Source organism: Cibotium barometz, chromosome 12 (assembly GCF_041138505.1).
Source record: "Cibotium barometz isolate CiBa-2024 chromosome 12, ASM4113850v1, whole genome shotgun sequence".
NCBI classification, from domain to species: Eukaryota; Viridiplantae; Streptophyta; class Polypodiopsida; order Cyatheales; family Cibotiaceae; genus Cibotium; species Cibotium barometz.
In genome coordinates this window covers 44,179,251-44,251,339 of record NC_141057.1, presented here as the reverse complement: position 1 = coordinate 44,251,339, position 72,089 = coordinate 44,179,251, and the positions used below count along the sequence as shown (strand labels likewise).

Genomic DNA, 72,089 nt, shown 5'->3' with positions numbered 1-72,089 from the left:
TCCCATCCAAATGATGGAATTCCAAATGTAATAGGAATTCCTCTTTTAACATTTAATTATTTCTCATAGATAAATAAAACTATCTAAAAATTTATCTTTAAATTTAAATAAATTATCCAATAATTCCAATGTGATAGGAATTTCTCTTTTTCCATCCAATTGATGGAATTCCAAATGTAGTGGGAATTCCTCTTTTATCATTTAAACTTATCTATGCAAAAAGATAAATTTAACTAAATTTTCTCTTAAAAATTAAATAAAAATCTTCATTAATTCCTTTACACTAGGAATTACACTTTCCTTATTTAATTATTTGAATTCCAATATGGTGGGAATTTCTCTTTCATCATGTAAATTTATCTATGCAAAAAGATAAATTTAACTAAAATCTTTCTTTAATTTTTACATAAAATATACATTATATTAGTATTCCAATTTTTTCTCTTAATTCTTTGGAATACATGGATTTCCATTATCATGGGGGTTACTCTTTTAACATAAAAATAAATTACTAGAATTTCTCTTTTTTCTAATTTATTAATTAAGCATAAACATAAAAATTAATTTCTCCATGATTTCAATGAGAATCATTCAATTAATCTAGGATGATAATTCCTAGAATATGGTAGGAAGTCCTCTTTTCATATTATGAATGAAAATGTTTTATGTGTTTATTTTACAAAAATTTTGCCATAGCTCCGCTCGGCTATTACTGATAATTCTCAATTTAATTGAAAGAATGAAGTTTAATATTATTGATATGATTAGAATGACCACTAATTAGATCATTATCCAATTATGGATTGATTCATAATTTCTCTATGAAATAAATATCATAAAAGCATTAAAAAGCCATTACTTTGGCCTCAAATTAGACAAGCATAGAAATTACTTTTGGATTAGAGAAATGCTTCATGAGAAGCTTCATTTGGATTGAGAATAGGTCATAGGAATGACCTTTCTTTGGGGGGAGAGAGAGAAATGCTTGAAAACCATTAAAATTAAGCATAAATGGAAATTTATGTGTTTCTTTATTACAATTCATAAAAGAACTTCAATAGTAATCAAAAGCCATTCAAATTAAAGCTTCTCAAGCTTGAGAGGGGTTGAGAAGAGAAGCATTTGGAGTTTTAATAGGAAAAAGACAATAATCCACACTTTACCTTCTAATTTACTTGATTCTTTGATCACAGTAGAGGCCCCCAACCAATCAATTGGTTTGGTATGTTGTAGGAGTCACCAAGAAAGATTGGAGAGAGAGAGAGAGAAGCTCCAATCTTCTCAAATTTGTAGAGGTTTTTAGAGGATAATAGAAAATATCATTATTTCAGCATAATATTGGCATAGTATAGTTCTCATATTTTTTTACAAAGGGCTAAGGATCTATTTATAGGTGAGGGAGGCCTCTAACCAAGTCCAACTAGTTTCTAGAATTTTCCAGGTTCAGTTTGGTTAAATTTGGACAAGATTTGGACCTAGTTTGGTTCCCTTTTGATTTGGTTTAATCCAAGAGAGAGGAGAGATAAAAATATCACAATATTTTTGAGTTTAAAACTCCACCACACATGTGAAATAGGCACCTCCTTAAAGGGCCCCCTTTTCCTTACATGTGTCAAAAATGAATCATTATACTCAAAATATCTCATTTTTTTAGTAATACTCATAGTTTTTTTACTAATAAACCTTGTACTCAATCAACTCTTCATCTTATGTGGGCATTTACTCATTTTTGGGTATTTTTATTTTATAAATTGGATTTATCTCCTCCACACACTTGGATTGATCCTATTGGCCCATAGGAACCTTAATTGGACCATAATCCAAAAATTTCTGAAAATCTAGACCCTTAGGCTAAGGTCTTTTATACCCATTTCTAATTAATTCCAATTGCACATTGGAAAATTCTTTTTGAATTTCTGTTTTAGGGGAAACCATTTTAGACACTAGGAGGATTTTTATATCCAAAAATATCTCAATTTTGGACTACCTCTCTCTACACATTTTCTCTCTCTAGGTCAAAACAGGATAAAACCAAATCTTTCTTTTTTTTTCAGAGGGGGGAATAATTACAATATCAAGAGGGGAGGTTCTTACACCTGTACACCTCAAAAGCTGGGGGGGAGGAATCTTACATCCTACCCCACTTAAAAAACGCGAGATCCGCAAACTAGAGGACAACTCTTTCCCTTAAGATCCAACTGATTCTGGGGTTCCTTATATTCTGGTCAACCCAACAGAATCTTGGGATAAATATTCCTTATATAGAACTCATCATTAAATAACAATTCACTATCAGGGCATTAGTCAATCTAAACGGCATGACTGTGAACTCATAAGGCCCATAGCAAGTATTAAATGCTGTCTTCAGGATGTCCTGTTCCTTGATTCTGATCTGGTAGTACCTGGATTTGAGATCTATCTTTGTGAAAATTTGGGTCCCACTTAACCGATCCAAAAGTTCATCAATCCTAGGAATATGATACTTATTCTTAATTGTTAATTGATTCAATCCTGTGTAGTCAATACAGAGTCTTAGCGTTCCATCTTTCTTCTTTTGAAAGAGAACGGGCGCACCCCAAGGTGAGACACTGGGTCTGACAAATCCCTGCTCTAACAGTTATCTTAACTGCTCCTTAAATTCTATGGCTTCAGGGACTGGCATTTTGTATACACGTTGAGCCACTGGCTGAACTGGGGGTTAACTCAATCTCATGATCTACTTCGCGAGATGGAGGCATCTCACTTAGCTCTTCAGGAAACACATCTGCATACTCACTTAACCACTCTAGTTCTTTAGCCTTGAATTTTATTTCTATTGGATTCATCTTAACGACATAAACAGCTTGCCTCTTTCTGAGCCCTTTTAATAATTTGGAAGCCTTGACTAATTGTAGCATTGGGGATCCGGAAATTCCAGTTCCTTGAACTTTATTCCCGTGAAGGTCAAGGAAAGAGATGGTTCCTTTGTGACAATGAATATCAGCTTGATTCTTGCGGAGCCAATCCATTCCAAGGATTCCATCATAGACTCCCAAGGGTAGGACTCTGAACTGGCACTTTGTTACGTTCCCATCTAGGCTAAACTGAATAAGGTCTGCCTCAAGGTGTGTGAAAAGAATAATTCCACTAGCCAATTCCACTTGCATAGGTTTCCCTATGTGAGATCCCCCTCCAGGGGTTCCGATGGCAGAAGCAACATCGACCTCCTGCACGGGGCGGGTATCCACACTCGGGGCCTCACCCGCGGATGTCTGGATGAGTGACTAGCCTAACGGTTCCTCCGAAATCGAGCCCGGAAAAACTCCCCTCGCCCAGAAGGGACAGGCGATTCCGCCATGGAAAAATATTCTAATGGGGGAATTACTCTAACGAGTCAAAGTCTTAACTAGTTAAACTGATCTGACCAACTGATCTGACCAAACCTGAAGTCACATATGGTCAGATCAAGAAGAGACTTGCACTTGGTCCATGGAATCATCGCATTTTTCCTCCTTTAATTAACGAGGCACAACCATTGTTCCCCTCCCACAGAACAAGGTCTTCTCTCAGGACTTAATCTAACTAACGTAACTAATCGCATCTTAATTGTTTCATAGGAATCCTCCGATCCAGCCTACCCCAACCGACCCATGGGTTAGCCAACCACCTGACCACTGTATTGGTGGGATTCCTTTATAAAGATTTGATTGTGTTTTGCCCGGGTACCAAGAAAAAGAGTTCCTAGGCCTCCTAGTCGACGATTCATGCAAAAATTAAGGTAGGCATACCACGTACACAGCCAATATGAAATTGCCATTTATAACAGATTCAACTGGCTTTAACAATCCTTCAATAGAAATCATAATATTCCTGATGATCATCCTCCAAAATTCTGAGTCCATTGTTGTAAGATTCCTCCCCAGTCCCTCAAGATGTCCAGTTTCTCCCCCTGTCAATCCCCTTTTCAGAATAATAACAGATCTTGTTTCTATCTGTTTTGGCCTAGAGAGAGAAAATATCTAGAGGGAGGTAATTCAAAATTGAGATATTTTTGGATATAAAAATCCTCCTAGTGTCTAAAATGGTTTCCCTTGAAACAGAAATTCAAAAAGAACTTTCCAATGTGCAATTGGAATTAATTGAAAATAGATAGAAAGGACCTTAGCCTAAGAGTCCAGATTTTCAGAAATTTTTGAATTATGCTCCAATTAAGGTTTCTATGGACCAATAAGATTAATCCAAATTTAGGGAGGAGATAAATTGAAGAATAAAATAAAATCTCCCAAAAATGAGTAAATGCTCACTGAAGATGAAGAGTTGACTAAGGACAAGGTTTATTAGTTAAAAAAGAAAGATTTTTAGAGGAAATGATGCATTTTTGACACCTGAGTGTGGGGATCTCCCCTCATGAAGGAGGCGCCTATTTCACATGTGTGGAGGAGTTTTAAACTAAAAAATAATGAGATATTTTCATCTCTCCTCTCTCTTGTTTCAACTAGATCCAAAAAGTAAGCTAAGCTGACCCAAAAATGGTTAAAAATCGACCAAATTGATCTGGAAAATTCAAGAATCAGTTTGCTTGGTTAGAGGCTCACTTTTTCCTATAAATAGAAGCCTCCCCCTTTGTAAAAGGTTAATGGTGTTTATGCATTGTTACTCTACTCCTACCTAGAGCCAATTACATTGAATTTTCTTGATAATTCAATTGTTTTTGGCTTAATCCTCTCCAAAGTAATTGGTGGCCACTCTTGCTTCAAACAAGAGTAGAACCCTCAATCCCTCAAGCCAAAGGAAAGCTTACAACTCTATGTAAGCTAATTTTTTTTTACTTTTTAATTTTAAATCTATGGTTTTCTTGATTTTCTTGCTTATTTAGTTGATTAAAGTAAATTCTAATGCTATGCCTTGATGAAAAGGCCATCCCCTTCTCTTCTTTACAATTCAGCCTTTCTTTATCCTAGAATGTTTAACAAAAAGATTAATTAAAATTTTCTTATTATTTACTCTCTTGGAAATTAAAATTTGTGTAGATTAGAGTCCTTTACATCTAATTGGGGATAATTTAAATTGAAAATAGAATGTTAAAAATGAGAAATGGTCAGCCATACAAAGGAGTTTATGGCAAAATTTTCTAGAATTTTGTGGAAGAGAAAGTTTATTTTTTATGTTACTCCAAAAGAGTAATTTCCACTGTTTGTACATTCTAAAAGAAATATTCTAATTTGCTCCATGTACATATTTACCTATAAATATGCATGGATATCACTGATATCAATTATTAAACTTAATTTCTATGCATAGAAAGATGAATAATGGAAATTTTTATTATAAAAGTGTTGTTTTCATTGAATTTAATTTCTATGCATAGAAAGATGCATAATGGAAATATTTTTATTATAAAAGTGTTGTTTTAATTTCAATGCATAGAAAGGTGCATAATGGAAATTTTTATTATAAAAGTGTTGTTTTCATTGAATTTAATTTCCATGCATAGAAGGATGCATAAAAGAAATATTTTTATTATAAAAGAGTTGTTTTCATTGAATTTAATTTCTATGCATAGAAAGGTGCATAATGGAAATTTTTATTATAAAAGTGTTGTTTTCATTGAATTTAATTTCTATGCATAGAAAGATGCATAATAGAAATATTTTTATTATAAAAGTATTGTTTTCATTGAATTTAATTTCTATGCAGATGCATAATCAAATTTATTTTTTTATTAAAAAGTTATTTTCATTGAATTTAAATTTTTATCTATTTTTTGGGTAAATACCAATTTAATGATTTAACCAAATAAAATATCTAAAGATATTCTTTCTATCACTTAACTTCTCCACCTTAATTCTCTAGGTAGCATTGTGGTGGAAATTCATATTTTGATACTAAAAATTGATTCAAATCCTTCTTTTTCTCATTTAATGAGTGCAATCCAAATATCATGGGAATTCTTCTTTTATCATAAATTAAATCTATCATTTCTCTTTAAATTAAATGAAAATATTCAATATTCCAATATACCAAGAATTCTTCTTTTTCCATTTAAATGATTGAATTTCAAATATCATGGATAAAATAATTTTAACTAAAATTTCTCTTAAAAATTACATAAAAATATCCATTAATCCCAATATGACAAGAATTTCACTTTTTCCATTTAAATGATTGAATTCCAAATATGATGGGAGTTCCTCTTTCATCATTTAAATCTATTCATGGATAAAATCATTTTAACTAAAATTTCTCTTAAAATTTACATAAAAATATCCATTAATCCTAATATGACAAGAATTCTACTTTTTCCATTTAAATGATTGAATTCCAAATATAATGGAAATTTCTCTTTTATCATTTAAATTTTTCCTATGCATGAAAATAAATTTAACTAAAATTTCTCTTAAAATTGAATAAAAATATCAATTAATCCAATTATGACAAAAATTCCACATTTTCCATTTAAATGATTTAATTCCAATTATGATGGAAATTTCTCTTTTATCATTAAATATTTCATGCATAAAAAAAATTAACTAAATTTTTTCTTAAAAAGTAAATAAAAATATCCATTAATTCCATTATACTAATAATTTCACTTTTTTTATTTAAATGATTGAATTCCAATTATGATGAGAATTCCTCTTTCATCATTTAAATTTTTATTTTAATTAAAATATCCATTATTTTGATATTTAAATTTTTCTCTTTCTACATTAGAATACATGGATCTCCATTATCATGGGAATTTCTCTTTTATCATAAAAATGAAATTACTAGAAATTTCTCTTTTTCTCTAATTAAATATTTATGCATAAACATTAAAAATCAATTTTCCATAGATATGATGAGAATTATTCAGTTAATATAGGATGACCAATCCTAGAATATGGTAGGAAGTCCTCTTTTCACATTATGCATTAAAATGATTTATGTGTTAATTTTTAAAAAATTTACCATAGCTCCACTGCTATTACTGATAACTTTCAATAATTTTGAAAAGCATAAGGTTTAGTAATACAATATGATAGAATAACTATCATTTGGACCAATATCCAATTTATGGACTTGATTCCTAAGTTTATCATAATTTAAGTAACATAAAAGCATTAAAAAGCCACTTCCTCTAGCTTGACTAGCATAGAGTTTGCTTTTAGATTTGAGAATTGATTCATTGAGAAGCATCATTTGAATATAGAATTAGTCATATGAATTACCATTCTTTGGGGGAGAGAGAGATATGCTTAAAAAAAACATTCTAATTTAGCATAAATGTACACTTTTTATGGTTAATCATTAGAATTCATTAGAGAGCTTCATTTGCATTGAAAAACCATTCAATTGAATACTTCTAAAACTTGAGAGGGGTTGAGAAGTGAAAAAGATTTAGAAGATTAAGAAAAAAGACCATAAAGTCACACTTGACCTCGTGTTTTGCTTGATTCTCTAGTCTTAGGATAGGCCCCCAACCAATTAATTGGTTTGTATGTTGAGGAAAGCTCCAAAGAAGGTTGAAGAGAGAGAGAGAAGCTCCAATCTCTCCAAATTGTAGAGGATTTTTAGAGGATAATAAAAAATATGCTTTTTTAATGTAATACTAGCATAGTCTAGTTCTCACAGATGAGAATACAAAAGAATGAGGGTCTATTTATAGGTGAGGGATGCCACTAACTGAGTCCAAGTATAGAATTTTCCAACTTCAGTTTGGCGGAATTTGGACAAGATTTGGACCAGTTTGGCTTCCTTTTTTATTTGGTTTGATCTAGGAGAGAGGAGAGATAAAAATATCGTAATATTTTTGAGTTTAAAACTCCTTCACATGTGTGAAATAGGCACCTCCTTGAAGGCTCCCACTTTCCTTGCCAAGGTGTCAAAATGATATGATTACTCCAAAATATCTCATTTTTTTAGTAATATTTCTTAATTTTTAACTAATAAATCTTGTACTTAGTCAACTCTTCATCTTATGTGAGCATTTACTCATTTTTGGGTATTCTCTTTTATTCATTAGATTTATCTCATCCCAACACTTGGATTAATCTTATTGGTCCATAGGAACCTTAATTGGACCATAATCCAAAAAATTCAGAAAATCTTGAGCCTTAGGCTAAGGTCTTTTAAATCATTTTTAATTGATTTCTAATGCACCTTGGAAAATTTATTTTGATTTTCTATTTCATGGAAATATATTTTTGATATTTGTAGAATTTATAAATCCAAAAATGTCTCAATATTGAATTATCACTCTCTAGAAGTTTTCATCTCACTAGGCAAAAAAAGGAAAAATAATATTTTCTTGTATTCGAAAACAGGGAATGATACAAGGGATTAAAGTAAAGGCTTATTCATTATTCAGGCTGAGGAGGAATCTTACACCTTGATTTTTGATTTAGGACTAATCTACGCAGACATCCTAGGGAAATAAAAGAATGAGTACTGCTGCCTGAATCAATCAAAAGCTTGAATTGCTTACCTTGGTACTCTGTTGGAGTCTGGAGGATTGAAAATTGACAGTTATTCCCCTGATGCTCTATTGCTGCATAGATCTGTCCTTTTCTTCCTCCACTTCATCAGCTATAGTGACAGCTATGGCTGTGCTGCAGTCTAAGGTGGAACTCTCTCTCTTTGGTTACTCCAATTCTGGGAGGGAGTTTGAAGACTGCTTTGCATGGAGGCTACAGGCAAACATTCAAGCACGAGGAACCCTGATTGGACTCATACAAAGGAGTCTGTCTCTGAATTCTGGGACCCTGGCTTCCTTGGCACACAAAAGGAGATGGGAAATCCAAACCCTTGACATCCGAAGCATCTGTTCTCGCTTCGAAGCTCTTCCCTTTGCATTCTTGAGAGAGCCGGAGTTCCTGAGAAAGTACTTCAAGGGAAAGGACTTCCTTCATTCCTAAAGCTTCCCGACTCCAAATTCTGGTTGGGACCTTGGTGTCTCTTTGGAGGCGAAAGGTTGGAAGAACTTCCCGGTGTCTGAAATCTTTTGAAGGATGAGGGAGCTGGCTTTGGCAGGACTTTCATGATGAAGGCTTTGGCAAAGTCCTTTGCCATTCTGAGACAGCTTCTGCCATGGACACTGGCATGGCATTCTTGACCAGTGTGTCTAAGGGTTCGTTCATTCCCTAAATGAACCTGGCCATAAGTTGCTCTTCATCTAGAGGTGGTGAATACTTGAGTAGAAGAGCAAATGCCTAGTGATATTCTTCGATGCTTTTGCTCCCCTGATTTAGCTCTAAGAATTCATTCATTTTGGTTTCTAAAAACCCGAGGGGACAAAATCTCTTTCTCAAATAGGTTTTAAAATTGTTTCAGGATTGGGTATTTCTGTCCAGATGGTTAGTGTCACAATGGTTCCTCGATGCCACCTTGGCTGTTTTCACAATTTTTAGCCTAGCAAGAGCCATTTTGCTTCGCTCATTGTAGCCTATGACATCAAAATACTCTTCCATAGCTTCTACCCATTTCTCCACAACCTCGCCCAAGTTCTCCCCTTCACCTTTGAAGGGTCCTGGCTGAGTTCTGTGAAGAGCCTTGCGAACGTCGGGGTTAAGCTCTTCTTCTTCAAAGAGAGGATCTGGCTGATGGCCACGGTTTCCTCGCCTCATGATTCTGCCAAAAATGATATATTATTAAATTTTTATTTTGATATCGTCCACGAGATCCTAAGACTTAAGAGATTCAAAAATTAATTTCTTAAACAAGATAAATGATCTTATTGGAGATCTATGACATATGTTCGGTAACAGATTTTGCTTTATCAGTTCGTCCATAAACAATCACTTATACAACAAGGGATTTTTCTCCACAAAACATTTATTTATTTATATAAAAGTTGCAATAAGTACATAGAGCAGCTCGGTCCAGAAGTCAAAATCTCCTCGGGAGACGCATAAGACAACTGTTACAGTACTAGGCTATAGATATGCCCTGATACAAAAGTTCCCTTACTGCCCAAGGGAGCTACTATCTTCTCCTTATTAGGAATAAAATGACTAAGGAGTCTGTAGATTCGGCAGGAAAGTTTGAAGTTTCGAGGCATTGAGTGATATAAAATAACACCATGTATCACTTTCAGCTTCATCAGAATGATGGTCAGTGAGAGATTCTGCCTCAGCATCGCACATTGGTCGCAAGAGGCGTGGACATACTGCCCTGCAAACCACTTGTGATGCCGTCTCTTTGCTGGGTCAGGGAAATATAGATCCTTGAAATGCCCTACGAGTCTGGCTCGGCTCGTTTGAGTTGTAGCGAAAGAGATGAGATGCTCGAAGGCAAACGCAGTCATGTCTTGTGGCTGGGTGAGGTCGGGAACACCGGATAAGTGTGGAACTTCCATCTATAAAATAATTTCTTTGATTAAAAATTCTTCATTAATGAAGCTTTAAGGAATGAAAATACAGTATGTAAATGCTCTTTTTGAGTTTTTATTATAATTTTCTGATAAGAATTCATTTCTCCTTATTAGGTTTCAACAAAGCTCTCGTGAGATCCCCCTCTGGGGGCGCCGGCGATGGAAGCAGCGTTGGCCTCTCGCATGGGGATCCACACTCAGGGCCTCACCCGCAAATGTCCAGAGACGAGAGACTAGCCCGGGTGGTTCCTCCAAAACCGAGCCCGAAAAAAATCCCCTCACCCGGAAGGCACGGGTAAATCCGCCATGGGAAAATCTTCTAATGGGGGAATTAATCTAACGAGTCAAAGTCTTAACTAGTTAAACTGATCTAACTGAACCTGAAGTCACATGGTCAAATCAAGAAGAGACTTGCACCACTTGGTCCATGGAATCACCACTTTTTTCCTCCTTTAATGAGGCACAGCCCGCTGATCCCCTCCCACAGAACAAGGTCTTCTCAGGATGACTTAATCTAACTAAAATAACTAATCGCATCTTAATTGTTTCGCAGGAATCCTCCAATCCAGCTAGCCAACCACCCGACCACTGTATTAGTGGGATTCCTTTATAAATATTTGATTGTGTTTTGCCCGGGTACCGAGGAAAAGAGTTCCCAGGCCCCCTAGCCGGCGATTCATGAAAAAAATAAGGTAGGCATACCACGTACACACCCAATATGAAATTGCCATTTATAACAGATTCGACTGGCTTTAAAACAATTCTTCAATAGAAATCACAATATTACTGATCATCATCCTCCAAAGTTCTGAGTCCATTGTATTACAAAATGTGTCCTCTGGACTCTCCGTTGAAGACCAACTGGCCAACCAACGAGATCTAGTATCAAAATTTGATTCACAAAAATCTTTCCCTTTAGTCCATCCGAATCTTCCTCGACGCACGCATGGGTGTCCTAGCAACCGGGAGCTCGTGCATCACCTAGTCAGAACCCTCTAGGATCCTCCTTAGGTGTCCTAGCACTTCACTCGAGGACTGCTCCATCGATCCTTGCCCATCATACCGGAAGCACACCATTTTAACCGTACCGAGGGCTGGTTAAGACCTCGGCAGGCTTTGCTGCGAGCAATGTCCCTCGACGACTCCCCGCCGCTAGCTGTTGCAACGAATCTCCTCTTAGTAAAACACATGCCAAATGCTTCCTCCAGCATTCTGGCGTAAATTAAATGAAAAACATAGGTTCCAATGCAAGTAAAATTCTCAGTTTGAGATTGGTTCCACAAACCCCTTTTTCCATAATTCCCAGTTTCATAATGAGGATCCTTGATCTCTCATCAGGGTAATCTACCCATGATTTGACTTATTGTCCAACTAGATTCTTGGGTGAGGAAAGCTGATTTAGTTCAACGGTAGACTATTCTTTGTGTTTAGGAACTCGATTTGGTCACGAAGTTTTTGCTTGATTCAAATCGAGAGATGGACAAGTAGGTTTATTGTCCGTCCCTCTCATAGTCTAACCAAAGTCATTAACCAGGATTCCCTTCAGAGATAAACATCCATTTTTGGGTAAATACCAATTTAGTGATTTAACCAAATAAAATATCTAAAGATATTCTTTCTATCACTTAATTTCTCCACCTTAATTCCCTAGGTAGAATTATGGTGGAAATTCATCTTTTGACACTAAAAATAACTTTAAATCCTTCTTTTTCTCATTTAACGAGTGCAATCCAAATATCATGGGAATTCCTCTTTTATCATAAATTAAATCTATTTAAAATTTCTCTTTAAATTAAATAAAAATATACAATATTCCAATATACCAAGAATTCCACTTTTTCCATTTAAATGATTGAGTTCCAAATATGATGGGAATTCCTCCTTCATCATTTAAATCTATTCATGGATAAAATAATTTTAACTAAAATTTATCTTAAAAATTATATAAAAATATCAATTAATCCTAATATGACAAGAATTCTACTTTTTCCATTTAAATGATTGAATTTCAAATATGATGGAAATTTCTCTTTTATCATTTAATTTTTTTCTATGCATAAAAACAAATTTAACTAAAATTTCTCTTAAAATTGAATAAAAATATCCATTAATCCAAATATGATAAAAATTTTACTTTTTCCATTTAAATGATTTAATTCCAATTATGATGGGAATTCCTCTTTTATCATTTAAATATTTCATGTATAAAAAAATTTAACTAAATTTTCTCTTAAAAATTAAATAAAAATATCCATTAATTCCATCATACTAAGAATTTCACTTTTTTCATTTAAATGATTGAATTCCAATTATGATGGAAATTCCTCTTTCATCATTTAAATTTTTATTTTAAATAAAATATCTATTATTTTAATATTTAAATTTTTCTCTTTCTCCATTGGAATACATGGATCTCCATTATCATGGAAATTTCTCTTTTATCATAAAAATGAAATTACTAGAAATTCCTCTTTTTCTCTAATTAACTATTTATGCATAAACATTAAAAATCAAATTTTCATGGATATGATGAGAATTATTCATTTAATAAAGGATGACCAATCCTAGAATATGGTAGGAAGTCCTCTTTTCACATTATGCATAAAAATGATTTATGTGTTAATTTTCAAAAAATTTTACCATAGCTCCCCTGCTATTATCAATAATTTTGAAAAGAATAAGGTTTAGTAATACAATATGATATAATAACTATCATTTGGACCAATATCTAATTTATGGACTTGATTCCTAATTTTATCATAATTTAAGTAACATAAAAGCATTAAAAAGCCACTTCTTTGGCCTCTAGCTTTTGATTAGCATAGAGTTTGCTTTTAGATTTGAGAATTGCTTCATGAGAAGCATCAATTGAATACAGAATTGGTCATAGGAATGACCAATTCTTTGGGGGGGGGAGAGATATGCTTAAAAAACATTCTAATTAAGCATAAACGTAAACTTTTTATGGTTAACCATTAGAATTCATTAGAGAGCTTCATTTGCATTGAAAAACAATTCAATTGAATACTTCTAAAGCTTGAGAGGGGTTGAGAAGTGAAACATTTAGAAGATTAAGAAAAAAGACCATAAAGTCACACTTTACCTCTTATTTTGCTTGATTCTCTAGTCTTCGGAGAGGCCCCCAACCAATCAATTGGTTAGTATGTTGAGGAAAGCTCCAAAGAAGGTTGAAGAGAGAGAGAAGCTCCAATCTCTCCAAATTGTAGAGGATTTTCAGAGGATAATAGAAAATATGCTTATTCTAATGTAATATTGGCATAGTCTAGTTCACAGATGAGAATACAAAAGAATGAGAGTCTATTTATAGGTGAGGGAGGCCACTAATTGAGTCCAAAAAAGTTCTAAAATTTTCTAGCTTCAGTTTGGCTGAATTCGGACAAGATTTGGACTAGTTTGGCTCCCTTTTTGATTTGGTTTGATCCAGGAGAGAGGAGAGAAAAATATCCTATTATTTTTGAGTTTAAAACTCCTTCACATGTGTGAAATAGTCCCCTCCTTGAAGGCTCCCCCTTTCCTTACCAAGGTGTCAAAATGGTATGCTTACTCTAAAATATCTCATTTTTTAAGTAATATTTCATAATTGTTAACTAATAAATCTTGTACTCAGTCAACTCTTCATCTTATGTGGGCATTTACTCATTTTTGGGTATTTTCTTTTATTCATTGGATTTATCTCATCCCAACACTTGGATTAATCTTATTGGTCCATAAGAACCTTAATTTGACCATAATCTAAAAATTTCAGATAATCTTGACCCTTAGGCTAAGGTCTTTTAAATCATTTTTAATTGATTCCTAATGCACCTTGGAAAATTTATTTTGATTTTTTATTTCAAGAAAATATATTTTTGATATTTATAAAATTTATGTATCCAAAAATATCTCAATATTGAATTACCACTCTCTAGAAATTTTCACCTCGCTAGGCAAAAAAAAAGGAAAAATAATATTTTCTTGTATTCAGAAACAGGGAATGATTACAGGGGATTGAAGTAAAGGCTTATTCATTATTTAGGTTGAGGAGGAGTCTTACAAATGGGAACAATGAAGGATCTAGCCACCTTGGATTAAGCCTTAACAAATCCAAACTGGAATGCTGCAATGCAGTCTAAGTATGACATCATCATAACGAACAACACATGGGAGCTAGTTGACTGACCACCAAACAGAAAGGTAATTGGTACCAAATGGGAATAGTGAAGGATCTAGCCACCTTGGATTAAGCCTTAACAAATCCAAAGTGGAAAGCTGCAATGCAGTCTAAGTATGACATCATCATAAAGAACAACACATGGGAGCTAGTTGATTGACCACCAAATAGAAAGGTAATTGGTACCAAATGGGTTTGGAAAGCTAGGTATAAGGCTGATGGATCACTTGAAAAATACACAGCTAGGTTGGTTGCACAAGTATTTGCTGTTGAAATATACAAGTGAATAGGGTGTGTGTGGGAACAAGCTCTTGGATAGAGGCTGTAAAAGAGGAGATGTAATTGTGAAAGAACCTGTGAAAAGGTGAGAAGAATCTACTGGGAGAGAATAAAGGGTAGCATGAGAGAATTTAGGAGTGTGGAGTTATTCTGGGAGATATTTAGGGAAAAGAGAAGAGGTGGAGAGAATCAGGCAAAAGGTGGAGATATTCTGGGAGTGAATCATGGAGAAATCAATGGGATTTGATGCTTGATGTAAACTCTATAAATTGAGGCATAGCCCTAATGAGAATTTGCTAGTTTTTGATTATCCATGCCTACATTAATCTATTTGCTAATTATTCACTAATGCCTACATTAATCATTTGCTAATCACTTTGTTAATGATGTTGATTCTAGTGTATGATCCACCATAGCTCATCATTACCCTCAAATTTCAACATGGTATCAGAGCCATGCCTAGAATCCATCAGATTTATGAGCCCATTAGTTAATTAATTAGGATTAGTAGAAAATTAGCAAAAAATCAAATTTTTAGTGAGTTTTTCACTTCCCCCTTCACCCCCAGCCAGTGGAGGACTCCATTCTCCTTGCACACATAACATTAGGCTAAGCCCTTTTAGGTACTCATAGTAGACTCCTAGGGCTACACACACCTCAAATCTTGTGGGCCAGTTCAGCGCAGAACTGCCGATTTTTGCTGAGCGTCGTTTTTCTGAGGAATTTTTGCCATTGCTACTTCATTAAGTCAAATCTTTCTAATTCCTTCTAGCCCAAGGTGTATTCAAGCATGCTCTACAAGCTGGTGAAGACAGAATTCAATTTCATCAAGTCTACAGTGAGATCCAAGCTCTTCATCAAATCTACAGGTGACTTTGGTAAAACAGAGATTAAGCTTTCAATATTTGGTCAAATCTTGTGTTTCTTGGCTTAATCCTCTACTAGACTGATGCCTTTGAAAGCATTTGAGCTCATTTGAAGTGGAAGGCACCAGATCTGGACTCCCCGCATACTCTGTTTTTTGCACACAAAACAGAGCATTAATTTGCTAATCGGTGATTAATCAATGTTAATCACTATACTTTGGTGCAATTGAGGGTTCAAATTAACCATTAGGTATCTGATACAGATCCCTATAACTTCAGATTGCAAATCGGAGTTGGTTTCATATGCCAACCATCCCGTTACAAATTGGTTACCCTTGATTTAATGTAATTTCTGGTAAAATTATGCTGATAAATTTGTGAAAATCATCATTTTGCATTTAACCCTTGGTTAATGCCTGTAAATCTCACTCAAATTAAAGATTATTCACAGCCAGAGTTTCATTTGGAATGTGCATAAGAATGAATGCTATACGCATTATGTATTGGGCACATTGCATCAGTGTAAAAATGGGAACAGACACTACCCTTGTCCAGAATAAGGCAAGAGGTAAGACCTCCCACATAATTTTGGGTTTGCATTGCATAATGACAAAATATAAACATTAAAAACTCAAAGGAACTATCAGCAAAACATTGAAACGTGTTGCTCACATGGAGCAAAATGACCTGATGGAGTCGGCGGGGGACGAGCTCATGGCCCCAGCCATGAAAGAAGAAGAATATCTCTTCCCAAGAAGAGGATCCACACCAAGAAGAAAAGCTGAAGGAAGACATGGACACGAGAAGAGAAGCTGCCACGAGAAGAGAAGCTGCCCCAAGAAGACTGAAAGAAGAGAGAGACGCGTGGAGAGAAGCTGCCACGACAAGAAAACTGAAGACAAGAGAAGATGTGAGGCTCCAAAGAGTGAGGAGCCATGTGAAAATCTCTGAGAGAGAGAGAGAGAGAGACCCCACAACCCAATGTAACCTACCCCAATAAAGTAAAACCACCTCTGAGCCACCGATGATGTAGGCCACGTGGTAGATGTATGTGTGAGCACTTTAGTCAAGGTCGCGGGCACTTATAGTAGCCTTGGACACATAGAGAGAGAGAGTGTCAAGGACTATGGAGTTTAGGGACTTGAGGCACTGGTCGCGGACTGTCAAGTAAGAAAGAAACTTGATACAGGGTCCAGGTGTGCTGAGATAACTTGAGGGGAGGAGTAGACACTGGTCGCGGACTATCAAGTAAGGGGAGGCAAACTTGGTATAGGGTCTAGGTGTACTAGGAGTATTCACTTGAGGGGAGGTGTTGAAATATACAAGTGAATAGGGTGTGTGTGGGAACAAGCTCTTGGATAGAGGCTGTAAAAGAGGAGATGTAATTGTGAAAGAACCTGTGAAAAGGTGAGAAGAATCTACTGGGAGAGAATAAAGGGTAGCATGAGAGAATTTAGGAGTGTGGAGTTATTCTAGGAGATATTCAGGGAAAAGAGAAGAGGTGGAGAGAATCAGGTAAAAGGTGGAGATATTCTGGGAGTGAATCATGGAGAAATCAATGGGATTTGATGCTTGATGTAAACTCTATAAATTGAGGCATAGCCCTAATGAGAATTTGCTGGTTTTTGAGTATCCATGCCTACATTAATGTATTTGCTAATTATTCACTAATTACATCTTAATCATTTGCTAATCACTTTGTTAATGATGTTGATTCTAGTGTATGATCCACCATAGCTCATCATTATGCTCAAATTTCAACATTTGCATAGGTAGAGGGTTTTGACTTTGATGAAACCTTTGCTCCCACAGCTTGTATGACAACTATTAGGGTGGTACTTGTCTTGGCTACTCACAAAATGTGGCCAGTCTTTCACATGGATGTCAAATCAGCATTTTTGAATGGCCATCTCAAAGAGGAGGTATATGTAGCTCAACCACCAGGTTTTGAGATGACCAAATCAGAAAAAAAAGTTTGCAAGATAAGGAAGGCATTATACACAGGCTGAAAACAGACCCAAGGGCTTGGTATCACAGGGGATAGACCAATTTTTCAAAAAGATTGGGTTTATAAGAAGCACTTCTAATGCTAACTTGTATGTTCTAAAAAGGCATGGCAAGTTTGTTTTGGTTGTCTTGTATGTAGATGACTTAAACATTTTAGGTGATAATGAAGAGATGATCCAGAAGACAATGGATATGCTGAGCCATGAGTTTGAGATGGCAGACTTGGGTCTTATGCATTTCTGTTTGGGGATTGAGGTCTAGTAAGAGTTAGGAAAAATCTTCATTTCGCAAGAAAAGTATGCTTGGGAGATTCTCAAAGCATTTGGGATGACAAACTGCAAGCCTGTGCCTATGCCAATGGAAGTGAACATGAAGCTTTCTACAGAGGATTCTTCATCACTTGTTGACATCAGTAATAAGTATAGGAAGTTGGTGGGGAGCTTGATTTTTCTCACTAACACTAGACTTGATATCAATTTCACAGTTGGTGTGTTGTGAGCAGGTATTCCAAAAAGCCATGAGAGAGTCATTGTTTGGAAGGAAGGGATGAAGTTACTTAGGTACATTAGAGTTACTCTTGATGAGTATGGCATCGCTTACGACATGGATGACACTCTAACAGGTTATTGTGACTTAGATTGGGTAGGAGATTGTGATTCTAGAAAATTAATTTTTGGATATTGTTTTTCGCTTGGTTCCAATGCTTTCTCTTGGACCAGCAAAAAGCAACCTATAGTGGCACTTTCTTCCATAGAGGCTGAGTATGCAGCAACTTGCTTTGCTGCATGTGAGGCAGTATGGCTAAGGATGAGATAGTGGAGCCAGACTATTGCTCTACAGAGAAAAACTGCGCGTCGATATCTTCACCAAGGCTCTTGGGAAGGACCAGCTCACTCAGCATCTTCATCGACTTGGCGTTGGGCCAAAAACCTAGTTCATCTTTGGGTGGACATTGAGGGGGGGTGTTAGTATACACTTAATGCCCACCTCTCAACATGTATCTCACTTTGATGTATAATGCACATTTGCTAGGCCCCCATTATGAGGAGTAGCCATGGTGCATATGTCTTTAATGGGGAACCCCGGCTTAGATGTCGATGGGGTCATTATTATAACCATTGATGATGGTTAGGAGATGGTCAGGGGGGGTACGAGTGTTAGCTAGGGTCTAAGGAATATTCCCTAGAATATTCCCTCAGATATACCAGGTCCATCATTTGTGGGCGGTGGTCAATGGGCCGTGTTCTTGATATGCGGGCGGTGACCGTGTCTATGCAGTGTAATTGCCCTCGTTGTATACGCGTCTACCAGACCGCCTATAGTACTATATATGGACATGGTTGCCATGAGCTAAGGTATCCAATGCTTGTGAGTATCTACCCCCTTCTACACTTCGTACATACTCCATCCAAAGTCTGTCTAGATCACCATCTAAGCTCTACTTGAGAGTGCACGGGTGGACAACACCATCACTTGTACCTCTTTGGTATAATCAAAATTTTAATTCTCTCCATTGTGTATCTATTCCATTGTCTATTGTGCTGTCTTGAGATCTCTTTTCACTGTGCCATATTCTTATATATGATGCTTGGAGGCTTCAATGACATGGTTGATAAGCTTGACCCACTGGTGAGTGTCAATGTCAAAAGTATTGGGGGGAGCTATAAAAGAACGGCCGATTTTAGTGGAATCAGATGGTCCATGATAGACGAATCTATAGCATCCCTTCAGGGTGTCACAAAAGTGGGGGAATCTTCTCCTTAGGAATAAAGTGACTAAGGAGTCTGTAGATTTGGCATGAAAGTTTGAAATTTCGAGGCGTTCTAAACTGACCCAAAAAAGGTCAAAAATTGACCAAACTGATCTGGAAAATTTTAGAATTAGTTGGCTTGGTTAGAAGCTCACTTTTTCCTATAAATAGAAGCCTTTCCCTTTGTTGAAGCTTAATAGTGTTTTTGCACTATTACCCTACTTCTCCCAAGAGCCAGAAAACTGTGAATTTACTCATAATTCATTAGTTTTTTGACCTTCCCTCTTCCAAAGATTGGTGGCCACTCTTGTTTCAAACAAGAGTAGAACCCTCAAACCATCAAGCCAAAGGAAAGCCCTCGAATTCCTTCGTAAGTTGGAGATTCTTCTCTTTTCTATTCATTTTATGGTTTTTTATGATTTTTGTCTTCTCTAAATTGAATACGATGTTATGCCTCATTGAAAAAAAGGCATTCCCCTCTCTTCTTTAGTAAATCCAACCATTCTTATCCTAGATGAATGATTAATGGATAAAATCAAGTTTTTCATAATGTTTCTCTTTGATAAAGTAGAAAATGTTTACATTAGAATGATTTCAATACTCTTGGTGAACTTCTAATTAATTTTAAAGAGTTAAAATTTGAAAAATGGTCAGCCATACAAAGGAGGTTATGGTGAAATTTTTCTAAAATTGTGAAAAATAAGTTTTATTTTTTAATTCAAAAAGAGTAATTCCCATCGCATATGTATTCTTAAAGTGTTTCATCCTAGGCATAGAAAAATGCTTACTAAAAATATTTTATAAAAAGAAAGTGGTACTTTCTTTAGAAATAAATTCTATGTATAGAAGGAAGCTTATTGAAATTTTATTTTGATCATAAAAGAATGGTTTTCATAATAAATGATTTTTATGCATAAAAGATATATTTTTTATATTAAAAATGTGATTTTCATCATAAATGATTTTTATGCATAAACATATGCATAAAAGATAATTTTTTATATTAAAAGTGTGATTTTCATCATAAATGATTTTTTTATGCATAAAAGATATATATTTTTATATTAAAAGCATGATTTTCATCATAAATGATATTTATGCATAAATGGATGCATAAAAGAAATTCTTTTATATTAAAAGTGTGATTTTCATCATTAATGATTTTTATGCATAAACTTATACATAAAAGAAATTCTTTTATATTAAAAGAGTGATTTTCATCATAAATGATTTGTATATGCATAAACATATGCATAAAAGAAATTCTTTCATGTTAAAAGAGTGATTTTTATGATAAATGATTTTTATGATGATAAAAGTGTGACTTTCATCAGAATTAGATTTTATGCATAAATAGATGCATATAGAATGATTATATTTAAATAAGGATTCTCTTAATCCTCTGTTTAATTTTCGCAAAAATTGGAAAAACGAATAAGTAGATAATCTGTGAGAAGAAATGCTACCGTTTCATATTCACTAAGATGGTAATGAGAAAATTCAATTAAACTATCGAAGTCGGAGATCGAGATAAATGATTATTTTATTCCTCATAAGAAATTCATGTTTTAGAAATCTGTAAACAAATATTCGTCGAACGAAATTTAGAAAAAGAGAAATTGAAATAGTACCTTTCGAGAAAGATAGTTTAGAAAGAACCTTTCCAGACCCAAACTCTGATTCAGACTATTGACCAAGACCTAATTCCTTCATCAATTTCAATGAATGACGATGTGCCTAGTTCAAGAAAAATGCACTCGTCCCCCACCGAATTTGAAACTAAGTTAAGACTTTTGATTTTGATCTAAGGATCAAGTTAACAAAATTCAAGGAATTCTGTTTGGAATTCAGACCTGGATCTAGAAGTATTGGGATACGGATTTAAGATTTATTAATGGTATTCAAACAAAATCAAAACTGTAAACTTGCATAGAAACCCTGTTTTCTTAAAGAACTGTCTTACGCTAGAATGATGGAGGGAGCATTTGGTATATATGTTTATCTAAGGGAAGTTCGGTTGCAATAGCTGGCGGGGAGTGTTCAAGGGACAGCTCACGCGGCAAAAACCTGCCTAGGTCTTAACCAGCCTGGGTATGGTGAAAAATGGTGTGCTTCCGGTACGATGGGCGAGGGCCGACGAAGTGGTCCCTGAGTGAAGTACCAGGACATCTAAGGAGGATCCTGGAGGGTTCTGACCAGGCGATGCACGGGCTCGCGGTGCTTAGGACACCCATACGTATGTCAAGGAAGATATATATATGTATGTTGACGAAGTGATTATTGTAATCTGTTACTGGATCTCGTTGCTGACTAGCTGGTCCCAACGGAGAGTCCAGAGTGGTACTGTTTTTGTGAAACAAGGGATTGAATGAAAATTTTGAATTATGAAATCTGTGATCATATCTGTTTTGTCAATGGATTATTTTTATATTAAAGTTTTAAAGAGGAGTTTGTGCGTATCTATTTTCTAAAGCTAAAGTTAAGAAAGGCATTTCAATTATGGGTGGGTGAGTACTTGTTTGGTTCTACCGATTCCAGTGGTAGGGTGGTGGCTAACCCATGGGCCGGATAGGCTGGAATCAGTGGATTTTTAATAATCAAACTAAAAAATCTTAGGATTACGCTAGGATTCGAGTAGTTAGTTAATTCCCTGATAAATTTCTCAATTGAATGGATCAACGGGCTGTGCCTGATCTTGATTAGGAAAAAAGCGTTGAAATCGCTCAGATGATCAAATTATATCAGTGATAGTTTCTTTCTATCTGGTCTATTCAGGTGAAGGATAGTTTAGATTTGATCTCGTTAGAAAAATTCATTAAGAAAATTCAAAAAGGTGGAATCGTCCCCGCTTTTTGGGCATGGGAAATTTTTCCCGGTTTCGGTTTTTGGAGTGATCACCAGCCTAGTCTCGTGCCCGGACATTCGTGGGTGAGGCCCCGAGTGAGAAACCCTGCCTCGTGCATGACGGGGCTGCTTCCGCTGTCAGCAGTAGCCGGGAGTTCTAGTGCACGGAGGGGGTAGAGGGATCTCACACGCCCATTCTCTTTTAGAAGAAGAAAGATGGAACACTAAGACTCTGTATTGATTACAGAGGATTGAATCAGTTAAACAATTAAGAATAAGTATCCTATTCCTACTAGGATTGATAAACTTCTGGATCGGTTAAGTGGAACCCAAATGCTCACAAAGATAGATCTCAAATTTGGGCACTACTAGATCAGAATCAAGGAATAGGACATCCCAAAGACAGCATTCAACATCGCTATGGGCATTAGGAGTTCACAGTCATGCCGTTTGGACCGACTAATGTCCCGACTAATGTCCCGACTAATGTCCCGACGACGTTTAATCGTCTTATGCAGGATATTCTCAGAGAATACTTGGATGATTTTGTTCTTGTCTTCTTTGATGACATCTTGGTATACTCAAAGAATGCTGCAGATCATGAAGACCATGTGCGCAAGGTTCTGGAAATCCTAAGGAAGCACCAACTCTTTGCAAAAAAGAGCAAATGTTCTTTCTCTACTGATCAGGTGGAATACTTAGGATTCATAGTGTCTAAAGATGGGATTGCTCCTGACCCTGCAAAGATCTAAGCAGTTGTAGATTGGCCACCCAAGACGGTAAAAGAAGTCAGAGGATTCCTGGGATTAAGTAGATGGTATAGAATCTTTATACCGAGGTATGCTCAGATAGCATTCCCTTTAACTAACCTTCTCAAGAAGAGTACCCTATTTCAGTGGACTGCTATGTGTCAGAGTGCCTTTGATAAGCTGAAGACAGCCCTAGTTAACCAACCCTATCCTTAAATTGCCAGATTTTACCAAACCTTTTGAGGTAGCTACTGGTGCCAGTGGTTTCGCCTTAGGCGGTGCTCTTATGTAGGAAGGTCATGCAGTGGCCTATAAATCCAAAAAGCTCAAAACACATGAGAGAAGTTATGTCGTCCATGACTTGGAGTTACTCTCAGTAGTTTATGCTCTGAAGTTGTGGAGACATTATCTTTTGGGACATAGGTTCACCTTGATGTGACAGATCATCAAAGTCTGAAGTGGATCTTTACCCAAAGGGATCTCAACATGTGTCAAAGGAGATGGATGCAGACCCTGTAGGAATTCGATTTTGAAATCAAGTATCGGCTAAGGAAAGAAAATGTGGTAGCAGATGCGCTCAGCAGAAAAACCTCTTTTCTTGCAATTACGTTGGTGTCAAATCCATTGATCAGTGAAGCAAGGGAGAGAATCATGCAAGACAAATTCTTTACCCCTACCTATTGCTACCCTTTTGATGCAACTCCAAATAATTGCATAAACTTTTCTTTTTGAATTTTTCTTCAAAAATCCTTCTCCTTGTGTGGTACCCAAAGTTATGATATCACTGTCAAGACCTTTTGACACTTGGAGAAGAAACTCTAATTCTCAACCATAAAAATTAGAGCATAACAGATACTTGCATAAATTAAAAGCATAAACCTTAATAAACAAAATTAAATGAATAAGAGAGATGAAAAAGAGAGAAGAGATCACAATCGACATAAGATTGGGTGGATGAGTGTGGCCCTTGTACCACTCACCCATATTTATATGTATTAGAAGGCTTGCTTTTCAAAAAGATAAAAATAAAGCACAACTCCTTTTGAGTTTTTGAGCATAAAAGCTCTACAAAAATATAGCAAGATACAGTTAAAAGGTTTTAGGCCTACCAAAAGTATAAAATACTATTTAGTATATACAAAGGTATGAGTCCTTAGCCTTACAACAATATTAATGCCTAAATATGAAACCATAAAAGGTATTCACATGTCTTCCATTAGTTATAATAAAAATAATAGGCTAAGTGTATCTTAATTTCATATATTGAGAAAAAGGTGAAAAATGATGCAAAGGGGTCGAATCCATGATCTTTCACGTTTGTAATGGTGAAAGAGACCACAAAAAAGACTTAGGAAAGACCTCAAAATACCCTTTCAAATTGATTGAAGGAGGGTGTCTCAAATGGTTCCAAGTCGTGCCCAAAATTTGCTCCCACTAGAAGGTCATTAAATGCTTGCTCACACTACACTCAAATTGGTTGAAAAATGGTCTCAAATGGTTCCAATTAGTGCCTACATTTTGGCCTCACTAGTAGGTCATTAAATAGTTGCTCATACTACACTCAATCATCCATGAATGGGAACAAGCAAAGATGTCAAGATTGAGCCAAGGAAGCTTAGGTGGGCATGACATACAATGACCTTATGAGGCTTGATTTCTAAAAAAGACTTGGGAAAGCCTTCAAGTTGCCCTTTCAAATTGATTGAAAAAGTGTCTCAAATGGTTCCAAGTCATGCCCAACTTTTATCCACCAGCAACCCAACAGGTTATTAAATACTTGCTCATATTGTGCTTAATCATCCATGAAGGGGAACAAGCAAAGATGTGAAGATTGAGCCTAGGAAAAGCTTGGACATGATGTTGTACAATAACCTTATAAGGCTTAATTTTTATAAAAGAAGTGTTTTTCCCAACATGTATAGTCTCTTATTGTTAGCAAACTTTACACATTAAATTTGATGAGCTCAAGTGAATATTTATTTATTCCTTAAATATCTAAGATGATTAACTAAATATCGTCTTTTGTACATATAAGATTGATTGATTGATTTCAACCGCATACATCCACCCAAAAAGTTCAAGTCATTCATTTAAGATAATATCTAAGATGATTAACTAAATATCATCTTTTGTACATATAAGATTGATTGATTGATTTCAACCGCATACATCCACCCAAAAAGTTCAAGTCAATCATTTAAGATAATAAAACTTTTATTCATTCTTTAATTTGCGAATAGACATAGTGGTAGTTTTTTTGTGAATAGGCATAGTGGTAGTTTTTTGAAGATAATATTAATTATATTCATTCTTTAATTTGTGAATAGGCATATGTTGGAATTAGGGTTGCAGGAATGCACACACAACTTCAAGAAGATGAGGAAGCTTGAGCACAACACAGTAGTGTATTATGAGTGCCAAAAATGAAAGATAACAAGCCCTAGAAGATAATGGGCGTATATACAATGCACGGGGGAAAAAACCTCCTAGTGAGGGAAAAAGTGCCCCGGCGGTCCTAAGTGTGTTCACACACATCACTACTATAATATGGTAACAAATCCCCCCTGGAGTGATGCGGTGAACAAGAGCTAGCACTCATGTATAGGGAAGTGTCTAGCTATGTGGACGAATCCACAAAAGGGAGTAAGCCCAAAGCTTTGCGAAAAGCTTCGAACTTCTCACGAGGCAGAGCCTTTGTGAAAAGGTCTGCAAGGTTATCCTGTGTTGGCACATAAGCCAAACTGATCTCTCCTGCAGAGAGTCTCTCCCTGACATAATGGTAGTGCACCTCAATGTGCTTCGTACGAGCATGGAACACTGGGTTCCGCGCAACTGCCAATGCGCTCTGACTGTCAGTGAAGATGGTGGTGGCAGATGGCTGCCCAACACCCAAATCAGCCATAAGGCGTCTGAGCCACACACACTCAACCGTAGCTGTGAAAGCTGCCCTGTACTCAGCTTCACAACTAGAAGTGGCCACAGTAGGCTGCTTCTTGCTCAACCATGATATGCATGAGCTTCCAAGCATGAAGCAAAAACCACTCGTGGACACGCGTGTGTCATAACAACCAGCCCAGTCAGAATCTGAAAAAGCATGTAAATCTGGCGGCAATGATCCCCCCTTGGGATAAAACAACCCAAGATGCCGAGTACCACTCAAATAGCGAAAGATACGCTTCACTGCCTGCCAATGCTTAATGCCTGGGCTATGCATAAATCTGCTCACCTGTGAGACTGCAAACTGAATGTCTGGCCTCGTAATGCATACATAAATGAGGCAACCAACAGCTGTCTGATAGAGTGTGACATCAAAGTGATCTCCAGCATCATGAAGACTCAACTTCAAACCTGTCTCCATTGGAGTAGCAATAGGCTTGCAGTCTTCAAGGCCAAATCTCCGCAACAATGTTTCAATATACTTTGTCTGACACAAAGCAATACCTCCATCACACTGCTTAAATTGTATCCCCAAATAATGATGCAAATGCCCCAAATCTGACATCTCAAAAGAGGCATTCAAATCAGCCTTAAAATCAGCAATATGACTCTCATTTGGTCCTGTGAGCAGCATGTCATCGACATAGAGAGCAATGATTAGATGTACACCATCCAAACGTTTAACATACAAAGTGCTTTCTGTTGGACTATTCTGAAACCCATGTGCAGTCAAATATGCATGTATTTTTTCATACCAAGCTCGTGGAGCTTGCTTTAAACCATATAAAGCCTTTTTTAACCTGCACACTTTGTTTTCCTGCCCTCTTTGAACAAAACCACGAGGCTGCGATACATACACCTCCTCATGCAAATCTCCATTTAAGAACGCAGTCTTTATGTCCAGCTGATGTACATTCCAACCATTATGAGCTGCTAATGCACAGATGCTACGAACAGTGGTCATACGACATGTGGGAGCAAAAGTCTCATCAAAATCAATGCCCTTCTCTTGAGCATAACCTTTTGCAACAAGCCTAGCCTTATGGCGATCCACTGTGCCATCAGGCTTACGCTTCAATTTGTATACCCACTTAGTGCCAATGGCCTTCTTGCCAGGGGGCAAGTCACATAAAGACCATGTACCATTCTTCATAATAGCATCGTATTCTGCTTGCATAGCAGCCATCCAATTTTCTGAACTTTGTGCCTCATCAAATGAAACAGGCTCACTTTCATCGCACATACTAGAAACAGCCAATGCATAACAATCTGACGCATAAGAGGCACCATGAGAGCCAGAACGAGTGCGACTAGACAAAGGGGCATCCAAATTGCTGTCACGCAAAGTCTGCACCAGCCATCTAGGCATGTTCCTAGAGCCCTCAATCTCTTGTCTCTCATCCTCAAGTGCATCATGCACATCTGCATCAGATATAGGCTGATCTGTGCCATCATTTAAAACCTGCATAGGCTGAAAAACTGTCTCATGAGGTATTGCACTTGACTGTGCACCACTGAAAAGAGGCAACAATGTATCATAGACATCACGTGAGCTGATATCTGTCTCCTTAGTACATGAAACCAAGGGCTGAACTGCATCTTCCACAAATACAACATCACGGCTAACCAAAATGCGCTTTGTCTGTGGATGATACAAACGATAGCCTTTGCTCTCAGCACTATATCCAACAAAAATACATTTGACAGCTTTGTCATCCAATTTTCTGCGATGTTGCACAGGCACTAATGCATATGCCAGGCAACCAAAAACACGTAAATGGCCAACAGATGGCTTGCGGCCATGCCAAGCCTCATATGGAGTGACAACCTGTAATGCTTTGGTGGGACACCTGTTTAGTACATAAGTGGCACACATGACAGCCTCAAGCCAAAAACCATGTGGTAGACTTTGACTCTTAACCATACATCTTGCCATTTCCATGAGAGACCTGTTTTTTCTCTCAGCCACACCATTTTGCTGTGGTGTATACGGCACTGTACATTGGTGTTTTATCCCACGCTCAGCCAGAAATGCATTAAATTCTGAAGACATATACTCCCCCCCTCGATCTGAACGGAGGGTGCCCATCTTACTTTCTGACACATTTTCAGCCATAACCAAAAACTGTTTGAAGCACAAAAACACTTGGGACTTTGCCTTCAAAGGATATACCCATGCATGCCTGGTAAAATCATCAATGAAAGTCACGAAGTAAAGGTAGTTTCCAAATGATGGAGTTTGCATGGGACCACAAACATCACTGTGAACAAGCTGCAATCTGCGTTCAGCTCTCACTGATCCATCTTTGGGAAAGGAAGCACGCTGCATTTTACCCAATATGCAGCCCTCACAAACATGCTTGACAGGTGCCTCAAGCTTAGGCAAAGAAGACACCATTTCAGATTTCTGCAGGCGCAGCAAACTTGCAAAATTCAGATGACCAAAACGTGCATGCCACAGTTTTGCATTTGAAATAGCCTGCGTATCCATAATAGCACATGCTGAATCCTCTACACATTTGCCATCCATATTGAGCTTATACAGCCCTCGACATAGTGAACCAGATGCTACAATGATGTCACCACAAGAGAGATCATGAACAGTACATCTGTCATCCACAAATTTTACAACCAAACCTGTTTTGGCAAATGCGGAGACTGACAGCAGATTCTTTTTGATCCCTGGCACATACAATGCATCAAAAAGTGTAAAGGTGTTGCAATTTGCAACATTCAGCACAATCTGTCCAACTCCTTTAACGGGATAAGAGGAGTTATTGGCACAAGTGACAGTATTCCCTGTGGGAGCAGACTCAAGGAAAGTGAATAAACTGCGCTGCGAGGTGATATGCTTAGTGGCACCACTGTCAAAGTACCATACATCTGAATCTACTGCAGACATACATGTGTCATGCAAAGATGGGTCATAACTGCACTGCGCATTGAATGCCCATTCTGTATCTTGAACAACATTAGCAGATTCATTGTTAGAAGGAGAGGCATCTGCAACAGCCATACCAGCCTCTTTCGCAGCCAGCTTAGGACACGCTTTGATGACATGATCATTTCCCTTACAGTACTTGCAAAATGTCTTCTGTTTGTCACCCTTCTTCTCATCTTTGTCTTCCTTCTTTGGTTGCGCAGCATTTGCAGATTTCTGCTTACTAGAAGAAAAGCCAGCTTTACCTTTCCCGCTTCTCTGACTAGCAACGAAAGCTTGATCTGCGACACGCATAATATTCCTGTTTTGCCTTGACTGGTCTTCTTGCAGCAAAACAGAAACTAACTCCTCAAATGATAAGGCATTGGGATTGCCTTTCATCATCAGGCGAAGAGTGGAAGCAAAACCCTGATAAGAATCTGGTAGACCATTCAAAACAGTCTGCACAAGTGAACTGTCTGACAGGATTTCATCTGCAGAAATGAGCTGCTCTTTGAAATCCTTGATCTTTGTCAAAAAGCTATCCATAGAATCACCTTCGTTCATATGCTCATTCTCCAACTGTTTTCGGAGATAAGCAACACGAGCCTCATTTCTTGCCTGATACAATGTGGCAAGTACATCCCAAGCATCCTTAGAAGTCCTGCAGGAGCGAATATGTGGGATAATGGTACGTTTGACAGACAGCGCAATCAAGGCATGAGCCTGCGCATCTCTACCATCCCAACGAATCTGCTCTGCTGAAAGTGGTGGTTCTCGAACAGCTGCTACAGCACTTGTGCCTGCACCATCATCAACAGTACCTGTTTCTGATGTGTTTGCAGCATTCCCAGCCACAATAGGACGTGCATCAATACCCTGCACAATGTTCCATAACCCCTTTGCTACCAATACATGTCGCATCATATATGCCCACAATGGATAGTTGGTGCCATCCAACTTATCCTCAGCAGCCAACATGCGGAATACATCATTGTTGTCAGCCATGGCCAATGACTGTACTACTAGATGTAAATGCTGTCTGTAAGAGGTAAACCTGTATAAAATCGACCTGTGCTATGTAGCACAGCCCAAAACAGACGAATGGGCACCTGTCCTGCAGATTTTAATCTTGACAGAAAATCTGCACAGTAGGACGATTTTGCCTGCGCAGTACTTGGAATGCAAAAACGGAGGGCGAAATGACTTCAGATCAAAATTCTGAAACGACCAAGCCCTACGGGCTATCCCACGGCATATACTAACCTGCAGACGCTCGTGAAACCTCGTCGCAATCGGAGGAGATGAAGCGGCAGGTGCCGGTGATGCTGCCCGGGAGGAGGAAGCCTGCTCTGATACCAATTGTTGGAATTAGGGTTGCAGGAATGCACACACAACTTCAAGAAGATGAGGAAGCTTGAGCACAACACAGTAGTGTATTATGAGTGCCAAAAATGAAAGATAACAAGCCCTAGAAGATAATGGGCGTATATACAATGCACGGGGGAAAAAACCTCCTAGTGAGGGAAAAAGTGCCCCGGCGGTCCTAAGTGTGTTCACACACATCACTACTATAATATGGTAACAGCATAGTGGTAAATTTTTTTGTTGAATATAAGCATGTGCATATATATTTTAAACATGAAAATTGTATGGTTTCAATTTCACATAAGAAAAGGGGTTTAGGCCCCAAACAAGATACAATTATAGCTCTTTTTTTTTCTAACAAAGAAACCAAAGATAAACAAGTTAACAACTTCTTATCAAAGATTGAAACCTCACCAAATATTGGCACATACGCAAAAGCATCACCTTATTTAAACCCAACACCATGTTAAATGTTAAATGTTAAATGGACCATCATTGGGTAAGGTTTGTGTAAATGCCACATTATGTTTCTCCTAAGTATTTAGCTACTTATTTCAATCACTTCATGTATAGGGAGAATTCAAACCTTGGTATATTCATCATTGAAATTCAATGGCTTTAACAAATTGTCACCTTATGGAAATTTGGTAAGGTAGACCTTTCATCCATTATATGAAACCATAACTTTGCTCTCCTTTTATTTTCACATAAATAGTTGCTCAGCTTAGAAGTTTAGTGATTCAAAAGCATGACAAATTTGAAGAGCTAAAATTTCATAGTGCTATGAAAGATGCTTACACTATCATGTTTTTTCATTATCTTTATCATTATTCATAGGGTGCATTTGCCTCTATGCTAAAGAGAATGTAGGCCCTTCCACTCTTACAAGGCTCATTTGTTTACATTACTAGCTTATCGAATAGCGATGCCCCCAATGGTAGCATTGCAAGGAATCTTGTCCTTGTTTTGTGTGGAGAACACCTTATTGTTTTAAGATGATTCCATGCCTTCATGCTATTTGTCATGTTTTACATGTATTCTTTAAAAAAAAAGATACCACACTTATGTCTTCTTCTTGCTTCACTTAAACTAACCATCACAAGCATCTAAAACTCTAAATTATGGAATGGTTAAATAAATCCCAAAAGAGTGTCCTTATTATTTGGCTCCAGTCCAAAAGAGTGTCCTTGTGTTTTGGGCTATAATATTACTAGCCTTCTTAATGTCTAAATCATGCATTATTTAACTAACTATTTAGGCCTATGCTCCTTTACATACATTTCATGTACCTAGTTTTTAAATTTAATCGCATCATATGGGTTCAAAGTGTGAAATGCTCATTGCTCATTGTCTTCAAGTCCCAAACCTATTGCCTCACCTTAACCTAGAGATTGTGACTTTAGAACTCATCATTTTCTTAGTATCAAGAGAAGTCATATGCTGTAAAAGTTGTAGTGAGTGGAACCTTATAGAGTTCATGAGCATAGCAAAAACGGAGGATTGAATCCCTTCAATAGAGAGAGAGAGTCGATATGATCGGATAGTATAACATCTCTCTACATGAAAGATTCCTTACCAAAAATAGCAGAGTTTGCTTGCCTTAGAGAAAACCACAACCACCTTCAGAATACTATCAGTTAATTACAAAAGAAAAAATCATTATGGAACAAACACCCTCCGTAAAGTGGTCCTTAATGTGGGATGCTATGCTTGGTCCCCATATCACATCTTTAATTGGCTAATTTGTGATTCGGGGTGTAGATTGTGGGGTATTGTGTGGCCAAGTGAAGATTGGCAATTTGTTTTTTGTTTTTTTTGGAAATAATAATTATATATATATATATATATATAAAAGCAAAAAAGGCCCAAATACACTACATGACAAAAGACTATTCAGTGATGCTCCTACAGTCCCCTAAACTTCACATTTTACTTCATTTAAACAAATTCCATCTCTCCTCCTCTAACAAGAAATTGGAGCGCTCCCAAGAGACTTGGTAACCAAGGATAATGCAGGCTTCCATCATAGCTTCTGTAGTGCACCCTCTAGGGGATTGTTTTTCTAGCTTTCCTCCTTTCTTTGACCATATCTTCACTGTTGGTCGTCTGGTGCCCACATGATTCTCTATAAAAGCAACAAAAGTATGGTCCACCTGTTTCTCCTTAAGGTACCACCTTTTAGTTCTAGGTCCAAACTTGGGCAGTCTTCTTTTCAAAACTTCATACCTTCTAACCTACAGTAGTAAACCAGAGGTTAGGAACCTTCTTCCAGTTGTCTGAAGCCGCAAGCGAAGATTGGCAATTTGTTTTTAAGTGGGGGTGCTAAATAAATTTAGTCATAATCGGCATTTGTAGAAGTCTAAATCTTGTGTTAAGCCTAAGCATTGCCTTTAATTTTAAGGGTTGAAAAAGTCATTTTTTTCCGAGAAAAGCGAATTTAAATTGGTAAAAAAATATAGGGTAGCTTTAAATTAATGGGCATCATGGGCAGTGGATCACTAACTAATACTTCACCACAAGAGGAAGGTGTACTAGAGAGAGAGATGGGCAATCCTGAATTAGGGTTTAGGTTAAGGAGCGCTTCTGGAACACGAGAAGAAGAAATCTAGACAACAGCAGGTTAGGTTTAGGTTTAGGGTTAGGGTTAGGGTTAGGGATTCGATGGCATTGTTACCACACCCACGTGCACAGTCCCGGAGCTGGCGGAAACCTGGCATCAGCAGGAAGAAGCGAGGCCCGGAAATCATCGATTTCTTCATCTGGACAACAGAGGTGAAGATTTATTTCCAGAAAGTGTGTCTGATTTCTGCCGTTTTTTTTTTGCTTCTTTTGATCTCTGCTTTTTGCTTTTTTCTTTTTCTGCTGTCTAGGATGTTGGGGGCTGGCTAGAGGATATTGGGCTGGGCAGATACAAAGAGGTCTTCAAGCAGAACCACATCAATGGAGAGTATCTGGACAAGCTCTCTAATTTCACCACAGAAGAGATTCTGCGCTTCATCAGACGCTGCCGTATGAAATGGGGAGACTTCTTCATCATGTGCCAGGAGCTCCGCAGGGTGAAAGGTATCAAAAACCATAACTACCTTCGTTTAATTTGTTTTTTCACCATGTGGGCTCTTTGATTATTCTCTTGATCTTTCTCAACCCATATTCATGTGCCATTAAACAATTGTCATTAAAACTTCGATCCATTGGTTTTCTGGTAAAACTGGATTAAATTCTCTTGATTTCTTAGTGATGTTTCATTCGTGAATTACATTTATGCACACACGTACACACGCTCGCTGCACATGTACATGCCTGTATACATGTGCACTCACACATGCAGAGAGAGAGAGAGAGAGAGAGAGAGAGAGAGAGAGGTTTTTTTACGTCATAGCAACTATGCCTAGAGCTCTAGAAGGACTATCTGAGAGAGGGGTCAGGGGTTTGCTGTTGGTCAGATGCATCAGATGCAAGCTGTGGGATTCGTGTTTTAGTGCATGGTATGTGGGTTGGTGGTTTAATAATGGTCTCTTGCAAGTAGTGCGGTGTGCGTTTGTGAGTTCTGGGGTCTTTTCCTGGTCAGATGCAATGAAGATTCTGTACTAGTTGGTTGCAAGCCATGGAGTGAGTGCCCACTGTTATGTTCTTTTATTTTTGTAAGAACTCCGATCTAGCTGTGTATTTGTGGGGTCTCCAGATGGTTCAGGTGTGGGAGTGATGTTATGTATGCATGAAAAAACAACTGGAAATTACTTTGATTTGATGGGAATTCTGCTTCCATGCATTCCAGAGATCTGAAGGTAACAGGATGCTTTACCTGTCATGTTTCTGCAGTAGCATGCTTACAAGGGGAGCAAGAGGTGAGAAGACCTTGGTGGGCACCTCCGTGCCTAAACACAATCTTTGTGAAATCAGCAAGGCACAATCGTCATGCCCGTGTGGTATCACTAAAGTTCGATCCGTAACTCTTGTAGTCAATGCATGCACAAGCCAGTTGTCGGGCTGGATAACGACAGTTGGGACACTGCGAAAAAAAGTTGATTTTCCGAGTAGGAAATGTTCATAAATCTTGTCTTTCAGTTTTGTTGCAACCCATCACAGGTCTTAGAGATCATGTGGGTGAATTTTTGGGCACAGGCCTGTGTATGTGGTGGTTTTTTGTCTCAACATATTTATTATCTCGAGTATATGCTATGGTTAAGTAGATGAAGTCTATGGTCTTATCATTGCGATGGTCTTAATATTGCTGCAATATACAAGGCAGCTTGCAGCGTTGTGGGGAGCATGAGGGCACAGCACAGGGAAGAGAGAGGAGGCGTGGGCTCAGCAGGAGCAGCATGGACAGCATCACCACAGCAACTGTTTGGGCAGCAGACAGATCACTGTAAGGTCCGCTGATTGAGATGGATCATTAAAAGGTCAGCTGAGTGAGATGACCTCGTCGTTTCAACTATGGTCGTTCTTCCCTCGTTCTTCCCTCCTCACTGCCACAGGGAGAGTTTCAATGTTCTCTCAGAGTAGGAATATGTGAACCCTATTGCGCATAGTCCAACTGCTTGTAATGATGACCTTCGTGATGGGACAATGATAAGTGCTAGAAAAAAGTATTGGACCCCTCCAAGCCTCGAGGCTTCAAATTCATATTCTTACGATAAACTCATATACTTCACACCTCTGCACTGTTGATTACACACCTCTGCAACGCTGATTAGTCTGGTGTTTGTAAGTGGCAGGTACATGACTGATGTATTGCCTAACTCATTCCCAAATGTGACTGCAGCTCCACCACAGCATTTGACATCCTGTTGGCCTGCCCAAAAGCTACGGCTTGAAGTACCGTCCAAAAGTTAACATGAGGTGCTGCCCAAATCTTAGCATGAAGTGCAGTCCAAAAGTTGTGTTGTACTACCTGGTTACTTGGCGTTTTGTAATAGAGAAATATATAATACAAAATCATAAGGACCAGTTTATCCGGATTAGAACAGAGAAGATAGATGCTCCTAGGCGAAGTGCGAACCCAAATATTCAAGATGCGAACCCAAATATTCATGAGAGCCAACTCAGAAGTCTCTAATCAAGAGCTTTTCTTCTCTTCACAAAGCCCCCTGAAGTTATAGATCCCTCAGCTCATACTTATGTAGCTTGGGAGGAGAAAGTAGAAAAGGAGGAGGATGAGGAGGAAGTGGGGGGTGCGTGGGAGCTGCCTAACATTCTTAACCAAATAAGTTGCTTGCCAAAAACAGGACTCCACCAGCATCAAGCTGCCCACTCCGATGCTTGAAAATTGATAGGCTAGGTTGAGTTCCATCAGAAAAACATGGATGGGCTGAGCTTATGGAATCTTATGGTTTTCAATGCTCGGAACTGCTAAGACTAGGTAAATTGATAAGAATTTGATAGGCCTTAAACATTTAAGGAAAAAACTCTTGAAGTGCACAGTTTGAGTTGTTATTTTAGCAAGCATAGAGCATTAGCTGGGTATGGGTCCACACATGAATGAATGGAATTGACCAAGTTGTTTTGTGTTGTGCATGGTCACCAACTTGCTGAAAACCCACATTGTCTTTGACAGAAGCGTATCCTCTAGAACTTGCTTAACCGTTTGTGTTGCATGGTGATAGCATTCGCCCGCAAGCCATACAAATGAACTACTTACTCCATAGGATATTGCGCTGACAAATAAGGATATTGGGCTGACAAATAATCGAAAAGCACTTGAAAAGCATTAAGCTAGTTTGTGGTAATGGAACCGCTAGATCCATACGAATGATGAAACATTCAAATCGAATGGATGAGCTACCTTGTCTCAAGTGCTTCGCCTGATTGTTGATAGTTTTGAATGTGAAAGTTTTAACATCACCCACATTTTTGCTTGCTTGAGATTGTGATTAAATCTAGTACTTGTCATATGTTTAGCGAGGGAAAAGCTTATTTCTTACGACTCCGACAAAAAGCATGGTTGTGATGACACTTGGAGAAAAGATCACTTTCAAAACATGAAAACCATCCTTTCCTTCTGTTCTAAGATAAAATGTTTCCATTGAAATTGCCCTTGTTGAAATTAGCTTAGATGGCATTGCCAAGTTGTAGAAAGGTTGATAGCCTAGGTAATTGGTAAATGTAATTGGCTCAAGTTGAAGGTGAAAGTCTCACTTAGGAGGCACATGGATGGTGCCAAGGTTATTGGTAAATGTACAAGATGAAGGTGAAAATCCAGCTTAGGATGCTCCCAAATGGTGCTAGCTACATGTACTTGTCATATGCGGTGTATCATGGTGTGCCAAAAGTAAGTCCTTAATGCTCTGCGCTTTGTACTTGTCATATGGAGTGCACCATGGTGTGGCAAAAGTCAGTAAGAAATGCTCTAGAAATGCCCTCTTACAAGAGCTACTTGATGATGTATTTGGAAGCTCACTAATGTGATGTAATTAAAACCTTTGTTTATGATTATTATTACATCTATACACTTACACTTAGAATATTGTTATTATTTTCATTAAACATAGAGATAACTTTGTGCTTTGTGTTTCTTAGATCCAAGATTTTATCTTAGTATTAAAGCCTCCTATGTAAGAGTAGGGATGGTCTCTTAGCTTGATAAGGAGGGTTAGCATATTCGTTAGGAGTCTTATTCTTTATTAAAGTTTGATTAAAGTTTTGGGTCACGGTTTCCTGTCTTTGCATTAAGGTGTGTGTTCAGAGGGCTTCAAGTCTTCTTGTTGATCTCTCTTTAGACATGCTTATCAGGTGCAAGGTAGCAATCTATCCTCGGCTCCTTTACTTGCCTATGGTGTCCATGAAACAAAGAAGAGAGAGAGAGAGAGAGAGAGAGAGAGAGAGAGAGAGAGAGAGAGAGAGGCATGCAACAACTATCATAACAAAGCTACTTCAAGCTAACAACATAATGTGAAAAAGATGAAAGTGACTATTGCATGGTGGCAAACTACTTCTTTAGTCCCTAGATTAGCACTGAGAGAAGTAAGAGCTTCACTCTCATGGGGCAATCCTTTAGGAGACCTATGGTGGTCTCTCTATTGCATTGCATGAACCTCCACCGACTATAACATCTGAAATCAATTCTAGGGTGCTTCGTTTCTTCTTGCCTATAGATCCAAGGACAAAATCAAACATTTTTTAACATGCAACATCTCTAACGAGTGTATAGATATAGTTTTCCATCTCAATGGCAACGGAACTTTTATCCAATTCCTATGTTGGAAGAAAGAACTATTTACTAGGTAATTCCTAGGTGTAAATGAATGTATCTAGGAAGTGTGCAAACTAGAGAAAATGGAGCGTTCCCTAGATAGCTTTCCTAGAAAATCTTAATTTTTATATAGGAATTTTTTCCTATACAGGGGAAAAAATTCTTATATAGAGAATTTAGATTACCTAGTTACATAATTTTCCCTAGTTTGCTCTAATCCCTATATGGGGAGTGTGCAAACTAGAGAAAATGGAACATTTCCTAGATTGCACATTTCCTACATAGCGTATTTATACCTAGGATATTATGTAGTAAATAACTTTTACTATGCATTCAATTTTATCACACAATGTGGACATTGAAAAATAAGGTCGTCTTGCATAACAAAGAAGATCAAATTTCTTGAACTAGATTAAACATTTATATGCACTTATAAAAATAATTAATCATAGTTTTTATAAATAGCTTTCAAATAAGTTAATATAACACTTCATATAAAAAAATCAATACAAAAGCCAAGACTTATATACTTTCTAAATTAAAATAGAATACAAGTCCTCATAAAATGGAAAATAATAATAGAGTGTAAAGTATTCCATTCTCCAACCTCCAACACAAAATCAACGTGTCCAATCTCTCATGATACAACATCCACATCATCTACACTCAAATCATGTTAGTCCTTTCTCTTCAGCTTTATCTTTCCACTCTCTAAAATCCAAGACACAAGACTATCCCTCATGTCCTTAGGACTTTGCCTTTTAGCTTCTTTTGAACTATTTTTGAAACTGCCATCTCTACTCCTAAGTTTAGAGTATGTGGCTTTTAATACCATGTACGTTTCATCTATTGTATGTACATCATAAATATCAAAAGACCATAGAATATTTGAGTAGAGTACTTTCCATCTCTTCACTTGCCACGCTTCTCCCCTACACCATTAATATCTTTAATAAGCATAAGTTATAACAAAAGACCATCAGAATATTTGAGTAGAATGCTCTCCATCTCTTCACTCGTCACGCTTCTCCCCTACACCATAAATATCTTCAATAAGCATAAGTTATAACAAAAGACCATAGAACATAAATGATTTTTTAATTAAGTATAAATTAAGAAGTTTGAGATGAGACTTATATTGTCATGTTAACTTTCGGTTAGATTCTTTTTGACATTTGATCGATTCAAATCATTTAAATCTTAATAAAAAAAATAATAGGAAAGAAATTCCACTATAAAACCCATAAAGTAAAAAAATCTAACTCAAAAGTTTTGAATAAAGTATAAACTTATGTGCTTTACCTTCAATCTCTTTTCTTTTACTAAAGATCCTATGTTTCAACCCTCTCCATCAAGAAGCTTTTGCATCTTTTCACTAGTCTACTCAAACAAGAAGAATAAACATGGATTGAAAATAGACTAATTGAATTTATCATTAGAAATAAACCAAATTATGTGACATTAAAAAATCCAAGCTACATACCTTTCATGCTCTATGACTCTTTCTGGCTTGTTTGTTAGTATCTTCCAATGCATCATTCGTAGTAGAGTCATTGCTACAAACATTCGCTTGCTTGAAAATATCATTTTTTCAACAACTCCACAAAGCATGGGAATTGAGTCCCATTCATCACATCTTTAGGAAACTTTTCCTATGATCTATAACATAGCAAAGCAATACACATTATACTAAAGAAGTTTTTTAATATTATAAAGGCACTTTAGATAAAGCAGACATCACATACATATAACTATCATTAATAGAGATTAAATAAGCATACTGTATCCAAGTTTGAGTGTTGCATCACTTAACCTTGCTCAACATTGAATAGAAGTTTATCCATCTCAATAAAATTAAATTTTTTAAACAACCAAAATAAGGTCAAAGAAAACTTAGATATCGAGAAGTGAATAAACTAAGAGCCTTGAAATTTTAAAACAATCAAAGACAAAAGCATATTATACATCAACATCTAAATTCACAAGAGTTCCAGTATTACCAAAACACCAAAGAAAAATGAATGCTTTATATTTCTTATTATCTCCAAATAAAGAAAAAATGAGCTTACCCCATCTAAGTTGAAGTATTGCATCATTTCATCCTTCTTGGTTTCTAATATAAGTTTATCCATCTAGTAAAAAAATATATTTGAATACAATCAAAGCATATTGTGCCTTAAGCTTATCCAACTAGTAAAATCAATATGTTTCAATACAATCAAATCATATTGTACATTAAGTTTAGAAAATACATAACTCAAATAGATATTGTGAGTGTCTCAAGTTTAGAAAAAAAATCATGATTATCCTACATTAAAAAAATACAATGATTTTATAAGAATCTAAAGACTTGAGGTATTGAGATCTCTTACCTTTACCTTGTGTCATTCTGAGATTGCATCACAATGATATTCCATAGGAATGCATGTCTACATTAAGTCACAAGATAAGATTAAAATATTGAAGACTAAAAGTTACTACGACTTTATATTCAATAATACACTCGTAATAATATTTCAAGTTATCATATTAAGAAAATGAATATGCATATCTCATTCAAGATTTGTTGATGATCTTCTTCAATGTGCTTTGTTTGAACCAAGGAAGGGCTCACCTTTATAAACACAAAAGTAAACAAAGAGAATAAGGATCCAATTTTATGTCATGTTAAGAAAAAGTAAGTTTGAATATGTATCCACAAATTCATAAATTATAAACCTTTGCTTTATTAATTATAAAAGTAGATATTATTCAAATCATGTTCGCTATTATAATAAAACATATACAATGAACTAAAATATCTCAAATATTTATACTAACATTTGTCACAATTGTGAAACTTTTCCTTTTAACTTCCTTGGTTTGAGGAGACCCACCATTGATAGATATTATCTTGTTCCCACAAATGTTCGGTCCCTAAAAACTTCAAAGGTTTTATCTTGTTGTGATTCTCCTCAATGATTTATCAAATCTCTTCTTTTTTGTGATGTAAGTCACATAGACGTGTAAAATTCTTGAACCAACCATGAACACATCTATAATTTTCAAAATGTACAATATGATACTCTTTGAAATATGTTTCTAAAAGGTTTTGCACCATCTTAAAGATATCTCTTAGGTACACAAAAGATCTCATCATAAGTTGGTAGTAGTGAAAGAACCAAGACTATAGCCTTTTGTACTCTCCACAATAGTACACCCCTCTTTGGTGATGAAGGCCTTCTTTCATGTCCATGACTATCAACAATTCCTTGTGTTGCTGAATCTTTTTCATGTTGCTTGGCTCTCTTTGCATTTTGCACCATAATCTCCATCATAGATACAAAGTCTTCATCACCATTCATCATTTCAACAAGTGAAGTCATCCACTTCCATTGGCCATGTTTGTACCTATAAAAAGATGAAAAAAGAGAAAGCATATATACAATTTTATAAAAAATAAAATATAATCTACAAGATAAAATCTATTCATAATTACGCAAATTAAGACTATACATACATGATCATAGACAATGCATTTTGTAAGAGCTTCCATGAATAGGTTTGGTTTGTAGAAGCCAAGTATTGCCACATAATTGTGACACGGATCTAAATTTCTAGGGAGATAGAATTCAAATAAATTGCAAGAATTGATTTAAATTCAAACAATTCATCAAACATCACATGATCATGACCAAAATATTCAAAAACAAATAAAATACTTAACTCACAAAGATGCGGCTCCAAGATTGGGTGCAATCATCCCCCCTCATGTGTGTATGGCCTATTTCCCCCCACACATGAGCATTTATGAGATACTTTATTTCAATTTAGGCCATAGCCTCCAAAAATACAAAAAGGGTGCTTTTCTTGCATGACACTCTCTTATCTTAGAAAATAGAGTGCTCATAAATAGAGGCTTGGGTTTAAAAGCATATCACGTTTTACCAAATATTAAAGATCAAGTCTATGCTTGATAAACTAGGGCTTTTACAAAATAAATCAAAATGTGCACAAGCTAGCACATGTATATACAAAGCTTGTTTATAAAAATGGTGTGCCAAGTAATAAATTTGTGCGACTTCTCCTCAATCCTCGAAATCCTCTTGACCTATAAAATAACCAACAATAAATTGGTGAAATAAATATTCCATAAGCATACAAACCATCATCACACACATGTTTGCCAGGCATAAGTAACCCGAGAATCACCCCTACATAACGAACCAACTGAAACAAACATTGGAGACCCCAAGCATATGTCAATATCCACCAAACGTATTAATATTTATAATGGTATCACCCATGCATAATTTGGCATGACGCAAAGATAATCCAAGCATCTCCGAGTTATCTAAGAGGGTAGAATAATATTTTAAAGAGGGCTTAAAATATATTCCCATAACATTCCCTCTACTTGAGTTTGCAATTGCTCTCAATTTTCAGTTTGTTGAAAAGAACGGAGGATCTCAGGGAAGGCACGAAAATATTTCTCAGGCACCCATCTTGCATCTTCACGACGACGAGGATGATTTTTGAAAGTTATTAAATATTTGCTATATTGGTTTTCAGTACGAGTTGGTGTAATTTCTTGGTCTGCTTCAATAAGAGGTGGTTCTTCATATACTGGATGAGTGGAAAGTTGTCCTTTGAAAGGTTTTAATAAGCTAACATGAAATGAATTATGAATGTGCCAATGAGAAGGTAATTCAAGTTTATATGCAACATCATTAATTTTGTGGATCACTTTAAAAGGTCCATAAAATCTTGGTTCAAGCTTAACAGCAGCAGCAGCAGCTCGGAAATTTTCAACACTTTTAAGTCAACGTTTTTCAATTTTCAAAAGTACATAGTCTCCAAGTTCAAAAGATATAGCTTTATGTTTATGATTTGCTTGTTTAACATACTTTTCTTGAGCATGAGCAATGGAATGTTTTACGTCATTCAGAATGGTCATAAAATCAATAGTGAATTGATCAGTGGCTTCGATTTTGTGAGATAGTCTAGTTGCTGAAATAGACAAAAGTTTTCCATACATAGTTTTGAAAGGTGCTCGACCAGTAGTTGAATGAGGAGTATTATTGTAAGCAAATTGGAGAAGATGAATGTACTTATCCCATGAGTTAGGTTGTTGGGCAACATAGGCTCTGAGTAGATCTAAGATAGTGTTGTTAGTAACCTCAGTTTGTCCATTTGTTTCCGGATGGAAATCTATTGAGAAATCTAGTTTAGTGCCTAAGTTGGAGAATAATGTGATCCAAAAATTACTACAAAATCTTGAATCTCTGTCAGAAACAATGATTTTTGGCAAGCCGTGATGTACAAAGATTTGTTTTATAAATATATTTGCGGCTTGTTTTGAGAAATCAAAGTTTTCTTACAAGGTAAGAAGTATGCTTGTTTACTCAAACGGTCAATTATTGTCCAAATCAAAGTTTTCTTACAAGGTAAGAAGTATGCTTGTTTACTCAAACGGTCAATTATTGTCCAAATCATATCGTTGACTCGATGTAGTAGGCAAACTTATGATGAAGTCCATGGATATTTTTTTCCAAGTATCATTAGGAATTGGTAGGGGGTAAGAAGTCCTTGGGTTTTACCTTTGTAGCTTTTGATCTTCTGATTAAACAGAACATTCAGCCACAAATTTTGCTATATCTTGTTTGAGATGAGGCCAAAAGAATTCGCTAGATACTAATTGTAAGGTAGCTAAAACACCTCGATGACCCATGTATGGTGGTTGATGCATTTCCTCCAGTTTGAATTGTCTGAAAGGTTGTGTAATACACAATCTTTTTTGAAAGAAAAGATAACCATCATGGTATGAGTAATCACTAATAGGGTTCCAATTATTGTCTCCAAGCTCAGTCCAAATTTCAGAAAAAATTAGGTATGTATCATATGATTCTCTCATAGGGCTTAATGGTTAACTTTGAATAACAAAAATGTTGTGAATACTAGGACGTCTACTTAAAGCATCGGCCACAACATTTTCTTTGCTTGGTTGATATTGAATCATGGGTTGGAAACTTTGGATAAATGAAGCCCATTTGATATGTCTATCAGAGATCAATGGTTGGGTCAACAAATGATGAATGCTTTGTTGGTTTGTCTTAATTAAGAATTCAGATCCCATTAAATAATGTTTCCAAAGTCTTAAAGCATGGACAACTGCAGCTAATTCTTTGTCATATGTACTATAATTACTTTCTATTGGTTTAAGCTTACGACTTTCATAAGCAATTGGATGCCCATCTTGCATAAGAACAGCACCAAAGTCTTGTCCACTAGCATCAGCTACAACGAAGAACGGTTGTTGAAAATCTAGCAATGTAAGAACTGGTGCATGGGTCAATGCTTTCTTAAGTTCAACAAAAGAATGATCCTGCCGACTAGTCCAATCAAAATGTCTAGCTATCTTAAGAAGTTCGGTCAAAGGATGTGCAATATATGCAAAATTTCTAACGAACTTCTTGTTGTAGCTACATAATCCCAGAAAAGATCAGAGTTCGTGAATATCACATACTCTAGGGCCAATTAGTAATACTTTTTTTTTCGATCTTTTTAGGATGTACTCTAATACCATTAGCAGAGACAATGTGTCCTAGATATTCAATTTCTTCTTGGAAGAAATTTTCCCTTTTCAAGATTGACATAGAGTTGATTTTCTTGAAGAAGTGAGAATACTTTTTCTAAATGTTGTTTATGCTCTTGACGATTCTTACTGAAAACTAAGATATCATCGAAAAACACTATAATTTTTTTTTGATATTACAAGAATATCCTATTCATCATTCTGTTGAAAGTAGCTGGAGCATTAGTCAAACCGAATGGCATAACTACAAATTCATAATGGCCAGTTTGGGTCCTAAAGATAGTTTTGAAGATATCTCCTTCGTCCATTCGAATCTGATGATAACCAGACTTTAGGCCGATCTTGCTAAAGACTCGGGCTCCTTGAAGTTTATCTAACAAGTCATCCAATCGAGGTATTGGATATCGATTCTTAATAGTAATTTTGTTTAGTGCACGATAATCGATACACAATCGATATGTACCATTATTCTTTTTAATGAGAAGAATTGGAGCACCAAATGGGTCAAATCAATTCCTTATCTAATAGTTCTTCGACTTGCCTTTGAATCTCCTTTTGCCCAAGCATGTTAACTATATAAGGAGCTTTACATGGTGGTGAGCTACTAAGAATTATTTCAATTTTATGGTCTTCTAGACGAGGTCTTGGTAAGCCAGGTGGTAAGCTGACCATGAAGCAATTAGAGAATTTAGAGACGAAAGGGTCATTAGACATATTTGATCATCCTGGGCAGTAAGCTGGTTGACAAAAATAAAAAATGTCCTCCTTTTTTCGTACAACGCTTTTTGCTTGAGTATGAGTTAAAAATGGGCCTAATTCACCTTTGGCATTGAAGATAAATTTCTTGGTCATCTTTTATTAACCATATGGTATGGGTGTCATAGTCAATATGGGGGTTATGCTCATGTCTCCATGGCATACCTAAGATGACATCCACACCTTGTAAAGGTGCCACTAGGAATGTTCTCTTTTCTTTTAGTGAACCCATTTGTAATTCTAAATCTTTAACTTCCTTGGTACAATTGTACTTAGTACCTTGAAATGTAGCTTTTACTTTGTAACTAGAGTACGATGCATCTAGGTTAAGTGCTTTCAATGATTTCTCAGAAATAAAATTATGCGAACTACCATCATTATGCAATATAGAAATTTATTTTCCTTTTATTTTCCCTTGAATTTTCAATAAAGCATGAATTGAAAACTTACCTTGATCTGAATAGTCGAGATCAGAGTTACCCTCTTGTTTGAAAGAATCTTCGTCGTCTTCTTCAATAAGATTGAGTCGAGCCATCGATGTGGAATTCTTCTTTTTGTCAAGGCAATCCTGTGCGAGGTGTCCTTCTTTATGACAATTGTAGCATCTGAAGATTCTTTGGTTGCCCATTTAAAGGTTTACTGACCAAGGAAGCGGCCTATGAGTGAAGCGCTAGGTGACCTGCGAAGGATCCTAGAGGGTGCTGACCATACAGTTTGTTTTCTGAACACGGGCATGGATTTGGTTGATTGGCCTTGCTGGTCTTCAAAACAGATGAGTTCATGGCTCTTTTACATGGATCTTGTTGGTTGATCTTCAACTGAGAGTCCATATGGATTTTATATGATTATATTCCTAGGTACTATGGGCTAGGAACTATTGAACGTGAAAATTTTCTGCCTAGAGACGCGACTGGTTCCCCAAGGCCCATCTAGAGTTACATGCTTTTATTGCCGTGGCCAAGGCCACATGAAGTCAGAATGTGAACTATGGAAAAAGCATAAAGAAGAATTAGAGGGAGCTTAGGCTTCCACGTCTGGTCCACCTGCAGTCAATGCGGTGGAAATCCAAGCTCTAGACGAGCAAGAAGAAAACCATCCAACCACAGAACCAACCAAATCATTAGCCATGGCATTGACCAAATCCAGACAGTTCAAGACTCTGGAGGTGGCACAGAAATCGACCCCAAAAAAGAAGGGGAAGCCAAAAGGAGTCACTTGGCAAGAACAACACAAAGTCCGAGGACGGTCTCTGCTTGGGTGGAGGAGCAACAAGCTAAAGAGGCACTGTAGAGAAAAGACCTGGAAAAACTCAAGTCAATCTGTGACTTGGAATCCCAAATCAATGTTCCAGAAATAAACCTAGAAGAAGAAAGCAAAATGCCCTTGCTAGTAAAGATGCATCGGCCAATGCCAGGTACAGAGACACCGTGGCTAGAAGAAGGTGCAAAAGAACAAGAGCAGGAAAACTACACCAAGAAGGATCACAGAATCCACCTAAAAGCTGTATGATCTCTGGGAAGATCTGAAATAGTAGCCACCAATACATATGTCATTGGAACAATTACTCACACTTGTTCCAAGTTTTAGGGAACAGCTAATTGATAGCCTTAAATCTTAGAAAGAGGAGATGCCACCCCTGCAGCCACCACAAGATTTCAATCTAGAGCAAGAAGAAACTACATCAAAACCCATCATATATGAACAAGCCATTCCAATGATTCAGGTCAAGTTGGCCAGAGTGGATATAGTATAAGTTCTGCTAGATGGTAGTTTCGGTGTTAATATCCTATCAGATACAACATACCACATGCTCGGGTTGAGAAAATGGGAACCTGCACCATTTGCTGTCAAAATGGCAGATTAGCAGCAAGTGTAGCCACTCGGATTAATCCGGGAGCTCACACTAGAGGTCTCCCGATATAGTTTCCAGATAGCAGTAGTAGTGCTCCGGATGGAAGATGTCAAAGGTGCCTATCCAATGTTGCTCGACAGACCCTGGCTCCGCCCCAAGCATGGATTAAGCAGGATTGGGACACAGATATAATCACTATTCGCCATGGGAAGAAGAAGATCAAGATCTCCGTCACCAGTAGGAAAAAAGTGGAAAAACCATCCCGTCCAGAAATAGACGAAGGAATCAACATGCTCGAAGGACTAGACTTCGAGCATGAAGAAGAATATCTCTAGCAAAATGCTAATTCAATCAGTCTGTTTGAAGTAGGTGTAGTCTGGATCATGGACAGATATCGACCCAGCACTCCACATGTAAGTGAGGACTTCAAAGAAAAATCTTCTCCATGGATGGAAGGAGACAATTTAGAGGAACCATAAGATTTCTATGATACCCTAGCTGAGGAAGGCAGTACCCCCAATAGCAGCTGATTGCAATAGAAAAATCTTTTGACAGAGACCTCAAGCACTCCAAAAGAGTCAAAGAAGATGAATTGGTAGAAATGAACTTGAGCACTAGTGATGACCCTAAGATGGTTAGGGTTAGTGCAAAGCCGGACAACGAGTTCAATGAAAAAATCTGGGAGCTGCTCACTTCCTTCAAAGATGTCTTTGCATGGAGCTACATTGACATGAAAGGGATTGATCCCAGCTTCTATCAGCACCAATCAACCTAAAAGAAGATGACATCCCTATCCGGAAACAAAGATACTAGATGAACCCAAACTATGCCAAGAGGGTAAAAGAAGAAATAGATAAACTCCTTCAAGTTGGGTTCATATACCCAATCGATCGAGCCATATGGCTATCACCGATCGTGATCGTCCCCAAGAAAAATCAAAAGTTAAGGGTCTATGTAGATTACCGGAAGCTAAATGCTGCTACCATTTCAAATCCGTTTCCTTTGCCATTCCTAGATTCTTTGCTTGATGCAGTGTGGCAGGACACGAGATGTACTCATTCCTAGATGGGTTTAGTGGATACAACCAGGTTCAAATGGCCCCGGAAGATTGGCAGAAGACTGCTTTCATCACAGAATGGGGAGCCTTTTCATCAAATGTCATGACCTTTGGTTTGAAGAATGCTCTTGCTACATTTTAGTGCATGGTTTAGGAAATCTTTGCTGATTTTCTCATCTCCTTTATGAGGGTATTCATTGATGACTTTAGTGTTTTTGGAAAAATATCTCAACATCTGATGCATCTACAGCTCTTTCTTGCCAAATGCAGACTTTCCAAAGTAAGCTTGAACCCAGCAAAATGTGCTTTTGTTGTCCAGAGCGGAATGCTATTAGGCCACATCATTTCTAAGCAAGGAATAGTAGTCAACCCAGATAAGGTCGAGGTGATTCGCAAAGCCCCAACTCCAACAAATGACCAAGAGTTGAGAAGCTTTCTGGGACAAGTAAGATAGCATAACAGAATGCTCAAATACCTCGCCCATGTAGCAATCCCTTTGAATCAATAGATGGTCCATTTAAAAAAACCTCTCACAAAGTAGTCAAGGCAGGTTTCTTTTAGTTGGACATCAGAATGCGGCATTGCATTTCGACACCTCAAGCTTATGCTATCCCAATGCACCCATTGTCCAAACCCCAAGCTGGGAACTGCCATTTCATGTCTTCGTTGATGCCTCTAATGTAGCAATTGGCACCCATGCAAGAAGTAGAGAAGAAATGGTTTCGGCTTGTCTACTATGCGAGTCGAAGGCTCTTTGATGCTGAGCGAAACTAATCCACCACACATAGGAAAGCCCTGGGTATGATCTACTCAGTTACAAAGTTCAGGCACTACTTGTTGGGTGATAAATTTACCTTCCATGTCAATCACTTTGCCTTATTGTACTTGGTAGATAAGCAGAGTATAGCAGGAAAACTGGTAGATGGATACTCATAAGCAGAGTATAGTAGGAAAACTGGCTAGATGGATACTGATACTCCAAGAATTTGACTTCATAATAGTCCACACACTAGGTGCCAATCATATAGTGGCGGACTATCTTTCCCGCTTGGAGTTCAAAGCAGCCCCAACTAGAGTAGCAGATGACCTGCTGGATGTTGGCCTATTTACAACTGATGCCGGCATCCCAATTCCCTAGACACGGTATGATGAAATGCTAACATTCATTGCCACACAGGTCTGATGGACAATGATTTTGTCCAGGGATCAATGGAAGAGGATTTCTCTCTGTGTAGCAGCAGGCATTTCCAAATCATAGCTGGTCAGCTATACAAGAAAGGGATTGACCAAATACTCCAAAGATGCATACCACCACATGAGCAGGAAGCTATACTTAGAGAAGCACACCAAGGGATTAGTGGAGAACACTTCGCCGGAGATGTCACCAGGTGGAAAATCCTCCAAGTAGGACTCTGGTGGCCCACAATACTTGGTGATGCCTACAACTGGGCAAACAGTGTGATGTCTATCAACGTCTCGGCCAACCAACATATAGGGACATAATGCTACCACAATCCAGTACTCCCATTAGAACCATTCCAGAAATGGAGCCTCGACTTTGTTGGGCCATTCAAGCCTCCAACCCGTTTTGTCGGTCACAAGTATATCTTAGGAGCCACAGATTACAACACTAAGTGGGTAGAAGCTGATGCTCTCCAGATAACACTGCACAATCAACTGCCAAATTTCTCTATGAGATGATCATCACTCGTTTAGGATGTCCCATCGAGTTGATTAGTGACCAAGGCAAACACTTTGTCAATGATGTCATCAAACTGCTGGTCACCCAACATCTCACAAAACAGGTCAATCAAAATCACAAGGATTAGGATGAAAAGATATATTCAACTTTATGGGCTTTTCGCACAGCATACAAAGTCTCTACCACCAGAATGATTCCATTAAAATTAGTATATGGCACAGAAGCAGTGGTCCCAATGGAATTCTTAGTACCAAGTCTCCGCATTGCCATTTCAGAAAAGTTAAGCCCAGAAGAATCCTTACAGCATCATCTAGATCAACTCCTTGCCTTGGATGAAACACGCTTCCAATTTTTTTTTTTCACCAAGGTGATCCAGAAGAGAAGGAAGAAATGGGTTGACCATCACTCCAAGTTCTGGATATTCAAAGAAGAAGAGCCATTTCTCTTATTCCTCTCTCGGCAGATGGGCCCCCATCCCAGAAAATTAAAGCTCCGGTGGAAAGGACCATTCTGGATTATCAAAAAATTATATGATGGCACTTTCCTTCTTGGCACACTCAATGGTCAGCGGTTTCAGAAGCTAGTCAACGGCTACCGCATGCAGCCATATCATGCACCGAATCCATTCATCAATGCAACAACCCCACTAATCCAATACCTGGGCATCCATCACACCTCCATAATTTCACTCCTCACCTAACAATCATGAAAGATCCACCGCAAGTGCTAACTGACATAATGTAGTACCATCAAGAATCGACATTCACTCCGTGCCAATGCTACATGGTAACTCTTTTTAAACCCCCACATGATATAACTAATACAACTTTCTTTGTTTCTTTGCATATAGTAACCCCTTCCACCGCAAGCTCTAAGCCCTCACCTCTCTACACTCTCTCTTCCCTTCCATTTGCTCTGCACACAGTCATGAAGAATACCATCTATATCCCCAAGAGCAACATTCCCACTGTAGAAAATCCCATCCCCAAACCCATAACTAAAGTACCACCTGAATGTATACCCACCCCCCTAAAAAACCTTACACTTCGCATCGCCTAGAGCCCATAGCTCCTTCTATTCTTCTCCCAGACCACAGAAGTTACCATCACCCCAAAAAGAAGCACACAACTTATGGAGCCCATCCACAATCTTGAAGCAATTTCATTGATGAAGGACAACCATCAAGGGACGCCAACCAGTATCCTTACAACAAAGGGACAAGCCACCAATAACCAGCAACCAGCAACCAGCACAACCAGCAACCAGAGAGAAAACCATTTTTCTCACCACATTGGTGATCAAGGCATGAAGTACAAAAATTCACTCCTCGATACCCCGACAATCAAAGTTCAAGGGACAAAGATAGTTGCTATGAAAGGAAAGGGCAAAGAAACCACCAACCTACACAAGGACGATGCATTACCAATGACACCAACCGAACAATTTAAAGAAGACAGTATGGTTCTGAACGTACCAACAACACTACAATCTCCGAAGGAAAACAACACAAGAAGGCACATATTCAAGGATCATGGGCAACACCTTTGCCGCCCATCTCGGTACTCCTACCAGATGTAGCAGGTATATCACTAGAAGAGGCAGAGCCATCCTCACCTTAGCCAACAGAAGAGACTCAGCAACCCCTCACCGACCAACATAAGAAGGATGTATAGCTATTGGAAGCATTGGAAGAATATTCCATGGCTCTCCAAAAGCACTATGACCAACTGCAAGATCGGTTATTCACCATCATGATGTCCTCTAACAACCAGCCAAGCAACATGGGAAGAAGTCAGTACTACACCATGATGTTTCTTCCCCATGTCCACTTTCGAGAATCAATCCTCGGAATTCATCTCATGGAAGGCATCCTTCAAATTCCACCTTCCGGATATCTCGAAGTCTAAGGTGTAGCTACCAAGACCATGACCGAAAAACCCATTAGGTAATGCTAACATATGACCGAGAGGGACAGGTACAACATTGAAAACAATGTAGAAAGTACTCTCTTCTCTCAAGATAAACATTCGTAAATTTTGTTGGATAAATGTAATCCCAACTCCTTAGTCCAATTTAATGTGTGGTTGTTAGGCTAGTGGTCAGTGGTTGGTGTGTAAAGCCTACAAATGGTTGGTGCATGTTGTTCATGCAACTCATGCAACTAAAAATAGGGTAGAGGAGTCTCTAAATAAGATACAAGTCGTGATCAAGTGATTATGTAAGTTTGGTTCATGCGCCTAATCATAATTAGTGTCTTCTTGTGTTAATCTCAAAGTAATTTTTTGCATATACCAGTTTTTGTCCCTCATATTCATCATGTTTTGTACATGCTTTGATCCACCTTGAGTATGTTTTGATCAATCTTCATAGCTGAATTATCATATCCAACATTTGGTATTAGAGCATGACCCAATTAGGTTTAGTTGATTAGCAAAAATCTTAATCAATCTCTTAATCACCATAGCCAGTTTTTCTCTGTTTGGACAGCATGCTGTAGATTGCTTCCATGCTTGCATCTGAGGAGATGATACTCCAATATTTTGATATAGGCTTTTAGCTTTGCTCCCACGCATGCCCCAAATCGAAGATCATAGGCGGATTTCATCTCGTAGCTCCACGAATTTCTCATCGCCATCAACGTAGCCCGTTTTCTGTTCATCGCAACAATTCGCCGTCGTCTCAATGAATTGGCCTAATTCCTTTTAGGTGATTCAAGACCATCATGTGAGGATTCAGCCAGTTTTTCTCTGTTTGGATAGCATGCTGTAGATTGCTTCCATGCTTGCATCTAAGGAGATGATACTCCAATATTTTGATATAGGCTTTTAGCTTTGCTCCCACCACGCATGCCCTAAATCGAAGATCATAGGCGGATTTCATCGCAGCTCCATGAATTTCTCATCGCCATCAACGTAGCCCGTTTTTTGTTCATCGCAACAATTCGCCTTCGTCTCAATGAATTGGCCTAATTCCTTTTAGGTGATTCAAGACCATCATGTGAGGATTGAGCATACCGAATCTTGAAGTATTTGGTCCAGCGGAGTTGCTGTACGGAGCTATTTTCCAGTCACCTGTTTTTTGCCTTTTTTGCTCCCGCAACATGGTGATTATTATTTTGATTTATATTGATGATATTTTTTTTATTTGGGCTTAAATCATCTATATGAGTAAATTATCAACATCAAGCATCATATTTCATCATCATGAGCTCCAAATTCCCCGACAAATTCAACGGAACTGGGTTTCATACCTGGCAAATCAAGGTGAAGGGCTACCTCATGAAGAAAAATTTGTGGAGTACGGTCAAGCCACTTTCTGATGATGAAGCAGGTATTTCTGTTGCAATTACAAGAGCTACAATGGCTGCACTTCAAGCAAAAGATGAGCAAGCACTTGGTATTATCATTACTGCTTTAGAAGATGATTTTATTCATTATATTGATGATGTTGAGTCAGCTATGGAAGCTTGGGAATTACTAGAATGTACTTTTGGTGCAAAGGCAAAGCATTCCAAGATCAGTTTGAAGATGCAACTCTTTGATCTAACCATGGAGAGTAATGAAAATTTAACAGCTGTGATTAACAGGTTGAAGAGCTTAATGACACAATTGGTTTATGTTAAGTCTCCTGTTCCTGAAGAAGATGCTATTGCTATCCTGCTTAAAAGCTCACCTTCAAGTTTTAGGCAAATTGTGACGGTACTTAAAGAGAAGGAGCCAGTCCCTTCCTTGGAAAGTATCATAAATTCTTTACAGGAAGAAGACAAGAAGATTACAAAGGATGTGATAGATCCTTATGCATATGCTATTACTACGACATCGGCAAAGAAGAAGTGTACTATTTGTGGTCGTACAAATCATCTTACTAAGGATTGTTTCTCCAAACATCCTTCTGAGTATTGTGGAAAGACGAATCATCCATCCTCAAAGTGCTACCGCTAGCAAAGGCACATGTGGTTGAAGAAGTCAACCAACAAGAAGAAACAAATCTTTGTTCTAGTCTTAGTATAAAAGATGTAGATGATGAGTATGCTTTTTAGATTATGTCATGTATGTGGTTGAGTCAAGACTTATGTTGTTCCAACATGACGAGTTGTAGAGGAGAGTACACAACCCTATGTTGTTGTTAAGGGGGGACTCTTACTCATTGTGTCAAGGAGGTATGTTAGTCTTGTTCATGTTCTTGTAAGTTGGTCTTAAGGGGGGATTGTTGGATAACTGTAATCCCAACTCCTTCAGTGGTTGGTGTGTAAAGCCTACAAATGGTTGGTGCATGTTGTTCATGCAACTCATGCAACTAAAAATAGGGTAGAGGAGTCTCTAAATAAGATACAAGTCGTGATGATCAAGTGATTATGTAGGTTTGGTTCATGCCTAATCATAATTAGTGTCTTCTTGTGTTAATCTCAAAGTAATTTTCTACATATACCAGTTTTTGTCCCTCATATTCATGATGTTTTGTACATGCTTTGATCCACCTTGAGTATGTTTTGATCAATCTTCATAGCTGAATTATCATATCCAACAAATTTTGCATGAGAAGGGGCCCCTTTTATAGGTGAATATCATGGTTGCATACTTTACATGCACCCTTAGTTCACTCAAGGTTGGTAGCCCATAATATCCCATGCAACTCAACCTTAAACTTTATGTATCCACCCATTTTCCATGCACTCAACCACTCCTCACCCATACATCTAGTTAACTCTCATATTTATGCATAATTAAAGTTATCTATTAGTTCACCATGCTTATCTACACATTAATAATTATTTTGCTTTTCAAAAATTACTTCCAAGGTTTTACACTTGACCTTCCAACCTTAGACTTTAGTCTTTCACCCATTTAACCTTGGATTAATTAAAAATGATACACTATTTGTAAAAAAATTCAAGGCTAATGCACAAATACATTCTCACATATTTTTATGGATAGTTATTATCATTTAATTTTTCTAAAAATATCTCATTTATTCCTTCTAGAAACGTTTCTTATATTATTATCATTTTTTCTTTCTCTAACTCCAATGTGTAGGGGGTGCACATGTGCCTGTGCACATGTGCATATGGAAAAAACCCAATTAATTTATGCACATAGCAACTTGAGTATTGACCTTAAACATTATTTTCTAATTTCTCAATTACTCAGGCCTCCAAGTTTCTCATTAAAATGCATATCTTACTAAAAAGTCACATTCTCTCACTAGAAATATATACCTTAGAAATTAATATCTTAAGTACATTAGGAGAAGCGACGAGAGACATTACATTCTCTCCCACGAAGATCCGAGATGTCCTCATCTTGCAAATTGGGGATAATCTTTTCTTAACTCTTCCTCTTTCTCCCATGTAGTACCTTGAGTCGGGAAAAACTTTCGTTTGGTTAGATATTCTTTTAAGATCTTGTGTCCTTTGATGTCCAAAACTGCCTCTAGTTCCAATTTCACTTGACCTTGAGTGGGAAAAGAAACCTACTCATCATCTAATATATGACTCGGATTTGGGACATATTTTTTCAATAAACTCACATGAAAGATATTGTGGATGTTCAAGTATGGAGGAAGTTAAAGTTCTTAAGCTGACTTTCCCAGTAATCACATATGGTTTAAAATATGTGGGTGATATTTTCTTATACTTCCCAAGGAGATTGAACTTTCCTTGGTTTAACACGAAGAAAAACCATATCACCATCATCAACAAACTATATGGTAGTCCTCTTTAAATCAGTATATTATTTTTGTCTATCCTGGTGAGGAGCTTTTATGTCCTCCTTTATTTGATGATCCATTTCATCTAGCATTTTCTTTGACACCCACTCTAATCAATGAATCAACCAATTTAATGGCATAATACAATACTGTCCATAAAGTACCTTAAATGGACTCATTCCTATGCTTTGACAATAAGATGCATTGTAAGAAAATTCTACTAAATGTAGATAGTTCATCCATCTTCTAGGTTCTCGTTGATAGAATGCTCGCATCATATCTTTGATAACCAAGTTTACCCTCTCTCTATCATCATGATTAGTAGTACTAAGGTCCAGAGAGGTACCCAAACTTCAAAGAGACTAGTCTAAAAGCGGGATATGAATTTAGCATCTTAATCACACTGATTTATCCTTTTATTCAATCCATGGACTTTGAATATTTCCTTCAAAAATACTTTAGCAATATCAAGTGCAGGTATTTCTCACTAGAATTAGATGAGTGACTTTTGTCAAGCAATCTAGACCAACCAAGATGGAATTATATCATGCATTAATCAAAGGTAATTCAATGCTTAAGCACTCTCATTTCATCTAAGGGATGTCTAAAGGATGCAACTTTCCTGGCATTTTTACTCTTTTAGCCTTGATCTTTTAACAAACCAAGTAATGTTGAACATGCTGTAGAAGAGTCCTTAAGTCTAGCCCAAAAGAAACTCTTCTTTATAACCATGAAAGTCTTCACATAGCTAGGGTGCCTTGCTATAGGGCTATCATGAGATTTATTTAAAATCCTTCTCTTGAGATCTCCTTCTTCAAGAACATAACTAATTATTAAAGTAGAGGCATCCATCCTCTAATCGAAATCCTTGAACTTTCTTCACTTCTTAGGCTGTCTTTCTTTCATGTGGCAAAAAGTTATTTGATCCTATCTTCTTGATAATCTTCGTTGGGTAAGGGATTTGAAATTACGTTTACCACAAGCAAGTAGGCTTACTACATTTTCTTTTCTTGACTTATTTGAAGGGTTTTCATCCATCGTCTTTGCCTCATGTTAAGATCATTTTGAGTGAAAATCCACTTTAAGCTCTTATGATCTTCTGCCCAATAAGATAACGTCGCCAAGATTCAAGGCATGCACTATCGCAAGTAACTCCAAATCATGGACATCGTAGTTCCTTTCATGTGGTCTCAATTTTTGAGATTCATATACTATGAGACCTCCTTCGTTCATTAGGTTTCCACCAATGGCAATTCCACTTGGATATGTGATGACTTCGAAGAGATTTCTAAATTATACTAACATGACCTTAAACTTATCAAAGGCACTCTGACACATCGAAGACCATCAAAATGGAATATCCTTCTTGAGAAGCTCTATTAAACAAGAATCAATTTTGGCATATCAAGGAATAACTAAGAATCCTTTGACTTCCTTTATTGTCCTTCTTGAGAAGCTCTATTGAAGGAGAAACAATTTATGGGGGAATAAAGATCAGATACCACCTAAGAATCCTCTAACTTCCTTTACCGTCGATTATGGCCAATCAATACCAGCTTGCACCTTTGTGAGATGAGCTGATATTCCATCCTTTGACACTATGAACCTTAGATATTCATTTCAATCAATAAAGAAGGTACACTTACTCTTCTTGGCAGAAAGCTTGTGCTTTCTAAGGGTTTCTAGGAATTTACACACATGCTTCTCATGATCTGTGGAATCCTTGGAGTAGATCAAAATAACATTAAAGAAGATTTAAAAAATCATTTAGATGCTCTATGAAGGTTTCCTACATTAGTCGATTAAAGGTAATAGGGGCATTGGTTAATCCAAATGGCATTATTGTAAACTCACAATCTAGTCTCATGCATAAGAAAAGTTAGTCTAGGTGGTAGACTAGGTGGAAAAGTGATAAAAATGTGACATAGTTTTGATCTCTTATTTTGATCTCTTATGTAATGACTAAAGAGATGGGATGCATGATTATATTATAAAAATTTGATTGAAAGTTTTAAAGTTCATAAATAATGTTAGAAATAAAATTGAATCCTTGGATTTTGGGAAGCCATAGATCGATATATATGTGGTATGGTTGTTAAATGTCAAATCTAGATGATGTTGTTCATTCTTCTCTAGCTTATGAAGTGTATTTCCCTCTTTGTGTTGGGGATTATGTATTTATTTATGATTTTTTCTATCCCAACCACACTCCTTAAGTTTAAGACAAGGTCTCAAAGATACATCCCATGTGAATGGGTTCTGACACTGTGATTCCTAGAAGAGTCCATTTATATTCAAAAGTCCCAAGGTTTAGACGGTAGGTTTTGATTATTCCACAAATGTACCTAGGTCTGAGTACCAAGGTAAGACATGAATGCAGTATGGGAATTTTTTAAAGGATATGGTAAGAAGTTCCCTTGAAAGAAGGGGATTATGTCATGGTTGTTTTTTTTTTTGGAAAAGAGAATTGTTTGATTATCTTTGAACTTTTTTAAGAACCCACATGTGGGGAGATTAAATGAAGGTGAATTGATTATTAATCAAAGGATAGTTTTTCTGTGTGTTGTAAAAGGAAACAAACTTGAGTGACTAATTAATAAGGACAATAAAGGTGAACCATCCCTGAGATCGAGTGTGGTAGGGTGGTGGCTGGATCATGGGGGATACCATGGATGGATCCAAGCTCTCCTCCTATGTTTCTTGATTGAAGCATTTAGTTAAGGAAGTTAATAGATCTTCTTAACTATTAGTTGGATTTACACACTTGTAAAAGTTGAAATTTTGCTGCAACCCAACTTATAGAAATTAACTTTGATTTATTAATCGCAAATCCTTCCGGTGTTAAAAAGTAATTACTAAGACCCCCTTGGCTTGGGAGGAATGTTCTTCTAGATGCCAAGTGGGAGGCACTTAGTCTCTCACCCTCCAATAAAAGAATATTTTAACCTAGATAACTATTTAGAAGTCAATAAGGTAGTAATGGGCTCATCTCACATCTAAAGAACCCACTAATCAAATTCAATATAATGGCTCACCTCAAATTGAATGGACCCACCAAGCAAGTTGGGTGGAAGATGGCATGCACCAAACTTAGAGGTTGAATGAAGGGTCACTTTCTTGGAACAAAATAAAAGCATGTGTTATGGTTCATTCACAACCTCTCCACCATTCTAGAAAAAGTGGAACAAATAACCACGTAGGGGACTTACCTTTCTCTCGGCTCGAGATTCATAGCCTCAAGCTCCATGAGTGGTTTCTAGCACTAAGCTCTGGTTCCTCATTTTGTGACCACTAAGAAGATACTCCACTTCCTTGTAAGATCTCACATCTCTCACTCTCACTCACTCTCACACAATGAACAAGAGGGACATGCACCAAGAATCACACACTCTACTCTTAAATCTCTCTCTCTCTCTCTCTCTCTCTCTCTCTCTCTCTCTCTCTCTCTCTCTCTCTCTCTCTCTCAAGAAGATAGAGTAAGTAGACATGCACAACTTAATTGACATAAAAATGGCTTGTGTTTTTTCCTTATGAGAAATTCACTTATATAAGAATGTAGATTGATAGATTTTGGAAGGTCAAGCTCATGTGAATATCATAGCATGAACACATAAGAAGCATTATGTCATCCTTGTTGTTGCTACCAAAGTGTAACATTCATTATCATGTTGCTCTCACTCATAACACATAAATGCCTCACTGTTGTCACCGTTTGTTGCCATCTATAAAAACTTGCCACCATCTCTTCCACGATCCTTTAGCTATCTCTAGCATGTATTTTCTTAGCACATTGTCCCATGTGATGATGAAATTTAGGTTGCACAAGAACCTCTCTCTCTCTCTCTCTCTCTCTCTCTCTCTCTCTCTCTCTCTCTCTCTCTCTCTCTCTCTCTAATACGTTATATATATATATATATATAACTTTAATGATTTTATGTACTTTTTAGTGTATATGCAGTTCATATAAATTTATCGTTAACAAAAAGTAAGTCGACACACATTGATCAAATAAAGGGAATAATCGAAATGCACTTATGAGACCTCAAGCTTGAAACCCGTGATGTTGATTCTTTTCATAGAGAATAAGCACGTCTCTATGAAATCTTAAGAATTACTGCAACAACATTGAAGAGATTTTTGACCACTTTACATTGGCAAAAGAGATGGAAAGTAATATTTTTATTAAAAACACAAAGAAAGTAGTATTTTTTTTATGAAAAACACAGAGAGATTATAATGAGACCATTTGCAATGAACTTTGTTGTAATTCAATAAGGGATGCATAAGAAATTTTCCATCTAATAAACATTCTTGCCATTTAATAAGAGATGCAAAATTTATGCCTCTCACAAGTTGATAGCCTCATTAAAAAATTTCAAAACCTCAGTAAACATGGATACACCTTAACAAAATCTAGGCACAAAGTGAAGATAACTCATGTAGCTTGTCATGTTTAAGAATATTTTATCATGACCACACAATTGCATTTATTAAAAAAGTTAAAAAATAAAGATTATATTATTTTAAATCTACTTATGAAGAAATATGGTACCTCTAAGTCAATTCTACAAATTAACACTAAATTAACACAACAATAATTCTTAATACTTATTCAAATTATAAGAAATCTAGTCGCACCTATCTCATTTTCATTTTCAACCCTTTTAGTCAAAAGGGAAAAAGGGGATACGGATCACCAATAGAGCATTTCTAATGCTCATGCAAAAATGGGCAAAAATTATCTAATCAGGAATCTTATGTTAATACATAGTTGTCCTATTGTATCTCAAAATTTATTTTCGCAAAATCTTTATATTTAGCTTCTTATCCTAAGTTTATGAAGGGGGTGTGGAATTTAATTGAGCTCTTGAATTTTTGTTGCCTCGTTTTGTGAGATCAAGGGGAGGGTTCTCATTAGGCTTGTTTCTATAGAGATCCAAGGTACAAAGAAATTATCTTGAATTTACCAAGATCTCTTTGGCAATCATATTTTCCATGGAGCCAAAGTAAGGAAGATCGTGAAGGTCAAATGTCAGCCTGATAAAGTAGCTAAGTGTGGCAAGTGTGAGCATGGATAGAAAGGAAAAAGGGCAAGCATGCATCTGTCATTGCTATGTGTCTCATTTCATAAAGAGGAGGAGTTTACATGTGGTATGCTATGCATGATGTGAGTTCAAAAGCCAAAGGCTAGGGGTAGACAAAGAGGGGAGGAGAGACCCCATATATGTGAAAGGCACTCATACAGAAAGTGTGAGTGATAACCTCTCCAAATGAGCCTGCAATGTGATATAAACAAAGAAGCTTGGAAGTCTCCAACCTTGCATATTGAAAGCTTTAGAGTATAGCCTTACAACATGGCCACCTTGAGCACAAAACTCATGCTTAATATGGTCCTAATGACAGCCATAGCCTCAAGCCAAGGAGGAGGAGGGGGGGGCTTAGAGAGAGTGGAGGTGCTACTAGGGGAAGTAGATCCAAGGGTGGTGGTGAGGGCTGGCGAGGAAGAGGGGTTGGACGCCGCAGATTTCAAGTCGGAGGTGCTGAGGAACAAGACGGAAGACATGGGGACGCTAGGCTACGGGGTGAAGTTTGCAAACAATATTACGTTTCCGGCGTTGCATCCACAAGGGCTATCGATGGCCAGGATTGATTTTGCGCCCAAGGGGCTAGACCCGCCGCACATGCATCCCCACGTGACGGAGCTGCTCTTCCTGGCCCAAGGCTCCCTGCTTGTGGGCTTCATAGAGCCCTACAACAACACGCTCTTCCAGCAGTCTCTCTACGCCGGCGAGCTCTTTGTTTTCCCCCGTGGCCTTGTTCACTTCCAGCTCAACGTCGACAAAGAGCGCCCCGCCACCGCCATCTCCGCCTTCAACAACGACAACCCCTCCATGTCCCAAGTCACCGGCACCGCCCTCCCTTCTAATCTTCTAGGATGACCATCTTATACCTCGGCCGGAGGGGGCGAGCGTGGCGGCGGAGCGGAGCGGGGCGGCGAGGGTGGTGGGGTGGTCAATAAATACAACTCATCCCATGAACAATCACACACATCCCATTCTATGCTTAGTCCCTTATATAAGCCTTAACATTCCCCTTCTAGGCTACGTCCCCTAGCATCCCTCCCTCCTCCTCTCCTTATATAAGCCTTAACATTCCCCTTCTAGGCTATGTCCCCTAGCATCCCTCCCTCCTCCTCTGGCACCTTCACCCATCAAAGTGGTTTTTACATTGTCCTTTTGGGCACATAGTATATTATTTACTTCACGTAAACCTCACCCACACAAACGTTGTTTAATTCCTAAATGCAACTCTTAAAGTTGTTTAATTACTGATGAACAAAACTCTTCTACTTTTTAAGTTTTAGTAAATGGATTTGATGTGTTAAGAGTTTGCATTTAATGTCTTCAAAGTTCTCACAAACGAGAAATGGGTTCTCAAAAGTGTGTGCTAAATTGAAGGCATACAGCAAACTAACATTCTCTACCTAAGAGTCCCTTGAATTTTAAAAGAACATCTAAGCATGTCGCAAGACTTTACGCGAGCGAGAGAGAGAGAGAGAGAGAGAGAGAGAGAGAGAGAGAGAGAGAGAGAGAGAGACCATCATTATACCATCATGTATGAATTTAAAACCTTACCTTGACAAGCACAAAGCACTTCTAAAATAAATTATATGATCCACTTTTTAAATAAAATACTGTAAGCCAAAAATTCTAGTATCCATTACATGTTGCAAAGGAAGCCAAAATATTTTGGTGTCTTGAATTCATTTGAGTATAGTAAACTACATCTAAGTACATCAATCCAACAAATTATTATTATTGTTGCATGGTGTCCAATTCTAGAATAAAGTATCTCTCTCTCTCTCTCTCTCTCTCTCTCTCTCTCTCACACACACACACACACACACACACACATGCACGTACACATATGCACACACGTACATAATACCCATGCACGTGTGCGCATGTGCACACACATAAATTTTCATGCTTGACAACTCCCTAGAGCATGGGTGGATTTGGAATAAAAAATCTCACTCAACAATATCAAGAAGCGTTTTACATGCTCACTTTGTTATAGTTGAGCAATCTTTCAATGGATTTTATTATAAAGGTGGTGGATATATGAGGCATAAAAGTTATATTTTTGTGTAACATTTGATATTATTGTGTGTGCTCAACTTATATTAGAGAAAAAATAAGGTCGCATCTTATGAAGGGATCTAGGCTACCCTCATTGCATGAAGTACATACATGTGCTGCTTATCAACAGAGAGCAACCACCGAAACATAGAAAGACTGCCATGAATTAGCCATAGAAGCATAAGTTCCAAGAAAGCTTCAATGTATAATGTGTCAAAATATATCAAAAAGGTGCAATAGTCCTACGGCTGGTGCCTTTTATAGTACCAAGGCCCACATGTCCCTAACACCACATGTGTAAATTCCCTTAAGCACCATGTGCCTAGGTCCATCCCCATGTGTAAATTCCCTTAAGCACCATGTGCCTAGGTCCATCCCCATGTGCATGTGCATCCTAAAATACCCTTTGTTACAAACCATCCTCTTCTACGATGATTTTGTTAGTCATAACCTCTATGGGGATGCCCATTATTTTATTTCGAGATATTTCATTTTGGATGCGCCTTTTATTTATATCATCTTCCAGAATTAATGCATTTAATCAGCTATGTGTTCTCGTATGATATAGTCAGGATTAATTTGTTTAATCGGCTATGTACACTGACTAATATTATTTTGTATGAAGGTGATGATTGAGTGGAAGATGGGTGTATTTTTTTGGCAAGTGCTTTTTTGGTTTTAAGGCGAGCGGTTTCTCTCTCTACTCTTTTTGTCTCTCGCTACTCTTTCGCTCTCTCTCTTCCTCTCTTCCCTCAATGTACTCCGATTTCATAGCATGTTTTTAAAAAAAGATACCATACAAAGATGAAACTTCCAATATATTTTAAGACTACTACATATATTATGACCACCACCTACAAGATGCTGAGCACAAGCAACAATACAAGAAAGCATTTGAGACTTGTTATACTATTGGGACTCAACTATCATCTTTCTCTCTCTATCTTCCCTCGATGTACTATAGTATCATTCCTACTTTTTTACAAAGATACCATAGAAAGATGAAACTTTCATTATATTTCAAATCAAAATTACAAGACTACAACATATTATGACAAACACCTATGAGATGTTGAACACAAGCAATAATACATGAAAGCATGTGGGACCTTAACTATCATCTTGGACTTCTCTGAGACTACCCTAAATTTGCAATGAAGGTGGCAACTTCTCCTTGAAGAGGTGCCTCTTTTTCCTCTTCAATGATGTCAAAGGCTCTCCACATCCCAATGGTTGTTGCCGCTTTCACCACTAGCATATGTTCTTGTCTATAAGGTCTACCACCTTCTCTATTTTGAGATTCTTGTAGAGCTCTTGCACTTCGGACGTTGTTGTCCATGCCTCCAAAAGGGCATTAGATCTTGGTTTTTTTTTCTTTGAGGTGCATGAAAGATGTAAGAGCTTTAAATAGGACGCTTTGCAAACATTGTATTAATGCAATGAAGGTGGCAACTTCTCCTTGAAGAGGTGCCTCTTTTGCCTCTTCAATGATGTCAAAGGCTCTCCACATCCCAATGGTTGTTGCCGCTTTCACCACTAGCATATGTTCTTGTCTATAAGGTTACCACCTTCTCTATTGTGAGATTCTTGTAGAGCTCCTGCACTTCGGACGTTGTTGTCCATGCCTCCAAAAGGGCATTAGATCTTGGTTTTTTTTCTTTGAGGTGCATGAAAGATGTAAGATCTTTAAATAGGACGCTTGCAAACATTGTATTATTAGAGGGATTGGTGGGTGAACCCATGAAAATAGAGTTTATGCCTAGCCTATGACAATATAAAGAAATAAGGGGTGGGTGGGGTGGGATGTATCCCTCAAATAAGAGTAGTGGAACATGGCAATCTCTATTCTATTTATAAGGTCTCATAAATTTAATATAAAATAACTTTTGAAAGCATATAAAAATATCAAATGTCCATGCACGTGACTTACGGCATACAAAGACAACAACACAGTCTCCCTCTCACTAAAACTTTCTCTCTTTCACTCAAACTCTCTCTCTCCCTCTCCATCTTGCTCCTTCTCTCTCTATCCCCCAAAATGAGTAAATACTCACATAAGATGAAGAGTGGACTAAGGACCAAAGGAAATACTAAAAAAATGAATTTTTGACACCTCGGAGTGGGGATTCCCCCTCATGAAGGAGGCGCCTATTTCACATGTGTGGTGGAGTTTTAAATTCTCAAATATTGAGATATTTCATCTCTCCTCTCTCTCCTAATTCAAGTCTAGTTCCAAAAAGTAAGCTAAACTGACCCAAAAATGGTCAAAAATTGACCAAACTGATCTGAAAAATTCTAGAATCAGTTTTCTTGGTTAGAAGCTCACTTTTTCCTATAAATAGAAGTCTTCCCCTTTGTAGAAGCTTAATAGTGTTTTATGCACTGTTACTCTACTCCTCCCCAAAGCCAAAAACAGTGAATTTATTGATAATTCATTAGTTTTTGACCTTTCCCTCTTCAAAAGAATTGGTGGCCACTCTTGTTGCAAACAAGAGTAGATCCCTCAAACCATCAAGCCAAAGGAAAGCTCACAGAAATTCATGTAAGTTAGAAATCCTACTTCTTTATTCCTTTTAATGGTTTTCTAATTTTTATTTTCTTTAAAATGAAAAAATGGTGTTATGCCTTGTTGGAAAGGCTTTCCCCCTCTCTTCATTCTTAAATTCAACCTTTCTTTATCCTAGATAAGTAATCAAATTGTTAGAATTAAACTTTTCATATTGTTTCTCTTTTAAAAGTGGAATTTGATTACTTTAGAATGCTTTAAACCATTTGGGATAATTTTTAAGTAACTTGAGGATAGAAAAAATTAAAAAATGGTCAGCCATAAAAAAGAGGTTATGGAAAATTTTTCTTAAATTTTGTGAAATAAGTTTTATCTTTTATTATTCAAAAAGAGTAATCCCCACCATTTGTGTATTCTAAAAGTGTTATTTTCATTCTAGCCATAGAAAAATGCATATTAGAAATATTTTTATTATAAAAGTGTTATTTCCATTAGAATTAATTTCTATGCATAGAAAGATGCATATTGGAGAATTTTTTTTATTCTAAAAGTGTTACTTTCATCAATATTGATTTTTATGCATAAAATGATGCGTAAAAGATTTTTTTTTAAATTATAAAAGTGTTACTTTCACCAATATTAATTTTTATGCATAAAATGATGCATAAAAGAATTTTTTCTAATTATAAAAGTGTTACTTTCACCAATATTTATTTTTATGCATAAAATGATGCATAAAAGAATTTTTTTTATTATAAAAGTGTTACTTTCACTAATATTGATTTTTGTGCATAAAATGATGCATAAAAGAAGTTTATTATTATTATAAAAGTGTTACTTTCACCAATATTGATTTTTGTGCATAAAATGATGCATAAAAGAATTTTTTTTAAGTTATAAAAGTGTTACTTTCACCAATATTGATTTTTGTGCATAAAATGATGCATAAAAGAATTTTTTTTATTATAAAAGTGTTACTTTCACCAATATTGATTTTTGTGCATAAAATGATGCATAAAAGAATTTTTTTAATTATAAAAGTGTTACTTTCACCAATATTGATTTTTGTGCATCAAATGATGCGTAAAAGAATTTTTTTTAATTATAAAAGTGTTACTTTCACCAATATTGATTTTTGTGCATAAAATGATGCATAAAAGAATTTTTTTATTATAAAAGTGTTACTTTCACCAATATTGATCTTTATGCATAAATAGATGCATAAAAGAATTTTTTTATTATAAAAGTGTTACTTTCATCAAAATTGATTTTTTATGCATAAAAGGATTTTCTTTTATATAAAAGTGTGATTTCCATAGAAGTTAGATTTTATGCATAGATAGATGCATGCAGAATTTTTATATCAAAATAAGAGTTCTCTTTAATCCTATGTTTAAATCCCATGAATATTATTGGTAAATGAATAAGTAAATGCTCTGTGAGAGAAAATTCTACCGTTTTATATTCTCTAGGATGGTAATGAGAAAATTCAGAAAAACTATTGAAGTCAAAATTTTAGATAAATGATTAATTTATTCCTCATAGGAATTCATGATTAGTTTTAAATTCACTTAAGCAAAATACTCAATGAATGAAATTCAGTAAAGTAGTAATTGAAATATTACCCTTCGTCGAGAACCTTTCCAGACTCAAACTCTGATTCAGACTATGACCAAGACTTAATCTCCTTCGTGTTGAAATATACAAGTGAATAGGGTGTGTGCGAGAACAAGCCCTTGGTTAGAGGCTGTAAAAGAAAATCTGTAAATGTGAGAGAACCTATGAAAAGGTGAGAAGAATCTACTGGGAGAGAATCTGTAAATGTGAGAGAACCTGTGAAAAGGTGAGAAGAATCTACTGGGAGAGAATGAAGGGTAGCATGAGGAGATTTAGGAGGTGTGGAGATATTGTGGGAGAGGTGGAGAGAATCAAGCAAAAGAGGTGGAGTGAATCAACAAGGAGAAATCAGTGGGATTAGATGCTTGGATGTAAACTCTATAAATTGAGGCATTGGCCTAATGAGAACTTGCTGGTTTTTGATTATCCATGCCTACATTAAGCTATTAGTTAATTGCTCACTAATCACATCTTAATCATCATCTAATCTCTTTATTAATGATGTTGATTCTAGCATTTGATCCACCATAGCTCATCACATTGCTATAATTTTAACATGGTATCAGAGCCTAGCCTAGAATCCATCAATTTGTGAGTCCATTATCTTGTTAATCACCTGGCTAATTAGGATTAGTAGAAAATTAATATTTTCACCTCTTTTTCAACTAACCTCTGCACCCCTAGCCAGTGGAGGAGCTCCCTCTCCTTGTAGGCTCAACATTAGCTCAAATGCTTCTAGCCCAACATAGCTAACTCAGTGGTGCTCCAGTCAAGTGAATCAGCGCAGCAAATCGCCAACCACAGCTCCCGATTTTCGTAGATTTGCAGGCACCATTTTTTTGAGAAAAAATGAGATTTTGTCTTCTCTAGTTGCAATGGGTCTAATTCCTCTTAGCCCCAGGGGTTTTTTAAGCATGCTCTACAAGCTGGTGAAGTCAGAATTTGATTTGATCAAGTCTACAGTGAGATCCAAGCTCTTCATCAAATCTGCAAGTGACTTTGGTAAAACAGAGATTAAGCATTCAATGTTTGGTCAAATCTTGTGTTTCTTGGCTTAATACTCTACTAGACTAATTGCTATTGATGGCCTTGAAAGGATTTGAGCTCATTTGAACTCTAAGGCCTCAAATCTGGGCTCCCCGCATACTTTGTTTTCTACATACAAAACAAAGGATTAATTTGCTAATCAATGATTAATTAGTACTAATCACTATATTTTGGTGCAACTGAGGGTTCAAATTAACCATTAGGTATCTGATACAGATCCCTATAACTTTAGATTGCAATTCGGAGATGGTTTGATACTCCAACCATTCCGTACTACCCTTGATTTAATGTAATTTCTGGTAAAATTATGCTGTAAATTTGTGATAATTATCATTTTGCATTTAACCCTTGGTTAATGCTTGCAAATCATACTCAAATTCAAGATTATTCACAGCCAGAGTTGCATTTGGGAATGTGCATAATAATGAATGCTATATGCATTATGTATTGGGCACATTACATCAGTGTAAAAATGGGATCAGACACTGCCCTTGTCCACAATAAGGCAAGAGGTAAGACCTCCTACATAGATTTGGGTTTGCATTGCATAATGACACAAGATAAACATCAAAAACCCAAAAGAACTGTCAACAAACATTTTAACATTCTTTGCAGACAAGCATGGTTCTCACTATCTTCACTTGAAATAAGCTAAAAAGTTCCACAAACACAGTAACTGGTAGGTAGATAATAATTTTTACTACACAAGTTGGAATTCCCCCTCGTAGAGCGTTGCATAGCCTTGAGCTTGCTCTTTGCTGACTCCATTTCTAAGGGGTGTGGGATAGGCTAATCCATGTAGTTCCACTCAGCTTGCAAAGGTAGCTCTTCCAAGCGGCCACAATTGTGTTTCTTGTTGAGCAGATGGTAGAAATAATCATAGAAAAAGATTCATGTATCTACAAGGCTTTTGTTGCTCCTTCCCTCGTAGTGTAGCCGACCAATGTGTGTGTGAACCACATTCATAATTCCAATGATGCACTGAACTAGCTCCCACTCCTCATATGATGAGGGGTACACATCTACAACCATAGACGTGGACAGTTTACACAGTTCATTAGACCATTATGAGAAAATGAAAGATTGACAAGCGATAGATTTACTTACATTTTTGTCTATGCGAGGACAATTTTATGTCAGCTGGATTTTGAAGCACAAGCTCATTATGCATATATATATGCTGCACTAGGACTTCCTTGATGGTTGTCCTTCTAGTCTCTATCTTGAAGTCTTTTACTCTTCCTTTCCATGGCACCCTAAATGTATTCTTGTTCCTTGTCTTTCTTTTTTGCCTTGACTGCATAAGGACCCATGTGCCCTTGGTGATTAGCACTTCAGTCCACTGATTTTGCGCATTGAGAGAGTTGGATACAAGTATAGCAAACACTGATGATCTTGGTCTCCTTGCCCTAGGAATCGAATCATCTATGATGGCATTAGTGGGGCAAAATTGGGATGATATAAAACGAGATTTGCTACCCATCTTTTCAAGAAGGAATGGAGTACAAAAGCCTAAAGCTTCAAAAAATGGAGTGCAGCAGAAGGTAGAGGAAATGAAAAGAGCGTGAGATATTGTTTAAGGCCAAGAGGAGGGAATTTTCCCTCCTTTGCAAAAAGGTGTATTAATACATGGATTCGAATAGAAGTTTCCCTCCCTACCTACAAAAGTGTAGGTGTGTTTAATGCATTCGAGTGTGAAAAATGACTATCAAGTGTAAGCAAGGTACATTTTAACGTGAGAAAGAAGAGTTTTTGGATTTAGAAAAAAGAAATATTCTATTTTTCAACATAACGTTGTCTTCTTCGTGATTGGATGCGCTCCTTTTTTTCTCTACTAAAAGTCCCTACGAATGACCTCCAAAATGTCTTAATGCCCCCCAGAGTCCCTACTATGTCGTCGAGGGATGGACGCAGGGGTGGGTCTAGTCGAGGAAGGTGGTGTGGGATCATCATCACAACCATATCGTGATGGGACTTGCACCACTCAACCCCGCGCCTATTAAAGGCATGGTCTATCTCAACTGACCAAGGGGGGTAGATTGCCCCCATGGCGTCCATTGGCCTGATTGAAAGCCTGCCTACATTATAGATTAAAAAATAAGACTTATAAACGCATAAAAGATTAACTTTGTGTATGGGAAAAGGTTTGATGGAACCATACCTATGTCTGAGTACACTGAGACCAAAAGCTTGCTACCCATATCCTTCGTTTATAATAGATATAGCACATTTGCCACATCAAGGTCTTGTGAGGGTTTGATCGACATTGTCTACCTATACATACATGCATGAGGCAACAAAACACGACTGCTCTAGAAAAAGCCATGCTTAAAGCTTATACATAGGCTATGCAAACACTATGCATACCCTATACATAGCGCTTACGCATAGGCTTATGCATAGCACTTACGCATAGGCTATGCGTACCCTATGCATAGCTTATGCATACCCTATGCGTAGCCCATGCATAGGGCTATTGCATAGCCCTTATGCATAGAACTTACGCATAGACTATACATAGGCTTACGCATAGGCTATGCATAGCTTATGCATACCCTATACATAGCCCTTATGCATATCCCTATGGATAGGCTATGCAGAGTGTATGCATACCCTATGTGTAGCCTATGCATAGCGGTTATGCATAGAGTATGCATAGCGCTTACGCATAGGCTATGCATAGTCTATGCATAGCATATTGACCTAACCCTAATGCCCAGCACGCAATGATACAAAATTGGCAGAGCCAGCCTCTGCAAGGCTAAGGACTCATCCTTTTATACTACTTGCTTGTTGCTGCATCTGTCAGTACTAAGATTTCTTCTAGAACTGGATCTTCTTCTTTGAATATTCGAAACTTGAGTGACAATCAACCCATTTCTTCCTTCTTTTTTGGATGACCTTGGTGACGAAAAAACTTTGGAAGCGTGCTTCATCCAGGGTAAGGAGTTGATCCAAGCAATGCTGTAGGGATTCTTCTAGGCTTAACAATGCGGAGACTTGGTACTAGGAATTCCATTGGGACGACTGCTTCTGTGCCATATACTAATTTAAATGGAGTCATTCTGGTAGAGATTTTGTATGCTATGCGGAAAGCCCATAAAGCTGAATATAGCTTTTCATCCCAGTCGTTTGTGATTTTCATTGACCAATTTTGTGAGAATCTTCTTGAGAATTTTGTTGGTCGATTCAACTTGACCATTGTCTTGGGGATAGTACATTGTGGATCGTTTATGGATGATGAGATGTTGGGTGACCAGCTATTTGATGACATCATTGACAAAGTGTTTACCTTGGTCACTAATCAACTCAATGGGACAACCGAAATGAGTGATGATCATTTCATAGAGAAATTTGGTAGTTGGTTGTGCTGTGTTATCCCACAGAGCACGAGATCCTACTCAGTGCTGTAATCTGTGGCTACTAGGATATACTTGTTTGTGACCGGTAAAACGGGCCGGAGGCTTGAATGGCCCAATAAAGTCAAGGCCCCATTTTTGGAATGGTTCTAATAGGAGTATCAGATTGTGTGACATTCTATCCCTATCTGTTGGTTGGCCAAGACGTTGACAGATGTCACACTATTTGGCCCAATTGTAGGCATCACCAAGTATTGTGGGCTACTAGAGTCCTGCTTGAAGGATTTTCCTTTTGGTGATATCTTCAACAAAGTGTCCTCTGTTAATCCCTTGATGAGCTTTTCTGAGCACAGCTTCCTGCTGATGTGGTGGTATTTGGTCAATTCCTTTCATGTATAGCTGACCAACTATGACTTGGAAATGCCTGTGTTGCGGAGAGCAACCCGCTTCCGCTGATCCTTGGACAAATCATTGTCCATCAAACTTGTGGCAAACGAATGTTGGCATTTCATCATACCATGTCTGGGGAATCGGGATGACTGCATCAACTGTGAACAGCCCAGCATCTTGTAGATCATGTGCTACTCCACTTGGGGCTTCTCCAAACTCTGCTACTGTATGATTGGCACCTCGTGTGTGGACTATTGTGAAGTTAAATTCTTGGAGTATTAGTATCCATCTAGCTAATTTTCCTGCTATACTGTGAGGTCCCTATCTCCACCGCGTAACAAATTCAGGGGTGCTAGCAGCAGAAGTAGCACTTCTTGCACGGGGCAGGGTCCCACACTCGGGGCCTCGCTGGACAAGAGACTAATCCATCGGTTCTTCCAAAACCGAACCTGGAAAAACTTCCCTTGCCCGGAAAGCACGGGCGATTCCTCCAAGATAACTTTTCTCTAACGTAGTCAAAAGCCTTAACTAACTGAACTGATCTGACCAAACCCGTAAGCCCCATAGTCAGATCAGGAAAAAGATTGTACTTGGATCATAGAGACCAATGCTTTTTTCCTCATTGAGAGGCACAGCCGTTGATTCTTTTCCATAGAACAATTTTTGTACGGGATTTACTTCATCTATCGAACCAGAATAGAATTGAGTCTCAATTTAGGGATCCATCAGTCCAGCCTATCCACCAGTCCCATGGGTTAGCCAACCGCCCAACCACTGTAGTGATGGAATCCAATTAAAAATTTGGTTAGGTTGTCCCGGGTACCAGGGAAAAGAGTTCCCAAGCCCCCTAGCCGGATATTTATGCAAACTTAAAACTAGTCACACCACTTATACACCCAATATGAAATTGCCTTTTTCACAAATTCAACAGTCTTTAAAACAATCATTTAATAAAACCATAGTGTCAC

The 72,089-nt window shown here is 37.4% G+C and overlaps 2 protein-coding genes across 2 annotated transcripts; both read left to right on the top strand.

The window, feature by feature from the left end:
* The first annotated feature begins 32,712 nt into the window (after positions 1-32,712).
* Positions 32,713-34,407, top strand: LOC147633461 (uncharacterized). Its single transcript, XM_086806537.1, has 3 exons — positions 32,713-32,993; positions 33,092-33,284; positions 34,041-34,407. Exons 1-3 carry the CDS (start codon positions 32,883-32,885, stop codon positions 34,169-34,171), a joined length of 435 nt encoding a protein of 144 aa, XP_086662663.1. The 5' UTR covers positions 32,713-32,882; the 3' UTR covers positions 34,172-34,407.
* Positions 34,408-60,456: 26,049 nt separating this feature from the next.
* On the top strand, positions 60,457-60,999 carry LOC147633460 (germin-like protein subfamily 2 member 4). The gene has a single exon (XM_086805731.1). It carries the CDS (start codon positions 60,457-60,459, stop codon positions 60,997-60,999), a length of 543 nt encoding a protein of 180 aa, XP_086661857.1.
* The last annotated feature ends 11,090 nt before the right edge of the window (positions 61,000-72,089 follow it).

Coding starts and splice junctions, on each gene's coding strand:
- LOC147633461 (XM_086806537.1), top strand. CDS start 32,883: ATGGCATTGTTACCACACCCACGTGCACAGTCCCGGAGCTGGCGGAAA. Junction 32,994..33,091: donor TCTTCATCTGGACAACAGAG/GTGAAGATTTAT, acceptor TCTGCTGTCTAG/GATGTTGGGGGCTGGCTAGA. Junction 33,285..34,040: donor GGAGCTCCGCAGGGTGAAAG/GTATCAAAAACC, acceptor ATGTTTCTGCAG/TAGCATGCTTACAAGGGGAG.
- LOC147633460 (XM_086805731.1), top strand. CDS start 60,457: ATGACAGCCATAGCCTCAAGCCAAGGAGGAGGAGGGGGGGGCTTAGAG.